This window comes from Oncorhynchus masou, chromosome 32, assembly GCF_036934945.1.
Source record: "Oncorhynchus masou masou isolate Uvic2021 chromosome 32, UVic_Omas_1.1, whole genome shotgun sequence".
Lineage (NCBI taxonomy): Eukaryota > Metazoa > Chordata > Actinopteri > Salmoniformes > Salmonidae > Oncorhynchus > Oncorhynchus masou.
In genome coordinates, this window is record NC_088243.1 from 49955259 (window position 1) to 50027347 (window position 72089).

General features: G+C 44.6%; 1 pseudogene; it reads right to left on the bottom strand.

Moving 5' to 3' along the window:
- Positions 1–13019: 13019 nt before the first annotated feature.
- On the bottom strand, positions 13020–14565 carry LOC135527017 (ras-related protein Rab-33A-like; annotated as a pseudogene).
- Positions 14566–72089: the final 57524 nt, after the last annotated feature.

The window sequence follows — 72089 nt, forward strand, 5'->3', positions numbered from 1 at the left end:
TGCACGGTCCGGTCTATCCAGTACCACCTCCACACCCCAGCCCTCCGGTAGCAGCTCCCGGCACTAGGCTTCCTGTGCGTGTCCTCGGCTCAATACCACCAGTGCCAGCACCACGCATCAGGCCAACAGTGCGCTTCGCCTCTCCTGTCCTGTCGGAGCCTTTCTCCTCTCCAGCGCTGCCGGAGCCTCCTGCCTGTTCGGAGCAGCCTGAGCTGCTAGTCTGCATGGAGCAGCCAGAGCTGCCAGCCTGCATGGAGCAGCTAGAGCTGCCAGGTCTGCATGGGGCAGCCAGAGCTGTGAGGCAGTTCGGAGCAGCCAGAGCTGCCAGTCTGCATGGAGCAGCCAGAGCTGCCAGTCTGCATGGAGCAGTTAGAGCTGCCAGTCTGCAAAGAGCTGCCAGTCTGCAAAGAGCTGCCAGTCTTAATGGAGCAGCTAGAGCTGCCAGTCTGCAGGGAGCTGCCAGTCTGCATGGAGCAGCCAGAGCTGCCAGTCTGCATGGAGCAGCTAGAGCTGCCAGTCTGCAAGGAGCTGCCAGTCTGCATGGAGCAGTCAGAGCTGCCAGTCTGCATGGAGCAGCTAGAGCTGCCAGTCTGCAAGGAGCTGCCAGTCTGCATGGAGCAGCCAGGGCTGCCAGTCTGCATGGAGCAGCCAGAGCCGCCAGTCAGCATGCAGCAGCCAGAGCCGTCAGTCAGCAAGAAGCAGCCAGAGCCGTCAGTCTGCCAGGATCTGCCAGTCAGCCAGACTCTTCCAGATCTGCCAGTCAGCCAGACTCTTCCAGATCTGCCAGTCAGACAGACTCTTCCAGTTCTGCCAGTCAGCCAGACTGTTCCAGATCTGCCAGTCAGCCAGACTCTTCCAGATCTGCCAGTCAGCCAGACTCTTCCAGATCTGCCAGTCAGCCAGACTCTTCCAGATCTGCCAGTCAACCAGACTCTTCCAGATCTGCCAGTCAGCCAGACTCTTCCAGATCTGCCAGTCAGCCAGACTCTTCCAGATCTGCCAGTCAGCCAGACTCTTCCAGATCTGCCAGTCAGCCAGACACTTCCAGATCTGCCAGTCAGCCAGACTCTTTCAGACCTGCCATTCAGCCAGACTCTTCCAGATCTGCCAGTCAACCAGACTCTTCCAGATCTGCCAGTCAACCAGACTCTTCCAGATCTGCCAGTCAGCCAGACTCTTCCAGATCTGCCAGTCAGCCAGACTCTTCCAGATCTGCCAGTCAGCCAGACTATTCCAGATCTGCCAGTCAGCCAGACTCTTCCAGATCTGCCAGTCAGCCAGACTCTTCCAGATCTGCCAGTCAACCAGACTCTTCCAGATCTGCCAGTCAGCCAGACTCTTCCAGATCTGCCAGTCAGCCAGACTCTTCCAGATCTGCCAGTCATCCAGACTCTTCCAGATCTGCCAGTCAACCAGACCCTTCCAGATCTGCCAGTCAACCAGACTCTTCCAGATCTGCCAGTCAACCAGACTCTTCCAGATCTGCCAGTCAACCAGACTCTTCCAGATCTGTCAGTCAACCAGACACTTCCAGATCTGCCAGTCAGCCAGACTCTTCCAGATCTGCCAGTCAACCAGACTCTTCCAGATCTGCCAGTCAACCAGACTCTTCCAGATCTTCCAGTCAACCAGACTCTTCCAGATCCACCAGTCAGCCAGGATCCGCTAGTCAGCCAGGATCTGCCAGATCTGCTAGTCAGCCAGGATCCGCCAGTCGGCCAGGATCTGCCAGTCAGCCAGGATCCGCCAGTCAGCCAGGATCTGCCAGATCTGCTAGTCAGCCAGGATCCGCCAGTCGGCCAGGATCTGCCAGTCAGCCATGATCCGTCAGTCAGCCAGGATCAGCCAGTCAGCCAGGATCCGCCAGTCAGCCAGGATCCGCCAGTCAGCCAGGATCTGCCAAATCTGATAGTCAGCCAGGATCCGCCAGTCAGATAGGATCTGCCAAATCTGATAGTCAGCCAGGATCCGCCAGTCAACCAGGATCTGCCAGATCTGATAGTCAGCCAGGATCCGCCAGTCAACCAGGATCTGCCGGATTCAACTGCCTGGCTGCAAGGAGCTGCCAGTCTGCATGGAGCAGTCAGAGCTGCCAGTCTGCATGGAGCAGCTAGAGCTGCCAGTCTGCAAGGAGCTGCCAGTCTGCATGGAGCAGCCAGAGCTGCCAGTCTGCATGGAGCAGTTAGAGCTGCCAGTCTGCAAAGAGCTGCCAGTCTGCAAAGAGCTGCCAGTCTTAATGGAGCAGCTAGAGCTGCCAGTCTGCAGGGAGCTGCCAGTCTGCATGGAGCAGCCAGAGCTGCCAGTCTGCATGGAGCAGCTAGAGCTGCCAGTCTGCAAGGAGCTGCCAGTCTGCATGGAGCAGTCAGAGCTGCCAGTCTGCATGGAGCAGCTAGAGCTAACAGTCTGCAAGGAGCTGCCAGTCTGCATGGAGCAGCCAGAGCTGCCAGTCTGCATGGAGCAGCCAGAGCCGCCAGTCAGCATGCAGCAGCCAGAGCAGTCAGTCAGCATGAAGCAGACAGAGCCGTCAGTCTGCCAGGATCTGCCAGTCAGCCAGACTCTTCCAGATCTGCCAGTCAGCCAGACTCTTCCAGATCTGCCAGTCAGACAGACTCTTCCAGATCTGCCAGTCAGCCAGACTCTTCCAGATCTGCCAGTCAGCCAGACTCTTCCAGATCTGCCAGTCAGCCAGACTCTTCCAGATCTGCCAGTCAGCCAGACTCTTCCAGATCTGCCAGTCAACCAGACTCTTCCAGATCTGCCAGTCAACCAAACTCTTCCAGATCTGCCAGTCAGCCAGACTCTTCCAGATCTGCCAGTCAGCCAGACTCTTCCAGATCTGCCAGTCAGCCAGACTCTTCCAGATCTGCCAGTCAGCCAGACTCTTTCAGATCTGCCATTCAGCCAGACTCTTCCAGATCTGCCAGTCAACCATACTCTTCCAGATCTGCCAGTCAACCAGACTCTTCCAGATCTGCCAGTCAGCCAGACTCTTCCAGATCTGCCAGTCAGCCAGACTCTTCCAGATCTGCCAGTCAGCCAGACTCTTCCAGATCTGCCAGACAACCAGACTCTTCCAGATCTGCCAGTCATCCAGACTCTTCCAGATCTGCCAGTCAACCAGACTCTTCCAGATCTGCTAGTCAACCAGACACTTCCAGATCTGCCAGTCAACCAGACTCTTCCAGATCTGCCAGTCAGCCAGACTCTTCCAGATCTGCCAGTCAGCCAGACTCTTCCAGATCTGCCAGTCATCCAGACTCTTCCAGATCTGCCAGTCAACCAGACTCTTCCAGATCTGCCAGTCAACCAGACTCTTCCAGATCTGCCAGTCAACCAGACCCTTCCAGATCTGCCAGTCAACCAGACACTTCCAGATCTGCCAGTCAGCCAGACTCTTTCAGATCTGCCAGTCAACCAGACTCTTCCAGATCTGCCAGTCAACCAGACTCTTCCAGATCTGCCAGTCAACCAGACTCTTCCAGATCCACCAGTCAGCCAGGATCCGCTAGTCAGCCAGGATCTGCCAGATCTGCTAGTGAGCCAGGATCCGCCAGTCGGCCAGGATCTGCCAGTCAGCCAGGATCCGCCAGTCAGCCAGGATCTGCCAGATCTGCCTGTCAACCAGACTCTTCCAGATCTGCCAGTCAACCAGACTCTTCCAGATCTGCCAGTCAACCAGACTCTTCCAGATCTGCCAGTCAACCAGACTCTTCCAGATCTGCCAGTCAACCAGACACTTCCAGATCTGCCAGTCAACCAGACTCTTCCAGATCTGCCAGTCAACCAGACTCTTCCAGATCTGCCAGTCAACCAGACTCTTCCAGATCTGCCAGTCAACCAGACTCTTCCAGATCCACCAGTCAGCCAGGATCCGCTAGTCAGCCAGGATCTGCCAGATCTGCTAGTCAGCCAGGATCCGCCAGTCGGCCAGGATCTGCCAGTCAGCCAGGATCCGCCAGTCAGCCAGGATCTGCCAGATCTGCTAGTCAGCCAGGATCCGCCAGTCGGCCAGGATCTGCCAGTCAGCCATGATCCGTCAGTCAGCCAGGATCAGCCAGTCAGCCAAGATCTGCCAGTTAGCCAGGATTCGCCAGTCAGCCAGGATCTGCCAGATCTGATAGTCAGCCAGGATCCGCCAGTCAACCAGGATCTGCCAGATCTGATAGTCAGCCAGGATCCGCCAGTCAACCAGGATCTGCCGGATTCAACTGCCTGGCTGCAAGGAGCTGCCAGTCTGCATGGAGCAGTCAGAGCTGCCAGTCTGCATGGAGCAGCTAGAGCTGCCAGTCTGCAAGGAGCTGCCAGTCTGCATGGAGCAGCCAGAGCTGCCAGTCTGCATGGAGCAGTTAGAGCTGCCAGTCTGCAAAGAGCTGCCAGTCTGCAAAGAGCTGCCAGTCTTAATGGAGCAGCTAGAGCTGCCAGTCTGCAGGGAGCTGCCAGTCTGCATGGAGCAGCCAGAGCTGCCAGTCTGCATGGAGCAGCTAGAGCTGCGAGTCTGCAAGGAGCTGCCAGTCTGCATGGAGCAGTCAGAGCTGCCAGTCTGCATGGAGCAGCTAGAGCTGCCAGTCTGCAAGGAGCTGCCAGTCTGCATGGAGCAGCCAGAGCTGCCAGTCTGCATGGAGCAGCCAGAGCCGCCAGTCAACATGCAGCAGCCAGAGCCGTCAGTCAGCATGAAGCAGCCAGAGCCGTCAGTCAGCCAGGATCTGCCAGTCAGCCAGACTCTTCCAGATCTGCCAGTCAACCAGACTCTTCCAGATCTGTCAGTCAACCAGACACTTCCAGATCTGCCAGTCAGCCAGACTCTTCCAGATCTGCCAGTCAACCAGACTCTTCCAGATCTGCCAGTCAACCAGACTCTTCCAGATCCACCAGTCAGCCAGGATCCGCTAGTCAGCCAGGATCTGCCAGATCTGCTAGTCAGCCAGGATCCGCCAGTCGGCCAGGATCTGCCAGTCAGCCAGGATCCGCCAGTCAGCCAGGATCTGCCAGATCTGCTAGTCAGCCAGGATCCGCCAGTCGGCCAGGATCTGCCAGTCAGCCATGATCCGTCAGTCAGCCAGGATCAGCCAGTCAGCCAGGATCCGCCAGTCAGCCAGGATCCGCCAGTCAGCCAGGATCTGCCAAATCTGATAGTCAGCCAGGATCCGCCAGTCAACCAGGATCTGCCAGATCTGATAGTCAGCCAGGATCCGCCAGTCAACCAGGATCTGCCGGATTCAACTGCCTGGCTGCAAGGAGCTGCCAGTCTGCATGGAGCAGTCAGAGCTGCCAGTCTGCATGGAGCAGCTAGAGCTGCCAGTCTGCAAGGAGCTGCCAGTCTGCATGGAGCAGCCAGAGCTGCCAGTCTGCATGGAGCAGTTAGAGCTGCCAGTCTGCAAAGAGCTGCCAGTCTTAATGGAGCAGCTAGAGCTGCCAGTCTTAATGGAGCAGCCAGAGCCGTCAGTCAGCATGAAGCAGCCAGAGCCGTCAGTCTGCCAGGATCTGCCAGTCAGCCAGACTCTTCCAGATCTGCCAGTCAGCCAGACTCTTCCAGATCTGCCAGTCAGACAGACTCTTCCAGATCTGCCAGTCAGCCAGACTCTTCCAGATCTGCCAGTCAGCCAGACTCTTCCAGATCTGCCAGTCAGCCAGACTCTTCCAGATCTGCCAGTCAGCCAGACTCTTCCAGATCTGCCAGTCAACCAGACTCTTCCAGATCTGCCAGTCAACCAAACTCTTCCAGATCTGCCAGTCAGCCAGACTCTTCCAGATCTGCCAGTCAGCCAGACTCTTCCAGATCTGCCAGTCAGCCAGACTCTTCCAGATCTGCCAGTCAGCCAGACTCTTTCAGATCTGCCATTCAGCCAGACTCTTCCAGATCTGCCAGTCAGCCAGACTCTTCCAGATCTGCCAGTCAACCAGACTCTTCCAGATCTGCCAGTCAACCAGACACTTCCAGATCTGCCAGTCAGCCAGACTCTTTCAGATCTGCCAGTCAACCAGACTCTTCCAGATCTGCCAGTCAACCAGACTCTTCCAGATCTGCCAGTCAACCAGACTCTTCCAGATCCACCAGTCAGCCAGGATCCGCTAGTCAGCCAGGATCTGCCAGATCTGCTAGTCAGCCAGGATCCGCCAGTCGGCCAGGATCTGCCAGTCAGCCAGGATCCGCCAGTCAGCCAGGATCTGCCAGATCTGCCTGTCAACCAGACTCTTCCAGATCTGCCAGTCAACCAGACTCTTCCAGATCTGCCAGTCAACCAGACTCTTCCAGATCTGCCAGTCAACCAGACTCTTCCAGATCTGCCAGTCAACCAGACACTTCCAGATCTGCCAGTCAACCAGACTCTTCCAGATCTGCCAGTCAACCAGACTCTTCCAGATCTGCCAGTCAACCAGACTCTTCCAGATCTGCCAGTCAACCAGACTCTTCCAGATCCACCAGTCAGCCAGGATCCGCTAGTCAGCCAGGATCTGCCAGATCTGCTAGTCAGCCAGGATCCGCCAGTCGGCCAGGATCTGCCAGTCAGCCAGGATCCGCCAGTCAGCCAGGATCTGCCAGATCTGCTAGTCAGCCAGGATCCGCCAGTCGGCCAGGATCTGCCAGTCAGCCATGATCCGTCAGTCAGCCAGGATCAGCCAGTCAGCCAAGATCTGCCAGTTAGCCAGGATTCGCCAGTCAGCCAGGATCTGCCAGATCTGATAGTCAGCCAGGATCCGCCAGTCAACCAGGATCTGCCAGATCTGATAGTCAGCCAGGATCCGCCAGTCAACCAGGATCTGCCGGATTCAACTGCCTGGCTGCAAGGAGCTGCCAGTCTGCATGGAGCAGTCAGAGCTGCCAGTCTGCATGGAGCAGCTAGAGCTGCCAGTCTGCAAGGAGCTGCCAGTCTGCATGGAGCAGCCAGAGCTGCCAGTCTGCATGGAGCAGTTAGAGCTGCCAGTCTGCAAAGAGCTGCCAGTCTGCAAAGAGCTGCCAGTCTTAATGGAGCAGCTAGAGCTGCCAGTCTGCAGGGAGCTGCCAGTCTGCATGGAGCAGCCAGAGCTGCCAGTCTGCATGGAGCAGCTAGAGCTGCGAGTCTGCAAGGAGCTGCCAGTCTGCATGGAGCAGTCAGAGCTGCCAGTCTGCATGGAGCAGCTAGAGCTGCCAGTCTGCAAGGAGCTGCCAGTCTGCATGGAGCAGCCAGAGCTGCCAGTCTGCATGGAGCAGCCAGAGCCGCCAGTCAACATGCAGCAGCCAGAGCCGTCAGTCAGCATGAAGCAGCCAGAGCCGTCAGTCAGCCAGGATCTGCCAGTCAGCCAGACTCTTCCAGATCTGCCAGTCAGACAGACTCTTCCAGATCTGCCAGTCAGCCAGACTCTTCCAGATCTGCCAGTCAGCCAGACTCTTCCTGATCTGCCAGTCAGCCAGACTCTTCCAGATCTGCCAGTCAGCCAGACTCTTCCAGATCTGCCAGTCAACCAGACTCTTCCAGATCTGCCAGTCAGCCAGACTCTTCCAGATCTGCCAGTCAGGCAGACTCTTCCAGATCTGCCAGTCAACCAGACCCTTCCAGATCTGCCAGTCAACCAGACTCTTCCAGATCTGCCAGTCAACCAGACTCTTCCAGATCTGCCAGTCAACCAGACTCTTCCAGATCTGTCAGTCAACCAGACACTTCCAGATCTGCCAGTCAGCCAGACTCTTCCAGATCTGCCAGTCAACCAGACTCTTCCAGATCTGCCAGTCAACCAGACTCTTCCAGATCTGCCAGTCAACCAGACTCTTCCAGATCCACCAGTCAGCCAGGATCCGCTAGTCAGCCAGGATCTGCCAGATCTGCTAGTCAGCCAGGATCCGCCAGTCGGCCAGGATCTGCCAGTCAGCCAGGATCCGCCAGTCAGCCAGGATCTGCCAGATCTGCTAGTCAGCCAGGATCCGCCAGTCGGCCAGGATCTGCCAGTCAGCCATGATCCGTCAGTCAGCCAGGATCAGCCAGTCAGCCAGGATCCGCCAGTCAGCCAGGATCCGCCAGTCAGCCAGGATCTGCCAAATCTGATAGTCAGCCAGGATCCGCCAGTCAACCAGGATCTGCCAGATCTGATAGTCAGCCAGGATCCGCCAGTCAACCAGGATCTGCCGGATTCAACTGCCTGGCTGCAAGGAGCTGCCAGTCTGCATGGAGCAGTCAGAGCTGCCAGTCTGCATGGAGCAGCTAGAGCTGCCAGTCTGCAAGGAGCTGCCAGTCTGCATGGAGCAGCCAGAGCTGCCAGTCTGCATGGAGCAGTTAGAGCTGCCAGTCTGCAAAGAGCTGCCAGTCTTAATGGAGCAGCTAGAGCTGCCAGTCTTAATGGAGCAGCCAGAGCCGTCAGTCAGCATGAAGCAGCCAGAGCCGTCAGTCTGCCAGGATCTGCCAGTCAGCCAGACTCTTCCAGATCTGCCAGTCAGCCAGACTCTTCCAGATCTGCCAGTCAGACAGACTCTTCCAGATCTGCCAGTCAGCCAGACTCTTCCAGATCTGCCAGTCAGCCAGACTCTTCCAGATCTGCCAGTCAGCCAGACTCTTCCAGATCTGCCAGTCAGCCAGACTCTTCCAGATCTGCCAGTCAACCAGACTCTTCCAGATCTGCCAGTCAACCAAACTCTTCCAGATCTGCCAGTCAGCCAGACTCTTCCAGATCTGCCAGTCAGCCAGACTCTTCCAGATCTGCCAGTCAGCCAGACTCTTTCAGATCTGCCATTCAGCCAGACTCTTCCAGATCTGCCAGTCAGCCAGACTCTTCCAGATCTGCCAGACTCTTCCAGATCTGCCAGTCAGCCAGACTCTTCCAGATCTGCCAGTCAGCCAGACTCTTCCAGATCTGCCAGTCAGCCAGACTCTTCCAGATCTGCCAGACAACCAGACTCTTCCAGATCTGCCAGTCATCCAGACTCTTCCAGATCTGCCAGTCAACCAGACTCTTCCAGATCTGCTAGTCAACCAGACACTTCCAGATCTGCCAGTCAACCAGACTCTTCCAGATCTGCCAGTCAACCAGACTCTTCCAGATCTGCCAGTCAGCCAGACTCTTCCAGATCTGCCAGTCAGCCAGACTCTTCCAGTTCTGCCAGTCATCCAGACTCTTCCAGATCTGCCAGTCAACCAGACTCTTCCAGATCTGCCAGTCAACCAGACTCTTCCAGATCTGCCATTCAACCAGACTCTTCCAGATCTGCCAGTCAACCAGACACTTCCAGATCTGCCAGTCAGCCAGACTCTTCCAGATCTGCCAGTCAACCAGACTCTTCCAGATCTGCCAGTCAACCAGACTCTTCCAGATCTGCCAGTCAACCAGACTCTTCCAGATCCACCAGTCAGCCAGGATCCGCTAGTCAGCCAGGATCTGCCAGATCTGCTAGTCAGCCAGGATCCGCCAGTCGGCCAGGATCTGCCAGTCAGCCAGGATCCGCCAGTCAGCCAGGATCTGCCAGATCTGCCTGTCAAACAGACTCTTCCAGATCTGCCAGTCAACCAGACTCTTCCAGATCTGCCAGTCAACCAGACTCTTCCAGATCTGCCAGTCAACCAGACTCTTCCAGATCTGCCAGTCAACCAGACACTTCCAGATCTGCCAGTCAGCCAGACTCTTCCAGATCTGCCAGTCAACCAGACTCTTCCAGATCTGCCAGTCAACCAGACTCTTCCAGATCTGCCAGTCAACCAGACTCTTCCAGATCCACCAGTCAGCCAGGATCCGCTAGTCAGCCAGGATCTGCCAGATCTGCTAGTCAGCCAGGATCCGCCAGTCGGCCAGGATCTGCCAGTCAGCCAGGATCCGCCAGTCAGCCAGACTCTTCCAGATCTGCCAGTCAGCCAGACTCTTCCAGATCTGCCAGTCAGCCAGACTCTTCCAGATCTGCCAGTCAGCCAGGATCTGCCAGTCAGCCAGGATCCGCCAGTCAGCCAGACTCTTCCAGATCTGCCAGTCAACCAGACTCTTCCAGATCTGCCAGTCAACCAGACTCTTCCAGATCTGCCAGTCAGCCAGACTCTTCCAGATCCGCCAGTCGGCCAGGATCTGCCAGTCAGCCAGACTCTTCCAGATCTGCCAGTCAACCAGACTCTTCCAGATCTGCCAGTCAACCAGACTCTTCCAGATCTGCCAGTCAGCCAGACTCTTCCAGATCCGCCAGTCGGCCAGGATCTGCCAGTCAGCCAGGATCCGCCAGTCAGCCAGACTCTTCCAGATCTGCCAGTCAACCAGACTCTTCCAGATCTGCCAGTCAACCAGACTCTTCCAGATCTGCCAGTCAGCCAGACTCTTCCAGATCCGCCAGTCGGCCAGTCAGCCAGACTCTTCCAGATCTGCCAGTCAGCCAGACTCTTCCAGATCTGCCAGTCAGCCAGACTCTTCCAGTTCTGCCAGTCATCCAGACTCTTCCAGATCTGCCAGTCAACCAGACTCTTCCAGATCTGCCAGTCAACCAGACTCTTCCAGATCTGCCAGTCAACCAGACTCTTCCAGATCTGCCAGTCAACCAGACACTTCCAGATCTGCCAGTCAGCCAGATCTGCTAGTCAGCCAGGATCCGCCAGTCGGCCAGGATCTGCCAGTCAGCCATGATCCGTCAGTCAGCCAGGATCAGCCAGTCAGCCAAGATCTGCCAGTCAGCCAGGATTCGCCAGTCAGCCAGGATCTGCCAGATCTGATAGTCAGCCAGGATCCGCCAGTCAACCAGGATCTGCCAGATCTGATAGTCAGCCAGGATCCGCCAGTCAACCAGGATCTGCCGGATTCAACTGCCTGGCTGCAAGGAGCTGCCAGTCTGCATGGAGCAGTCAGAGCTGCCAGTCTGCATGGAGCAGCTAGAGCTGCCAGTCTGCAAGGAGCTGCCAGTCTGCATGGAGCAGCCAGAGCTGCCAGTCTGCATGGAGCAGTTAGAGCTGCCAGTCTGCAAAGAGCTGCCAGTCTGCAAAGAGCTGCCAGTCTTAATGGAGCAGCTAGAGCTGCCAGTCTGCAGGGAGCTGCCAGTCTGCATGGAGCAGCCAGAGCTGCCAGTCTGCATGGAGCAGCTAGAGCTGCGAGTCTGCAAGGAGCTGCCAGTCTGCATGGAGCAGTCAGAGCTGCCAGTCTGCATGGAGCAGCTAGAGCTGCCAGTCTGCAAGGAGCTGCCAGTCTGCATGGAGCAGCCAGAGCTGCCAGTCTGCATGGAGCAGCCAGAGCCGCCAGTCAACATGCAGCAGCCAGAGCCGTCAGTCAGCATGAAGCAGCCAGAGCCGTCAGTCTGCCAGGATCTGCCAGTCAGCCAGACTCTTCCAGATCTGCCAGTCAGACAGACTCTTCCAGATCTGCCAGTCAGCCAGACTCTTCCAGATCTGCCAGTCAGCCAGACTCTTCCTGATCTGCCAGTCAGCCAGACTCTTCCAGATCTGCCAGTCAGCCAGACTCTTCCAGATCTGCCAGTCAGCCAGACTCTTCCAGATCTGCCAGTCAACCAGACTCTTCCAGATCTGCCAGTCAGCCAGAATCTTCCAGATCTGCCAGTCAGCCAGACTCTTCCAGATCTGCCAGTCAGCCAGACTCTTCCAGATCTGCCAGTCAGCCAGACTCTTCCAGATCTGCCAGTCAGCCAGACCCTTCCAGATCTGCCAGTCAGCCAGACTCTTCCAGATCTGCCAGTCAGCCAGACTCTTCCAGATCTGCCAGTCAACCAGACTCTTCCAGATCTGCCAGTCAGCCAGACTCAGCCTTATTCATTGATACAGCGTATACCTTCACTACTTTGATATGCATCGTGGGGATTAAGAAATGAGGAAAATGTAATGCCCACCCAAAACAATCTATAATATCTGGGATCCTTGGGACGTCCCTGAAACTTAAAATGGTATGGGTTAAGGGTAGGGAAGTCCCAAGGATCCCGCATAGCACTGACCATGTGAACAACAGGCACAACTCCGATATAAAGTTGTTTTTCTCAAAGTAGTCACATGTCCTACTTATTAGTACACTCATAACAACCTAAGCATTACGAAAATTCTATTCAATTAAATATGCCTTGCATACGGTAGCCTAGTGGTTAGAGCGTTGGACTAGTAACCGGAAGGTTGCAAGTTCAAACCCCTGAGCTGACAAGGTAGAATCTGTTGTTTTGCCCCTGAACAGGCAGTTAACTCACTGTTCCTAGGCCGTCATTGAAAATAAGAATTTGTTCTTAACTGACCTGCCTGGTTAAATAAAGGTAAAAAAAAAGCAAATAAGCCATTCCATTTATTTGTTGACCAAATTACACAATCTCATTGACCTCCATACAAAAACTCCTGATGGGGAAGACCATTTTTTTTCTCTCACTTCACCTCATCCTCTGATTGTATAGATACATTGAGAGAATGCCAAGAGTGCAAAGCTGTCATCAAAGCTAAGGGTGGCTACTTTGAAGAATATAAAATATATTTTGATTTGTTTAACACTTTTTTAGTTACTACATGATTCCATATGTGTTATTTCATAGTTTTGATGTCTTCCCTATTATTCTACAATGTAAAACATAGTAATAATAAAGAACCCTGGAATGAGTAGATGTGTCAAATTTTGACTGGTATACCCAAATAGTCTGACATGGAATAGTCTTCATGAAAGTCCCTTTGTGAGAATGTGGCAATCATGTTACACAGATGTATATGGCATGAAACAATAATACTGACAGCAAAAATATACAGATATGTACAACTCAAATACAAAATAAATAAACATATTTTACAACCACACCATTGGATAACAACACTTGCCTTAAGGCCATTATTAGGAGGAAACACAGAATGTGATAATGATAATATATCAAAGAAAGAGAGTAAAGCAAAAGAGGGTCAAAAAGAGGTGCATACAGACAGACCACTATACTGTATAAGACCGTTCAATACAAAAATGGAAATAACTGCACGCACATTCCTCCAAGAAATGTTTACATTAGAACAGTATCTTCTTCTTATGTTGTTTATGTTCAATTCTTCCATTCAAGCCACAGCAGTATTAAAAGGAGAGTAGGAATCATTGCAGAGTGGAGGAGAGTCACAGTATTTCCCTCAGCAAGGGCAGATGCTCGTATTAATATTTGTCTCTTGTGAAAGCCTAACCCTTCCGTCCTCCCTCTGCACATCTCTGTACAGCAGGGACTTCTGGGCCTTCAGCCGACATGCCAGGCACATGAAAATGGAGTCCACGTTTTGGCTCTCCATTGGGTCCTTGGCTGAGGTCTCAAACAGCAGAATGTTGTGGGCGTTTGCAAACTTGAGGGCAGTGTTGGAGGGCACTTGTATCTGACTAACCAGGTCACACTTGTTGCCCACCAGTACCCAAGGCACAGTGGGTGAGACACGGTGCCCGTTGCACTCCTGGATCCACGTCTTCAGGTTCTGGAATGAGTTCATCTTAGTGACATTGTAAACGAAAACGACAGCGTGCACATTGCGGTAGTAGTGTTCTACCATGCTCTTCCTGAAGCGTTCCTGTCCTGCAATGTCCCACACCTGCACCTGATGAGGAGTAATAACAGATCCAGTGGCCAGAGAGTAATCGTTGGTATTGGTCAGAGATAGATGGTATATTAAATGGGTTGAGACCTAATCAGAATAAATAATAAACTGAACAATGTACAAAGGAAAATGTAGGTAACCGGCTTAGTTTAATGATTATGTTTGGAGGATCATTGCATTATGAAGCCAGTGGACATGGGAAAAGGGAGGACAGATTAATTCCACATATATGCTTTTAAAAAAGGCCCAGTGTTTTGAATGCTGCATTAGTGCATGTCTTCCATTTATGAATAATATATAATTGAACAAAGAGGCTCTTGCTTATGCTTTCATAAAGAGCACAGGTTTTATTTTGATGGTGAATCTCAATTAGAAGACAGATGAAGAGAAATATTGTTAAAACATCTCATTAGCTATGTCACTGCCTGTTGCTAAAAACACTGGGACTAGGTCATCATGTTAGGCAGGGGGCATTCAGAGGTTTGTCGACTCGTTTATAGGCAGGTGCAAAGAAAACACTAGGTGATCTGAGGATATGATGGTGGTGGTGCTCTGATGCAACATAAAATTATACTGTCAATTCCTTAACTCAAAAAACATGCAAACATTGCTGATGGATATATTACTTAATAGAAACATTCAACCTAACAACCCATATAAATAGAACATTTTAATTGCATATGGACTCTGGAAATAATTCATTCTTATTGACATGTCATGCATAGATGAATAACGGTTGAAGCGATGAACACATAAATGGTTAATTGACACAAGGAAAGAAAGAAAAGCGGCCCTGTCTCGATCAGATGCTTAAGTAGGCTCTTACCTTTATTTTTTCACCCTCTATTTCCACTGCTTTCTCCCTGAAATCCACACCGATTGTCACCTCGGTCTTCTCTGGAAAGCTCCCACCAGTGAAGCGGAAGGTTAAGCAGGTCTTCCCTACATTTGAATCCCCGATTACAATTATTTTAAATATTTGAGTTTGAACACTCGATTCCAAGGACGTGCTGAGATCCACAGATGATGTGAAATTTATATTTCTTGAATTTCTCGAACCGGTCCCTCCATCATTTTCAAGAAATTAATTTGCCATTACGCTATGATGATGTACACAGTTATGCACTGTGCTCGCGGATGGGGGAAGGCAGGTGAGGCTGCCAGGCAGGGCAACAACAGCAATCCACTCCCCCAAAAGGGAAAAAACAATTATTTCAAAGTCCCCCTATTTCTAAATAGCTCTTTATGTGTATATACAATCGTTTCTTGTCAGTAAGGTTTGATTTCACGCAGAAAAAAAATGTGATCCATTCAGTTGAGCAGGGTTTCCACTAGTTACCATAGCCACAAAGTCAATATATGCAATATCGTAAAAATACACTTATTTTTTTATGTATTTTTGCTGTTGCTTTTTGGTCTTAATTTAAGGTTTAGTGTTAGGCATGAGGTTAGCTGTGTGGTTAGGTTTAAAATCAGATTTCAAAAAAATTACTTTGTGGCTGGGGTAACTAGTGACGACCGCTGATCAGATGCCATCATCTAAAATGTCGCAAATGCATTTGCCTCAAACCTGTTGTCCATGCAAGACAAGTGTCTGATGTATAATGCATCTTGAAAGGTTTCAAGTAGTGCACCAATGATGCATGTTTCCCATTTGCACTGGATATCATAAGTCTATTATAATTAAATATGTAGGTCTAGTCATTAAGTAAAATGTACCAGATATGTATTAACAATTTAATTAACAAATTCATGTCACTCACCTAATGAAATATTGGTTCCAAAAGAGTTCGTAGAGTTATATACTGGATCTCCATTTTGATTAGCTCTGTAGAAAACAATTCTAACATTTGTATCACACAAAGCTTCTTTTTACTCTTTATGAAAGGCTCATTTGTTCCAAATGGTTTCTATGAAATCTGAAAGCATGCTCCAGAATTGGATTCTCACTCTTTACAATCAGAGAGGGCATACAGACAGATTCCGATGTAAGCAATTCCCATTTAGTTATTTTGTATGGTCAGAAGGAACACTAGTCACCTGTAAACAATCTTAGTAGTTTAAAACAACAATGTGAGTTCAGTCAACAGTATACTTAGATATCTACAGACAGGAATATTTATCAATAAAAAAGCATTCTCCAAGGTACATCAGAGGTCATTTTTTGTTATTCCATATGCTTATATTTCAGCCAAAAAGGCCTAGGTTCTGCTGTCAAATGAGAAAGGTTCCGCTGCTATAATTTCCCCTGCCATTTGATGAAAAAGTAATTCTCCCACTAACCTGGGGCTTGTTCAGGACCAGGCTGTTTGGTATGGTCCATGTAATCAAGGCCTGTGGCCAGCCATCCACAGAGCACGTCAGGTTCAGAATTTGGCCAAACGTGACATCTATGCCCCTTGTTGTGCCTTGAATCACAGGCTTTCTTCCTGGTTTGAGAGCAAATCACTTCTCTGCTGTCCCAGTCATGTTTTTGGCCAGACAACGATAAACACCTTTGTCAGCTGTCAGTGGCCGGGCGATGCGCAACATCTCGTTTCCTGGATAGTGAGGGAAGCATTGGAGTCTAGTGCCAGGCGTCAGAACTGTGCTGTTTGGCAGGAGCCATACAAACTCTGGGTTTGACACCACGGGCAGGACATTCCAGAGGGCCATCACTTCCATCTTGCTTTATTGGTAAAATCTCTGTTCGGCATGGCGAAGCTAGGCTTTTCTGCTATGATTGCCTCCAAGCTCAATTGCTAGGCTTGCTTCTCCCAAGTGATTTTTGGCCAGATATACATACTGACCCTCGTCTATCTTCCTCACTCCACGCAGCTCCAGGCTCCCGTTCTTGTGGACTTGGAAGCGTCCTCCCAGGTGTTGGCAGAGAGAAGCCGTATGGTGTGGCCCAGGCATTGTGTGGCTCAGGCTTTCCCTCCACTCTGCAGTCAAGCAGTGTTGTCTGATAAGATACGGCCAACACTTTCATACTGCTTCTTCCACATTGGTCATTGATGTGTGGCTCTCTTGCTTCTAGTTCATGTTCTTGATGTAATCACCATCAGAATTCCTTACCACACAAGCATACTTCCCTTGGTCGGCCAAAGTCACCCTCTTTATCACTAAAGTCCCATCACCTAAGATTTGTTATTTGGTTGAAGACAATGTGGGGACGTCATTACTTGGTGAGAGTCACACAATGTTCGGTGGAGGATCCCCAGTCGCTTGTCAAGTCGTATAGGCAGAGTCTCCTAGTTGGGCCGTGAGCAACAGCTGAGCCTTGGGTGCGATTCGGGGGGAGTCTGGACCTACTTTTACGCTCACCTTCATCTCATCCTCCCCCAGCTCATTCTTAGCATGACACGTAGTATTGTCCCCCTCATCCTTCTGTTCCATTTGTTGCAGCAATAGTGATCAAATCAAACTTTATTTGTCACGTGCTTAAATGCAACAAGTGTAGACCTTACAGTGAAATACTTACTTACAAGCCCTTAACCAACAGTGCAGTTCAAGAAGAGTTAAGAAAATATTTACCAAATACCTAAAGTATAAAATAAAAAGTAACACAATAACATAACAATAATAAGGCTATACAGTGCCTTGCGAAAGTATTCGGCCCCCTTGAACTTTGTGACCTTTTGCCACATTTCAGGTTTCAAACATAAAGATATAAAACTGTATTTTTTTGTGAAGAATCAACAACAAGTGGGACACAATCATGAAGTGGAACGACATTTATTGGATATTTCAAACTTTTTAACAAATCAAAAACTGAAAAATTGGGCGTGCAAAATTATTCAGCCCCCTTAAGGTAATACTATGTAGCGCCACCTTTTGCTGTGATTACAGCTGTAAGTCGCTTGGGGTATGTCTCTATCAGTTTTTGCACATCGAGAGACTGACATTTTTCCCATTCCTCCTTGCAAAACAGCTCGAGCTCAGTGAGGTTGGATGGAGAGCATTTGTGAACAGCAGTTTTCAGTTCTTTCCCGGATTCTCGATTGGATTCAGGTCTGGACTTTGACTTGGCCATTCTAACACCTGGATATGTTTATTTTTGAACCATTCCACTGTAGATTTTGCTTTATGTTTTGGATCATTGTCTTGTTGGAAGACAAATCTCCGTCCCAGTCTCAGGTCTTTTGCAGACTCCATCAGGTTTTCTTCCAGAATGGTCCTGTATTTGGCTCCATCCATCTTCCCATCAATTTTAACCATATTTCTTGGTCCTGCTGAAGAAAAGCAGGCCCAAACCCTGATGCTGCCACCACCATGTTTGACAGTGGGGATGGTGTGTTCAGGGTGATGAGCTGTGTTGCTTTTACGCCAAACATAACGTTTTGCATTGTTGCCAAAAAGTTCAATTTTGGTTTCATCTGACCAGAGCACCTTCTTCCACATGTTTGGTGTGTCTCCCAGGTGGCTTGTGGCAAACTGTAAACAACACTTTTTATGGATATCTTTAAGAAATGGCTTTCTTCTTGCCACTCTTCCATAAAGGCCAGATTTGTGCAATATATGACTGATTGTTGTCCTATGGACAGAGTCTCCAACCTCAGCTGTAGATCTCTACAGTTCATCCAGAGTGATCATGGGCCTCTTGGCTGCATCTCTGATCAGTCTTCTCCTTGTATGAGCTGAAAGTTTAGAGGGATGGCCAGGTCTTGGTAGACTTGCAGTGGTCTGATACTCCTTCCATTTCAATATTATTGCTTGCACAGTGCTCCTTGGGATGTTTAAAGCTTGGGAAATCTTTTTGTATCCAAATCCGTCTTTAAACTTCTTCACAACAGTATCTCGGACCTGCCTGGTGTGTGTCAGGATTTGGCCAGGGTTGTTCCGGTTTTTGGTCACTAGATGCCCCCATTGTGCTTTTTGACCTTTTGCTTTCCCTTGATCCCCTGTGCCTCGTTTTCCCTGATTGTATTTAAACCCTTAGTTTCCCTCAGTTCTTTGCTCTGTGTTTGTATGTTAGCACCCAGCCCTAGTATTCTGTGTACTCTTGTTGATCCCGGTGGATGCTCTTGTGGAATTCTGTTTTTTGTTCTTGTTTATTTATTTTTGAGTATCTTTTGAGGCTTTTTATGCTTTACCTACCACCTTGTGATTTACCTTTTTGTCTTGGAGGATTACCTTGTGGATTACCTTGTTCTTGTGGAATTCCTTTTGAGGTTGTGGAGTTATATGTTTTCCTGAAGGACTTCACTTTTTTACTTTATTAAATACACTGTCTCAAGTACTGCTGTGTCTGCCTCATCTTCTGGGTTCTGCTGACTATTCGTGGCTCAGTTGGTTAAGTGACTGTTTCTCACTCCGGAGACCCGGGTTCGTAACCGGGTCCTGACAGTGTGGTCCTTGTTCTTCATGATGCTCTCTGCGCTTTTAACAGACCTCTGAGACTATCACAGTGCAGGTGCATTTATACGGAGACTTGATTACACACAGGTGGATTGTATTTATCATCATTAGTCATTTAGGTCAACATTGGATCATTCAGAGATCGTGCCTCGTGCCTGCTTCAGTGTTACTTGCCTTCGGCTGGTAGGCTTGCGTCACTGGGCAGCTCGCATCTGGGTTTCCCTTTGTAGTCTTTAAATAATTTTCGAGCCCTGCCACATCCGACGAGCGTCAGAGTCGGTGTTGTAGGATTATATCTTAATCCTTTATTGAAGCTTTGCTTGTTTGATGGTTAGTCTGAGGGCATAGTGGGATTTCTTATAAGCTTCCGGATTAGTGTCCCGCTCCTTGAAAGCGGTAGCTCTAGCCTTTAGCTAGATGCGAATGTTGCCTGTAATCCATGGCTTTTGGTTGGGATATATACGTACGGTCACTGTGAGGACGACGTTGTCGGTTCATTTATTGATGAAGCCGCTGACTGAGGTGGTATACTCCTCAATGCCACTGGATGAATCCCGGAACATATTCCAGTCAAAGCAGTCCTGTAGCGTCACCTCACCACCTCCGTATTAAGCGAGTCACTGGTACTTCCTGTTTTAGTTTTTGCTTGTAAGCAGGAATCAGGAGGATAGAATTATTGTCAGATTTGCCAAATGAAGGGCGAGGCAGAGCTTTGAATGCAGTTTTTTGTGACATGCTGGTAAATTGTTTGTAAAACTGATTTAAGTTTGCCTGCATTAAAGCCCCCGTTCACTAGGCGTGCTGCTTCTGGATGAGTATTTTCTTGTTTGAATATGGCCTTATACAGCTGGTTGAGTGCGGTATTAGTGCCAGCATCGGTCTCTGGTGGTAAATAGACAAATAATATAGAGAAGCGAGAAAGAGAACTCTCTTGTTAGATAGTGTGGTCTACAGCCTATCAAGTCCATGCTAGGTAAAGCTCCGCCTTATCTCAGTTCACTGGTCACGATGGCAACACCCACCCGTAGCACGTGCTCCAGCAGGTGTATCTCACTGATCATCCCTAAAGCCAACACCTCATTTGGCCACCTTTCGTTCCAGTTCTCTGCTGCCTGTGACTGGAACGAATTGCAAAAATCGCTGGAGTTGGAGACTTTTATCTCCCTCACCAACTTCAAACATCTGCTATCTGAGCAGCTAACCGATCGCTGCAGCTGTACATAGTCTATCGGTAAATAGCCCACCCAATTTTACCTACCTCATCCCCATACTGTTTTTATTTATTTACTTTTCTGCTCTTTTCGACACCAATATCTCAACCTGTACATGACCATCTGATCATTTATCACTCCAGTGTCCCACTGTCTGCAAAATTGTAATTATTTGCCTACCTCCTCATGCCTTTTGCACACAATGCATATAGACTCTCTTTTTTTCTACTGTGTTATTGACTTGTTTATTGTTTACTCCATGTGTAACTCTGTGTTGTCTGTTCACACTGCTATGCTTTATCTTGGCCAGGTCGCAGTTGCAAATGAGAACTTGTTCTCAACTAGCCTACCTGGTTAAATAAAGGTGAAAAAAAAGAAAAAAAAAATCATAAGGTACTCTACCTCAGGCGAGCAATACCTCGAGATTTCTTTAATATTAGACGTCGCGCACCAGCTGTTATTGACAAAAAGACACACCCCCACCCCTCGTAGCATCTCTGTTCTGCCAGTGCATGGAAAATCCTGCCAGCTCTATATTATCCTTCTCGTCATTCAGCCACGACTCGGTGAAACATAAGATATTATAGTTCTTAATGTCCAGTTGGTAGGATAATCAGATTCGTAGGTCATCAGTTTTATTTTCCAATAGTTGCATGTTAGCAAGTAGAACGGAAACAGTGGTAGTTTACTCGCTCGCCTACAGATTCTCAGAAGGCAGCCTGATCTGCGTCCTTTTTTCCCTTTGTCTTTTCTTCACGCAAATGACAGAGATTTCCGGTAGAGCAGTATATCCTTCTCATCGTGGTATATTCTTCCAGTTTGTGGTGAGTAATCGCTGTTCTGATGTCCAGACGTTATTTTCGGTCATAAGAGACGGTAGCAGCAACAATATGTTACAAACAACGCAAAAAAACTAACAAAATAGCACAATTGATTAGCCATCCTCTTTGGCGCCATCTTATCCATTCCCGAAGATGACATCGTGGCCAGAACGAGTCCCGCTGTTGTCCATCTGGAGGTTGTTGTTGATCATGGTTCCATCAAGAATGCTCCAGGACATCTCTGGGTCAGGGAAGCATGAGGCAACACAGTCCACTGGAAGTTCTCCCCATAGCTCACCCTCTTCTGGGCTGTGCCCAGGTGTTCGATCTTAGGTGGTGTCATGAGCATCTTCACCTGGAACAGCTCCATGTCCTCACCGTTGATCCTCTGGAAAGAGGTTGTTGCCTCTTTCCATTTCAGTCAGCTGTAGGATCTGTAAGATTCCATTGGAGAACACAGTGACAGATCTCTCAGGGCCAGGGGCAGAGCCAGAGGAGTGTCCGGGGTGGCACTGGACACCCCTGACATCTGATTGGCCACCCCGAGTGCCACCGGAGAATTTAATTCTCTGCTGTCAGTTTGATGCCGATTGACATCTCATTTCACCTCTTGTTGAAAGAAGCATTTATTTTGACGTTCGGTGGCACATTTTTCAAACCGAGAATGAGGAAGAGAGAATATTAACATTGGTTGCGAGATACAGAAGAATAAGAAGAACATACAGAAGAAGAAGAGAGAATATTTCCACAGCTTCACAAGCTCTTTAAGCTTTTGAAGTAAGCTTAAAGGTTTAGCATATCGGGTTTAGGTTTCCTGAACAACTTTTGCGAAAGTTGAGTCGCTGTGTAAATTAACATTAGACCTTTGGTTCCATTAACAGAGAGTTAATCAGATTAGAGAGGTTGGTTCCCAATTTAGCTTACCATTATGTTTACATCTGGGCTAGTAATACACACATATACAGTGCAGTGTCGTAAGTTACAGTATACAAATGTTTAGCTAACGTGGGGTAACTAGTAGGCTACAGCTGTCAGTGTTCAGCAAGTTAACATTCAGCAATTTCAAATCCATTAATTCAGTTCGATTTTTGTACTTGAACTCAAAACAAACAATTGTTATTATCAATCTGTTAACGTTAATCAAAAGACTACCACACTTTGCAGATAGCCTGTTTGCTATCGCTTTTAAGTTACTTACTGCAGAGAAGGGCTAGCCATGATCTAACTAGTAACTTAGGCTGGAAGTTGATTTTAAGGTAGGTACAGTTATGATCAAGGGGATTTGTAATTAAGATTGAGATTGGACCTAAAATGTCACCCCGTGGGGTCAAAATGATCACAAGAACGGTGAGCAAAAATCCCAGAACCACACGTGGGGACCTAGTGAATGACCTGCAGAGAGCTGGGACCAAAGTAACAAAGCCTACCATCAGTAACACACTTCGCCGCCAGGGACTCAAATCCTGCAGTGCCAGACGTGTCCCCCTGCTTAAGCCAGTACATGTCCAGGCCCGTCTGAAGTTTGCTAGAGAGCATTTCGATGATCCAGAAGAAGATTGGGAGAATGTCATATGGTCAGATGAAACCAAAATATAACTTTTTGGTAAAAACTCAACTCGTCGTGTTTGGAGGACAAAGAATGCTGAGTTGCATCCAAAGAACACCATACCTACTGTGAAGCATGGGGGTGGAAACATCATGCTTTGGGGCTGTTTTTCTGCAAAGGGACCAGGACGACTGATCTGTGTAAAGGAAAGAATGAATGGGGCCATGTATTGTGAGATTTTGAGTGAAAACCTCAGCAAGGGCATTGAAGATGAAACGTGGCTGGGTATTTCAGCATGACAATGATCCCAAACACACCGCCCGGGCAACGAAGGAGTGGCTTCGTAAGAAGCATTTCAAGGTCCTGGAGTGGCCTAGCCAGTCTCCAGATCTCAACCCCATAGAAAATCTTTGGATGGAGTTGAAAGTCCGTGTTGCCCAACAACAGCCCCAAAATATTATTTTTTTACCAGGCAAGTCAGTTAAGAACAAATTCTTATTTTCAATGATGGCCTAGGAACAGTGGGTTAACTGCCTGTTCAGGGGCAGAACAAAGAATTTTGTACCTTGTCAGCTCAGGGATTAGAACTTGCAACCTTTCGGTTGCTAGTCCAATGCTCTAACCACTAGGCTACCCTGCTGCCCCCATGTCACTGTTCTAGTGGAGATCTGCATGGAGGAATGGGCCAAAATACCAGCAACAGTGTGTGAAAACCTTGTGAAGACTTACGGAAAACGTTTGACCTCTGTCATTGCCAACAAAGGGTATATAACAAAGTATTGAGATAAACTTTTGTTATTGACCAAATACTTATTTTCCACCATAATTTGCAAATAAATTCATTAAAAATCCTACAATGTGATTTTCTGGATTTTTTTTCTCATTTTGTCTGTCATAGTTGAAGTGTACCTATGATGAAAATTACAGACCTCTCTCATCTTTTTAAGTGGGAGAACTTGCACAATTGGTGGCTGACTAAATACTTTTTTTGCCCCACTGTAGGTTTGATTACTAGCATGGGGGAGTTGCCTGTAGCTGGACAGTACAGGTACAAAGTGGAGCCATACATGGCTTTGATTCTGTTGGGTGGGGTGTTGTGACAGTCGCGGGCTGGGGATTTCCTGCCTGCCGTCCAGGTGCAGAGCTCTCCTGGCTGTACCAACAGCGTTAGTCACAGAGCAATCATGAAGTTTGCAGATGACACAACAGTAGTAGGCTTGATTACCAACGATGAAGAGACAGCCTACAGGGAGGAGGTGAGGGCTCTGGGAGTGTGGTGCCTGGAAAACAACCTCTCCCTCAATGTCAACAAAACAAAGGAGATGATTGTGGAAGGAAACAGCAGAGGGTACACCCCCTATCTACATTGACGGGACCGCAGTGGAGAAGGTGGAAAGCTTCAAGTTTCTTGGTGTACAGATCACTGACAAACTGAAATAGCCCACCCACACAGAGAGTGTGGTGAAGAAGGCGCATCAGAGCCTAAATGTGGCTTGTCACCGAAAACTCTCAAACTTTTACAGATGCACAATTGAAAGCATTCTATTGGCTGCATCACGCCTGGTACGACAACTGTACCACCCGCAGCCGTAAGGTTCCCCAGAGGGTGGTGTGGTCTGCCCAACACATTTACCGGGGGCAAACTACCTGCCCTCCAGGACACCTACAACACCCGATGTCACAGGAAGGCAAAAAAGATAATCAAGGACAATAACCACATGAGCCACTACCTGTTCACCCCGTTTCCATCCAGAAGGCGAGGTCAGTACAGGTGCATCAAAGCTGGGACAGATAGAAGCTGTTTTTCAATCTATATCAACGCCATCAGATTGTTTAACATCCACCACAAGCACAGAGAGGTGGCTGCCTACCTACAGACTTGATATCATTGGCCACTTTAATAAATGGAACGCTTTAATAATACCACTTTAAGAATGTTTACATATCTCGCATTACTCTTCCCATGTATATACTGTATTTTCCTTCACTATCTATTATTTGCTATTTTGCATCTTAGCCGCTCTGTCACTGCTCATCTATATAATTTATACTTATATATTCTTACCCCGTTCCTTTACTAGATTGTGTGTATTAGGTTTTGTTGTGGAATTGTTAGATACTGCTGCACTGTCGGATCTAGAAGCATAAGCATTTCACTACACTTGAAATAACATCTGCTAACCATGTGTTTGTGACCAGTAAAATTTGATTTTATGATTTTATTTGACACTTATGGTCTCCTTTACTGGAGAAGTTGGCTTATTGGACCCCAAGGTTGCCATTAGGCAGCAAAGAGGCTGCCCTGTCAAGAACTCCCACATCATGCACAAAGGTCCTGTCTGGAAGAATCCAGGAGATCTGAGGCTTGCCTGAGGCTACACAGTCTAGGTTTGCCCAGATACACTGGGACCTCTTTGGAGTGGGGTCATATGATTTTGGAAGGCTGGGTCAGCACAGCCAGGGTAACATTTGTTCAGTGCTGTGCAGAGGTACTGGCGTCAGTCCTGTAGTGTAACGTTTTTAATCACAAAGGTGCCGTTCTTTAGAACTTCAAATCTCTGTCCGTGTTCTGTGTTGGCTTGGATGGTAGCACCTGTTGTTGAAAGTAGAGAGAAGCACATAATTGGTACTCTGGATCAGTCTTGAATTATAATGTTAATTCTGTGAATCATTGTGGAGCTTTTGTCAAGGGTCTCTCTGTCAAATATAACATCATGAAATATTAGTCACTTGTGAGTTGAGCCATTTGAGCCAGGTGGTGCCATTTTGTTAATCCATTTTACAAGTGTTTAATCCTTTGGAGCCTCAATTAGCCTATGCATATAGTATTTCTTCCTCTCCTAGAATGTTATTTTAACAAGCTTATAAATGATAGTATTTCAATTGCATATTTTTCTTTATGATGGTAAGCAGACGAGAGGCTGAAGTCATAATGTTCATGCCAAGCATTACAATAGGAGTATTTAAATACCTGTGGAGACTTTGGGCCAGGAGAGTGCTGGCTGTGGGTCTCCTGATGCTTCACAAGGCAACAGCACATCACCCTCAGCAATGGCAGACACACTGACTGTTCACATAGGTGAGATCATAGACTTCACCCCACTACCCATCAGGTTGGGGAACGGCACCTCGGGCCCCAGTGGCGATAGTGCCAGCGGCTGCCTTGCAGGACACTGGCTGTGGAGTAGGGTCTAATGATGGGCACGGGGTGGGAGGTGGTGGAGGGTTGGAAGTTATATGGCTGGAAGTTATATGATGGAGTGCGAGGCTGGTAGTGAGGTCTGTGTGTAGGGTGACTGATCTTGGGCTTAGGTGTCACTCTCTTCGCTAGTTGAGACAGACTCAGCTCGACCGCATTTCAATCTGTTGTTGAGCATGGAGAGCGTTAAGAGGTCCTGAAGAAACTTTCAAAGTTCTTGATATTTTCCAGATTGACTGTCTTAAAGTAATGATGGACTGTCGTTTCTCTTTGCTTATTTCAGCTGTTCTTGCCTTGTTCTTTTACCAAATAGGGCTATCTTCTGTGTAACATCTGTGACACCAACTGAATGGCTCAAATGCATTAAGGAAAGAAATTCCACAATTGAACTTTTAAAGAGGAACATCTGTTAATTTAAATGCATTCCAGGTGACTACCTCATGAAGCTGTTTGAGAGAATGCCAAGAGTGTGCAAAGCTATCATCAAGGCAAAGGTCTGTGTGTAGGGTGACTGATCTTGGGCTTAGGTGTCACTCTCTTCACTAGTTGAGACAGACTCAGCTCGACCGCATTTCAATCTGTTGTTGAGCATGGAGAGCGTTAAGAGGTCCTGCTGTCTGCTCCTGCTGTCTGGGCCTGGGCCCTTGTGGGGTGGGTATGGTCAGCAGAGCTACCGGGCCACTGCCCAGTGAAGCAGAAATTAAAGCTGTGGGCCTGACAGTCTTGGCTGTGATTTCTGGTCGATTGGTGACCCCGACCCCTGGGGGGAAAGCCAGGGCCTCTCTGTAAAGGCAGGATATGGCCCTGAACCATGAACTGAGGGCCACGCTGGAAAGCGACTGTAAGGGCAATAAGGGATGGGAGCGCGGGGTGGAGAGGTGGTTTGGACGTGCTGTTGGTGGATCCAGGGGTGGATGGAGAGACTGTGACTGTCAGGTTTAGTTTTAAAGTGATCCTCTTTATTTTTGTCTGTGTTGGTGTATCTATTTCTTACAATGTCCTCCCGAGGAGTAATGCCTTTTGCAGCGGGTGTTCTCAAATGTGTTTGTGTTTTATCAATTTGTGATATTTAGGAGGTTGATTTTGAATATGGATTTTTGTTATAGGTGTTTCTGGCTGTGCAGCAACCTTGACTTCAAATCAAATCAAATTTTATTTGTCACATACACATGGTTAACAGATGTTAATGTGAGTGTAGCGAAATGCTTGTGCTTCTAGTTCCGACAATACAGTAATAACCAACAAGTAATCTAACTAACAATTCCTAAACTACTGTCTTATACACAGTGTAAGGGGATAAAGCATATGTACATAAGGATATATGAATGAGTGATGGTACAGAGCAGCATAGGCAAGATACAGTAGATGGTATCGAGTACAGTATATACATATGAGATGAGTATGTAAACAAAGTGGCATAGTTAAAGTGGCTAGTGATACATGTATTACATAAGGATGCAGTCGATGATATAGAGTACAGTATATACGTATGCATATGAGATGAATAATGTAGGGTAAGTAACATTATATAAGGTAGCATTGTTTAAAGTGGCTAGTGATATATTTACATCATTTCCCATCAATTCCCATTCCCATTCCCAGTGGCTGGAGTTGAGTCAGTGTCAGTGTGTTGGCAGCAGCCACTCAATGTTAGTGGTGGCTGTTTAACAGTCTGATGGCCTTGAGATAGAAGCTGTTTTTCAGTCTCTCGGTCCCAGCTTTGATGCAACTGTACTGACCTCGCCTTCTGGATGATAGCGGGGTGAACAGGCAGTGGCTCGGGTGGTTGATGTCCTTGATGATCTTTATGGCCTTCCTGTAACATCGGGTGGTGTAGGTGTCCTGGAGGGCAGGTAGTTTGCCCCCGGTGATGCGTTGTGCAGACCTCACTACCCTCTGGAGAGCCTTACGGTTGAGGGCGGAGCAGTTGCCGTACCAGGCGGTGATACAGCCCGCCAGGATGCTCTCGATTGTGCATCTGTAGAAGTTTGTGAGTGCTTTTGGTGACAAGTGGAATTTCTTCAGCCTCCTGAGGTTGAAGAGGCGCTGCTGCGCCTTCTTCACGATGCTGTCTGTGTGAGTGGACCAATTCAGTTTGTCTGTGATGTGTATGCCAAGGAACTTAAAACTTGCTACTCTCTCCACTACTGTTCCATCGATGTGGATAGGGGGGTGTTCCCTCTGCTGTTTCCTGAAGTCCACAATCATCTCCTTAGTTTTGTTGACGTTGAGTGTGAGGTTATTTTCCTGACACCACACTCCGAGGGTCCTCACCTCCTCCCTGTAGGCCGTCTCGTCGTTGTTGGTAATCAAGCCTACCACTGGTGTGTCGTCCGCAAACTTGATGATTGAGTTGGAGGCGTGCGTGGCCATGCAGTCGTGGGTGAACAGGGAGTACAGGAGAGTGCTCAGAACGCACCCTTGTGGGGCCCCAGTGTTGAGGATCAGCGGGGAGGAGATGTTGTTACCTACCCTCACCACCTGGGGGCGGCCCGTCAGGAAGTCCAGTACCCAGTTGCACAGGGCGGGGTCGAGACCCAGGGTCTCAAGCTTGATGACGAGCTTGGAGGGTACTATGGTGTTGAATGCCGAGCTGTAGTCGATGAACAGCATTCTCACATAGGTATTCCTCTTGTCCAGATGAGTTAGGGCAGTGTGCAGTGTGGTTGAGATTGCATCGTCTTTAGACATGACCTGTGTTTTCATAGTAACCATGTCACGTGACATGTTTTATATTCATATCATAATACGAGTGGGCTTTGTAGTTATTTTTGTGGATGTTTTCCTGTTTTGTGTAGTCTGTCTGATAAGCGTCCTGTTTGTTTGAGTTCTCCCGTGTCCTCATCTCAGTTGGGGAGGCATATTTCCAGGCTCTGGTGTGGTGATTGTCTCTGGTGCAGGTCCATGCTCTCTGTTTGAAGTGTTAAATACACTAGGGTTTTTAATGATTTTATGTGAATGATATCTGTTTTTGCTATAGCGGTGCTGGATCAAGGATTTGATCAACAGGCTCATTGTCATCATGCGTTAAAATAGTGGGTATTTCTTCTGTAATAATGTCCTTAATTTTAAAATTGTCATTGCGTGGTGCAGTAGATTCATGTTTTTCAACTGTTGTGTTTAGAGGGAAGGTCATCTGTAGTTTGTGTGATGAGGGATGGGTTCTGAGGTCGAAACCATCTCTGTTGGGGTCTGCCCCGTCTATAAGTGGGTCTCTGTCTGTTAGTCCAAACAGGATTGGGATTCACCTTCTTCTTCTCTCTCTCGACATGCTTGTCCTCTAGCTGCTCTGGTTGTGAGATGGATTGAGGAGTATCAGTAACAGACAGGTTTATGACTGAGTCTGAGTCTCTATTTGGTTCTCCTCTACCATAGTTCACAGGTGGTGCTTTCCATCTTGGGGCCTGTTTTCAAGGTGGAGGACGTGTAGGTTCAGGTTGCTTTTTTTCAAATTCTCCTTCTGTTTCTTTTGAATTTTTAACCAGGCAAGTCGATTAAGAACAAACTATTATTTACAATGACGGCCTACCCCGGCCAAGCCCTAACCTGGATACGCTGGGCCAATTGTGCGCCACCCTATGGGACTCCCAATCACGGCCGGTTGTGATACAGCCTGGAATCAAACCAGGGTCTGTAGTGATGCCTTCTAGCACTGAGATGCAGTGTCTTAGATCGCTGCACCACTCGGGGTTCACAGTTTTGGTTTAAGAATGGCTCTTGATGGGATTTTTAGTTAAGGTTGTAGCTGGAGGAGGAGGAGTAGTAGTTGTTGTGGCAGTGGTCGAAATTGTAGTAGTTGTAGTTTTTTTTAGTGGTGGTAGTAGTAGTGGGTTTGGGAGTGGTCACAGGGGTTTTGGCTGTCATCGTCATTGCTGTTTTTGTTGTTGTAGTTAGAGGTTGTCTTGTAGGTGGTACTTTCAGAGGCTTAGCATAAGCTTTGTATATATACACTACATTCCATATATGTATGGAATGTAGTGGAGTACATAAAAAAGTGTTATGTAATTTACACGACTGGACTTGAAAGGAACACCTCAGTTGACTCGACTAACCAGTGCCCCTGCACATTGACTTTGTACCGGTACCCGTATATATACCCTCGCTATTGTTATTTTTCTGCTGCTCTTTAATTTGTTACTTTTATTTCTTATTTTTTTCAATGAGCACGTTTTTCTTAAAACTGCATTGTTGGTTAAGGGCTTGTAAGTAAGTGTTTCACTGTAAGGTTGTATTTGGCACAAATGACATACGATTGGATTTGATTCATTACACATTGAAACGTGAACCTGGTGTAACATTGAAACTGTGCTGACACCTAGTGGACATTAAGAATAACTACAACACACACGATAACCTTTAAACAGATGGATGCTTTACATACATTGCTCTTTCTTATTAGACACTACTATATATGTCCAATAAAGAGACATGCAAAAGTTGGAATGTAAAGCACAAACGACTGGAGAGTTATTTAATAGCAGCTGTAGTGAGTCAAGCATCTTGGGGTTACCTGAAATAGGTCAAAGCATATGTTAATAAATTGAACTCAACATCTTCGACACAGACAGACAAGTTACCTGCTATATTTGGGCAACAGGATTAACACTTAGATTGTATTTTGCTATGTTTCTGTAATACAAGTAGGCTGGTATATACAGTATCATTGGTAACAATTGTGTACAAGCCACTTAGATAATAAAATATTGGAGCAAGCAGTCATTTTTTAAGTTACATGTTAACCATAGGGATAGCCTAATTGAGGCGCAGTAGAGTTCACCGGCGAATGCCGACACACACTGAAAGTAATAACTAAAACAATGAATGAGAAATGATGGAAGATACCAGAAGGAAGACAGACATTTTTTTGGAATAAACGTGGTCAGTGAAAAACTAAATTACATAGCCCACTCCCTTCCCGGTATCTTATTCTGCCACCCTACTACTTTGTATGCGTTGTTTGTTGGCAACCTTGTTATTTACAATATTTTTTATAACAGTTTCTTCTTAGAACGTTCCACAAATTATACCCACCCTTTTTGCTGAGCAGCTAGAATACAGTACAAATGATTGTCAGAGTATTTGGTTTGAAGTCGGAACAGAACAGTTTACAGGCCACCTACCACGGGTGCTTTATATGGGATTTTCCCTGAACCATGCAGGTGGAATTTGAGACTTTACTTTTTATATGAAAACATACACTCCTGTGTCTTCCCCTGTCACACCCTGATCTGTTTCACGTGTCTTGTGCTTGTCTCCACCCCCCACCAGGTGTCTCCCATTTGTCCCCGTTATTATCTCCTATGTATTTATACCTGCGTTTGCTCTCATCTTGTCCCATCAAGTTCTACCAGTGAATTTTCCCATTTATGAGTTTCTATGGCTGCTGTTTTCTAGTCCTCCCGGTTTTGACCATTCTGCCTGCCCTGACCCTGCCTTCCTTTCTGACACTGCCCTGGATTACTGACCTCTGCCTGCCCTTGACCTGTCGTTTGCCTGCCCCCTGTTTTGTGAATCAATATCTGTGATTCAAACTGTCTGTGTCTGGGTCTTATCCTGATATCACCTGTACACCTACTGTATATTTATTTTATGTTTTTGTTTCCATAGCATTTGCTTTTATGGTTAATATGCATTTTGTTTCTTTATAAGCTGTTTTTTTCAGCTAAAGCTGACATCCTTTGAGAGGCTATCCAAATGGTAATGCCAGTACAATATGTTTTTGTCACTCCTGCTCCCCCTCTCTGATGCTCGAGTATGCCAGGCTGCCCACCTGTCACCATCGTTATGCGGATCAGGGCTTCATTGGACTTTCCTGGACTCCCTCACTTTATTGAATGCCTCCCCTATATCTGTCTATTCCTGAGTTTGATCCCGTGTCAACATTAATGTCATTTTGTTTCCCCTGTCCAGACACTGTTCATGTTTTGTTTCACACTGAGCCAAGTCACTACACGTCCGCAAATAATTTAGCCAGAGAACAAAAGCCAGCCATGGCGTTAATGGCGTTAATGTACAAAATGTTGTGCAAAGAGTACGACCCTGCCTCACACAGGAAGCGGCGCAGGTCCTAATCCAGGCACTTGTCATCTCCCGTCTGGATTACTGCAACTCGCTGTTGGCTGGGCTCCCTGCCTGTGCCATTAAACCCCTACAACTCATCCAGAACGCCGCAGCCCGTCTGGTGTTCAACCTTCCCAAGTTCTCTCACGTCACCCCGCTCCTCCGCTCTCTCCACTGGCTTCCAGTTGAAGCTCGCATCCGCTACAAGACCATGGTGCTTGCCTACGGAGCTGTGAGGGGAATGGCACCGCAGTACCTCCAGGCTCTGATCAGGCCCTACACCCAAGCAAGGGCACTGCGTTCATCCACCTCTGGCCTGCTCGCCTCCCTACCATTGAGGAAGTACAGTTCCCGCTCAGCCCAGTCAAAACTGTTCGCTGCTCTTGCCCCCCAATGGTGGAACAAACTCCCTCACGACGCCAGGACAGCGGAGTCAATCACCACCTTCCGGAGACACCTGAAACCCCACCTCTTCAAGGAATACCTAGGATAGGATAAGTAGTCCTTCTCACCCCCCCTTAATGATTTAGATGCACTATTGTAAAGTGGCTGTTCCACTGGATGTCAGAAGGTGAATTCACCAATTTGTAAGTCGCTCTGGATAAGAGCGTCTGCTAAATGACTTAAATGTAATGTAAATGTGATACTGTTGTCACTGCAGTATTTCCGCCCCATCGCAGGTTTTTGAGGAGCGTTTTGAAGATATTGTGCCTGTTGAACTGTCTCAATTGATATTGTAATTTCAGTTGACTGTTTAGCTGTTTTGAATCCCAAGCTGATCTCAAAATTATTATTTGTTGACATTGTTGAAAATGTGTTATTGTTTAGGAAAATTGGAATTGATATTGAAATTTGAGTTTACTTCCTGAATTAAAAAGGAATTTACCCCAACCATGGTGGAAGTGCTACTGTAAAGTGTTCTCTTTAACTGTGAACCTTTGCAGTATGTAGGCTAATAATTCTTGGTCTGGTGTTTCTTAGATCTTCCATTTTCCTTGACTTGTTATTTATTGCTCAAATGCACTGGGGTTACTCTTTTTCAAACATGTTGTCCACTGTTTGTAACACGGCACTTGAATAGGCCCAGCACTGACAAGTTGATTTTGCGGCGTACATATCAGGCAATGTCTCAGTGGAGGTCAAGGTCGGGTCAATTCCATTTTTAAGTCAATCAATTCAGGAAGTAATCTGAAATTCAAATACTTTCCTCAAAGGAGTCCATGAGGAAAATATTAGAATGTCAGTTTACTTACCAAATTGACTGAATTGAAAAATACTGATCCAAACCTGACCTCCACTGAGACATTACAACATTTACACCAATCGGTGCTCTTTAATGGTGAACCTTGCACTATGTTCTCTAACATGTGAACCTTTTACTGTATTCTCTTTAAATGTACTCTGATCAGGAGTCTTTTCTTCAGGAAATATGTTATTGATACTGCAGCAATTCCATATTCCTGGTTTAAAAGCATTCATTTGTACATGTTTTTTTTGTTCTATTTACATTGCAATTATTTTTGTTTGAATTGGTGCTACAATCAGTTGTTACAATCAAGTTTTTGATTTAGACGTACAACTACCTTTTGATTTAAGTAAGTTATAGTTTTTCAGTTTACTTTATATAATAAGGTGTTTTATAATCCCAAACTGACCTCAAAATTATTATTTGTTGACATTGTTAAAAATGTGTTATTGTTTGGGGAAATTGGAACTGATATTGAAATGTTAGTTTACTTCCGTGATTGAAAAGGAATTGACCCCAACCATGGTGGTAGTGCTACTGTAAAGTGTTCAATAATTGATTACAGGTTAATGGCTAGGATAAAATATGAAGTTCATGCAACATGAAGTTTGTAGTAAAACTACTTGAAAGGGGTGTGAAACGTTTACTTACACATAATGAGTTACATCGATATACAGTACCAGTCAAAAGTTTGGACACACCTACTCATTGAAGGGTTTTTCTTTATTTGACTATTTTATACATTGTAGAATAATAGTGAATACATCTAAACTATGAAATAACACATATGGAATCATGTAGTAACCAAAAAAGGGATAAACAAATCAAATTTGTTAGGTAAACAATAGGTAGGTAAAGAAATAAAAACAACCCTAAAAAGACAGTGAAAAACAGTAGCGAGGCAATATGCAGTAGCGAGGCTATAAAAGTAGTGAGGCTACATACAGACACCGGTTAGACAGGCTGATTGAGGTAGTATGTAGATGTAGATATGGTTAAATGACTATCCATATATGATGAACAGAGAGTAGCAGTAGCGTAAAGAGTGGGTGGTGGGTAGCGGGACACAATGTAGATAGCCCGGATAGCCAATATGCGGGAGCACTGGTTGGTCGGGCTAATTGAGGTATTATGTACATGTGCATATGAATGTAGTGTTACAGTGACTATGCAAAAATGATAAACAAAGAGTAGCAGCAGCATAAAAGATGTGTTGGGGCTTGATTGATTACCTGTTCAGGAGTCTTATGGCTTGGGGGTAAAAACTGTTGAGAAGCCTTCTTGTCCTAGACTTGGCACTCCGGTACTGCTTGCCATGCGGTAGTAGAGAGAACAGTGTATGACTGGGGTGGCTGGGGTCTTTGACAATTTTTAGGGCCTTCCTCTGACACCGCCTGGTGTAGAGGTCCTGGATGGCAAGCAGCTTAACCCCAGTGATGTACTGAGCCGAACGCACTACCCTATGTAGTGCCTTGTAGTCGGAGGCCGAGCAATTGCCGTACCAGGCAGTGATGCAACCAGAATGCTCGATGTTGCAACTGTAGAACCTTTTGAGGATCTGAGGACCCATGCCAACTGTTTTCAGTTTCCTTAGGGGGAATAGGCTTTGTTGTGCCCTCTTCACAACTGTCTTGGTGTGTTTGGACCATTCTAGTTTGCTGGTGATGTGGATATCAAGGAAATTGAAGCTCTCAACCTGCTCCACTACAGCCCCGTCGATGAGAATGGGGGCGTGCTCGGTCCTCCTTTTCCTGTAGTCCACAATCATCTCCTTTGTCTTGGCTACGTTGAGGGAAAGGTTGTTATTCTGGCACCACTCGTCCAGGTCTCTGACCTCCTCCCTATAGGCTGTCTGGTCGTTTTCAGTGATCAGGACTACCACTGTTGTGTCGTCTGCAAATGTAATGATGGTGTTGGAGTCGTGCCTGGCCATGCAGTCATGGGTAAACAGGGAGTAGAGGAGGGGACTGAGCACGCACCACTGAGGGGCTCCAGTGTTGAGGATCAGCGTGGCAGATGTGTTGCTACCTACCCTCACTACCTGGGGCGGCCCGTCAGGAAGTCCAGGATCCAGTTGCAGAGGGAGGTGTTTAGTCCCAGGATCCTTGGCTTAGTGATGAGCTTTGAGGGTACTATGGTGTTGAACGCTGAGCTGTAGTCAATGAAGAGCATTCTCACATAAGTGTTGCTTTTGTCCAGGTGGGAAAGGGCAGTGTGGAGTGCAATGGAGATTGCATCATCTGTGGATCTGTTTGGGCGGTATGCAAATTGGAGTGGGTCTAGGGTTTCTGGGACAATGGACGTGAGTGCTACGGGTCTCGTCATTTAGGCAGGTTGCCTTTGTGCTCTTGGGCACAGGGTGGTCTGCTTGAAACATGTTGGTATTACTGACTCAATCAGGGACATGTTGAAAATGTCAGTGAAGACACCTGCCAGTTGGTAAGCACATGCCCGGAGCACATGTCCTGGTAGTCCGTCTGGCCCCGCAGCCTTGTGTATGTTGACCTGTCTAAAGGGCTTTACACACGGCGGCTACGGAGAGCGTGATCACACAATCGTCCGGAACAGCTGACGCTCTCATGCATGCCTCAGTGTTGCTTACCTCAAAGCTAGCATAGAATTGATTTAGTTCGTCTAGTAGGCTCGTGTCACTGGGCAGCTCGCAGCTGTGCTTCCCTTTGTTGTCTGTAATAGTTTGCAAGCCCTGCCACACAAGACGAGCGTCGGAGCCGGTGTAGTATGATTCAATCTTAGCCCTGTATTGACGCTTTGCCTGTTTGATGGTTCGTCACAGGGCATAGCAGGATTTCTTGTAAGCTTCCAGGTTAGAGTCCCGCACCTTGAAAGCGGCAGTTCTAACCTTTTGCTCAGTGTGAATGTTGCCTGTAATCCATGGCTTCTGGTTGGGGTATGTACATTGAGTCACTGTGGGGATGATGTCCTCGATGTACTTATTGATAAAGCCAGAGACTGATTTGGTGTACTCCTCAATGCCATCGGAAGAATACCGGAAAATATTCCAGTATGTGCTAGCAAAACAGTCCTGTAGCTTAGCATCTGCTTCATCTGAACACTTTTTTATATACCGAGTCACTGGTGCTTCCTGATTTAATTTTTGCAGGAATCAGGAAGATAGAGTTGTGGTCGGATTTACCAAATGGAGTGGTTTGTTAGTTGTGGTTTCTGCAAAGCAATTAGACTATGAAGGCCTGATTCAAGTTGATGTTCAGTTGTGTCTGTTACTTGAACTCTGTGAAGCAATTATTTGGGTTGCAATCTGAGGTGCAGTAATGAACTTGTCCTCTGCAGCAGAGGTAACTCTGGGTCTTCCTTTCCTGTGGCTGTCCTCATGAGAGACCGTTTCATCATAACGCTTGATGGTTTTTGCAACTGCATTTGAAGAAACTTTCAAAGTTCTTGACTTTTTCCAGATTGACTGTCTTAAAGTAATGATGAACTGTCGTTTCTCTTTGCTTATTTCAGCTGTTCTTGCCTTGTTCGTTTACCAAATAGGGCTATCTTCTGTGTACCACCCGTAACTTGTGACACCAACTGAATGGCTCAAATGTATTAAGGAAAGAAATTCCACAATTGAACTTTTAAAGAGGAACACCTGTTAATTTAAATGCATTCCAGGTGACAACCTCATGAAGCTGTTTGAGAGAATGCCAAGAGTGTGCAAAGCTATCATCAAGGCAAACGGCGGCTACTTTGAAGAATCTATATATTTTTATTGAAATAAATATGTAAATATATTTTTAGTTGTTAAAAAATGGTTTCTACATGATTACATGCTATGTCATAGTTTTGATGTATTCACTATTATTCTACAATTTATAAAATAGTACAAATAACTAAAAACACTGGAATGAATAGGTGTCCAAACTTTTGACTGGTACTTGATATTTTAAGTTACTGTTGGTCATAGTAATAGTTAATCATTCGAATTACTTTAAGTTACCTGTAATCAAAATTGTATATTAATTAACAGAAATTATTAAGTACTGTATCGTTTAATACTGTCACGTTCGTTGAATGGAGGAGACCAAAGCGCAGCTTAATGTGAATACATTATACTTTTAATAAAGATAGACACTAAACAAACTAATAAATCAACCTGACCTAACCAAAATAATAAAGAAAACAAAGAATACTAAGGTCAGGGCGTGATAAATACCAAAATAAAAACTTATTCGGTTTTACAGTGTGTATCGTTTGATATATCGCTCTAATCTGGACGTACATTACATCCTTTTTGTCTATTGTCTACTGCGTTCTTGGACCCAAACCTTAGCTTTTTTTTGCAAATATATTCATCACATTGTCACGCCTTGGTCTTAGTATTTTGTGTTTTAGTTAATTAGTTGGTCAGGCCAGGGTGTGACATGGGTTTATGTTATTGTGTTGTCGTATTGGGGTTTTTGTAGGCATTGGGATTGTGGTTGATTAGGGGTGTGTTTAGTTTAGGTTTGGCTGCCTGAGGCGGTTCTCAATCAGAGTCAGGTGATTCTTGTTGTCTCTGATGGGGAACCGTATTTAGGTAGCCTGGGTTTCACTGTGTATTTCGTGGGTGATTGTTCCTGTCTCTGTGTAGTTTCACCAGATAGGCTGTATTTAGGTTTCACGTTCCGTTTTGTTGTTTTGTATTTGTCTCAGTATTTTCATGTAATCATCATTTGTTTTCATTAAACAACATGAGTAACCAACACGCTGCATTTCGGTCCGAATTTCTTGCGACAAACGAAGAACGCCGTTACATACCTTAAGGGAACATTTCGACATTTTCTGTATGGTTAGTGAGAAATTCCATATTGCAAATGTACCGTCCCTTACTAGACGTCCGAAAACATTTGTAAAACTCGGGGACGGCGTCGGGCCGAGCGGCAGGGCCAGACCTACCGGGAAGTCATCAAATGACCTTTGTCGGATATTCGGTTTTTGTTTTATAAAATAATCAAATTTTGGTCATTTTTCCGCTATCCCGGAAAATCCCACAAGAGGGCATCAAATTGCAATTTGACAAAACATCACGAATCACGACGGGCCTTATCTCGAAAACTGAAAATATTTTGAAGCCGAAATTTGGTGAGCATAGGCTTGGCATAATGGGCAGGTGGCCCCGAACAAGATGGCGTCTAGGTCTCAACGTTTTTTGAGTTATGACCATTTTTCTGGGATTAAAGGTCCAAAATGAAAATAGAGAAATTATTTTTTCACTTCACGTCAAAGTCAAGGAGCCTCCGGTGTCAATAAAAAATAATCAACCATTTATCTATCGTCAATTAAGAGAAATCGCACAATGACAGATTGGTGATGTTCAAATATAGGTTTTTTTTTCAACAGTTACAGATCCAGTTGCAGGGTGTTCATACGAATATTTTCAAAGTGTGCTGCGGAGCTCTGCGAGATTTCTGTGATTTTCTATGATTTTCTGAAATAACACACACTCACTAAACCCTCCGTAAATAACTCAGTTCTTAACGTAAAGACTTAAAACTCAGGATTCTGTAAAGGCATACCCCAATCAGGATATGGGTTTATTTATAGCTTCCTGTGCCAACAGGAAGTGCCTGAAATGGTGTCATAGTGGCTGTTTGCAAGGGTTAAAAAGGTCAGATCTTTTCAAAACTTCATATGTGTGATTAGGCTACCATCCTGAACTGTAAAATCAGTCATTTCTCCCAACAGATGTCAAAGAAAAGCTCTCACACACACACACAGCAAGGATGGAGTGACAAAGCGCGGTGCTTAAAGACACAGAGAGCAGGCAATGGCATAAACATAATCCCAAGGCGGTGCCGAGTTCAACGAGATATCCCGCTTGACCGTAGCTCGCTCGGTCTAAGCGCAGCGAGCATTAGAAAAGTAGGCCCAAAATGAAGCCTGCACCACAAAGTCATTTGATTTTGGGTGACAGCGGCGGAACCGTTAGGTTTAGAAGGACATTTCAAACACTGGAATGTCCCTAAGGTCCTCCCGATCTGTGCAAGCCTAACCTTGACCATGTGGCATTAACCCTTCACAGTTAAAAGAAGGTGTTTACAAAAAAACAGTGTGCATTGACTTCTCTCCCCATAGGAATACATTGCCTGCTCCCCTAAATAAAACCTGGAGTCTATATGGGTTATGAATGCTGTATGAACCTGTCTTCTATGACAGTCCATCAAGACACTATGAGGTCTACCTGTGTCGATTCTAAGCTTCCTGGACCAACCGGAAGTGCTTAAAATCACCCTGAAAGTGTATATCCATAACCTGCCTGCAATTTGATAGACATAGTGCATTGAACCCTGTGTAAATCAGTCAATTCTTAACGTAAAGACTTAAAACTCAGGATTCTGTAAAAGCATACCCCAATGAGGATATGTGTTGACTTATAGCTTCCTGTGCCAAACGGAAGTGTGCATAATTGGTGTCTCAGGGGCTGTTTGGAAGGGTTAAAAAAATCAGATCTGTCCAAAACTTCATATGTGTGATTAGGCAACCCCCATGAACTGTAAATCAGTCATTTTTCCCATAAAAATTTAAAGGAAAACTAAATCACACAGATACACAACATGGATGGAGGGACGTATCATTGGGGTGCGTAGAGACTGACAGTGCCTCCAATAGTTAGCTTTGTTCGAGCTAAAAAAGAACTGTCAGACCTAGAGTTCTGAAACTTTAGAAACCTGTTCTAGACCTCAGGTCGATAGTGCGTGGTGAGTTAGGTGGCTCTAGAAGGTTCTCGGACCGAGAAACAGCCTCGTACATTTGCAATGACTTCAATTCATTTTGACCATTACGAAAATGGCGACATTTAGAAAAGTCTCAGAGGCACAAGACTAGGTGCATTGAAACCGGCTCGGCCCATAGAGACGGACCCCAACGTTTCTGTCAGATAGCTCATTCAAGGACCCCGTAGCAAGTCATGGAAAAAAAGTGGATTTTCAGCACCAATTAGGGTTTTACTCGGGCACCGAAGGACCTATCGAGCCGAAACTCGGGATTCGGGGTCGCCTCACATAGGACTACACATAATGTCCAAACTGGACCCGTAGCTAGAACGTAACTATGTGTTTCACGTTTTAATTATGTTTTAAACTAAAGGCGCTGTGAATTACGGGCCTGCTCTGACATATGTGATAGTTGGCTTCTAAATGAGTTGGAAAAAGTGGGTTTGGTGTCAATTGGTATCAGTTTGGTGTCAGAATGACATCTAATTGACTGATGGACACTGACTTGCTAGTTGACTTTTGTTAATTTGCAATATGTTTAAGCGGAGAGGGACCATCACCAAAATGGCATTCTGAAATCAACACAAAAAAATGGCATCACCATAGTTTCCAGACTGTGCCGAGTTCAACGAGGTGCCCCGCTTGACCGTAGCTCGCTCGGTCTTAGCGCAGCGACCATGAGAAAAGTAGGCCCAAAATGAAGCCTGCACCACAACGTCATTTGATTTTGGGTGACAGCGGCGGAACCGTTAGGTTTAGAAGGACAATTCAAACACAGGATTGTTCCTACGGTTCTCCGGATCTGTGCAAGCCTAACCTTGACCGTGTGGAATTAACCCTTCACAGTTAAAATAAGGTGTTTACATCAAACAGTTTGCATTGACTTCTCTCCCCATAGGAATACATTGCCTGCTCCTCTAAATTCAACCTGAGGCCTATGTGGGTTATGAATGCCTTATGAACCTGTCTTTGATGACAGTCCATCAGGACACTATGAGGTCTACCTGTGTCGATTCTAAGCTTCCTGGACCAACCGGAAGTGCTTAAAATCACCCTAAAAGTGTATATCCATAACCTGCCTGCAATTTGATAGACATAGTGCATTGAACCCTGTGTAAATCAGTCAATTCTTAACGTAAATACTTACAACTCAGGATTCTGTAAAAGCATACCCCAATGAGGATATGTGTTGACTTATAGCTTCCTGTGCCAAACGGAAGTGCCATAATTGGTGTCTCAGGGGCTGTTTGGAAGGGTTAAAAAAATCAGATCTGTCCAAAACTTCATATGTGTGATTAGGCAACCCCCATGAACTGTAAATCAGTCATTTTTCCCATAAAAATTGAAAGGAAAACTAAATCACACAGATACACAACTTGTAAGGAGGGACGTATTGGGCTGCGTAGAGACTGACAGTGCCTCCAATAGTTAGCTTTGTTCGAGCTAAAAAAGAACCGTCAGACCTAGAGTTCCGAAACTTTAGAAACCTGTTCTAGACCTCAGGTCGATAGTGCGTGGTGAGTTAGGTGGCTCTAGAAGGTTCTCGGACCGAGAAACAGCCTCGTACATTTGCAATGACTTCAATTCATTTTGACCATTACGAAAATGGCGACATTTAGAAAAGTCTCAGAGACACAAGACTAGGTGCATTGAAACCGGCTCGGCCCATAGAGACGGACCCCAACGTTTCTGTCCGATAGCTCATTCAAGGACCCCGTAGCAAGTATTTGAAAAAAAGTGGATTTTCAGCACCAATTAGGGTTTTACTCGGGCACCGAAGGACCTATCGAGCCGAAACTCGGGATTCGGGGTCGCCTCACATAGGACTACACATAACACAAGAAATGGACCCGCAGCTAGAACGTAACTACGTGTTTTATGTTTTATTTATGGTTTGAACCGAAGGCGTTGTGAATTTTGGGCCAGCTCTGAAGTATGTGATAGTTGGCTACTAAACGAGTTGGGAAAAGTGGGTTTGGTGTCAGTTTGTATAAGTTTGGTGTCAGAATGATATCAAATTGACTGATGGACGGTGACTTGCTGGTGACTCTTGTCCATTTGCAATATGTTTGAACAGTGAGGTACCATCACCAAAAGTGACATTCTGAAATCAACCCTAACGAGCGATGGAGATGTTACCAGAATCACTGCCCAGCCATCCCGAGTTCATCGGGCCAGTCAATTTTGCATTCCTGCACGATTTTTATAGCATGACAAATTCGTGATGGTGAATGCCCATTGAACCATATTGCAAATGCACAGTGACTTTGCAAAAGTGAGAAAACATTTGCAATATGTTTTAACAGTGAGGTACCATCACCAAAAGTGACATTCTGAAATCAACCCTAACGAGCGATGGAGAGGTACCAGAATCACTGCCCAGCCATCCCGAGTTCATCGGGCCAGTCAATTTTGCATTCCTGCACGATTTTTATAGCATGACAAATTCGTGATGGTGAATGCCCATTGAACCGTATTGCAAATGCACAGTGACTTTGCAAAAGTGAGAAAACATTTGCAATATGTTTTAACAGTGAGGTACCATCACCAAAAGTGACATTCTGAAATCAACCCTAACGAGCGATGGAGAGGTACCAGAATCACTGCCCAGCCATCCCGAGTTCATCGGGCCATTCAATTTGGCATTCCTGCACGATTTTTATAGCATGACAAATTCGTGATGGTGAATGCCCAGTTGACCATATTGCAAATGCACAGTGACTTTGCAAAAGTGAGAAAACATAAACAAATGGACATGATGAAATCAACACCACGAGTGATGGAAAGAAACAACAATCACTGCTCGGCCATCCCGAGTTCATCAGGCCAGTCAATTTTGCATTTCTGCAGGATTTTTGAGCATGTCAAATTTCTTATGACAGTTGGCCCCCACAAAACATATGCCTAATGCACAAGTAAAAAAAATAAAAAAATGATGATAATAAAATATGACTAAAGTATGTTGATACAGTTCTTATACGTGTGTAATTGACACAAAATTCAAAAGAATTTCGAAAAACGGTCCAGAAAGCACTTTTTTAGGGGTGTGTGAAGTTTTTTATGAAATTTTGCAATTTTTGACTTTTGACTTCCTATGAAATCATATTGCAAATGGACAAAACATGTGCCTTATGCGCAAGTAATTAAAAAAAAAAGATTATGATAATAAAATTGGACAAAAGTATATTCATACAGTTCTTACACATGTGTAATTGACAAAAAAAGCGAAAGAATTTTGAAAAACGGTCCAGAAAGCACTTTTTTAAGGGGTGATAAGTTTTTGACAAAAAAAATCATTTTTTCAAAATTTGGCTTTTGGATGTTGACTTGGGGTCCATTTCCTATATGAAAAACCACGGTTGAGTGCACACGCCACCTGTTGGATTTTTGAAGTGTTACAACTGGCAATTGCCATATGGCATTTGCAAAACATTTTGCTTGAATCAACGCTGATTTGGGTGGTATTGTCCATCGTGTACATGGTTTGTACTATGCCAATGTTTTCCCATTAATTTTTGTCCATTTCAGGGGGATATTCCCTTACACACATATTCACTGCTCTTATCCTATAACAAAACCTTCATTCCATAATTATCGAACAATCTGCACATCCTCTGCATAAACATTTTTTAAAATGTAATGTTTCTGTTTCTCTATTCCTTGTTTCTCTCTTCTCTGTGCTGGAGTTCTTTTAAGAACTTGGTGGTATAGCAATAGCCTAATAAACTTGACATTAACTTGAATCTTCTCTCTTCATTTTACATAAAAATAAAATCACCTATAGTCTAGTAAAGCTTATTGTTTTTTTGATATTATTGCCAGAGATTTAGCTAATAATCTTTCTGATATTTTCCATTCAAATCCAATGTTTACACTCTTTCGGTAAGGGTAATTCAAATTGTGTAGTGAAACATTATTTGCTGTTGGATTGACCTCAAAAAAAGGTATTTTTAATGTTGTCTGTAGAGTGGCTAGGCAGCAGGCAGCTTTGACATGCATTGTCCAAACAAAGGCTGAAGAGTGAATGCGATCTAATCTCGATGTCTCTGTGACATCTTGCCAATATCCAAACGACTCTCCATACTACATCGGCACTATGGATCAAGTATACATCGGGCCAACATCTGAGATGTGTGTGTGCTGTCTCGGGGTGATATTCCGCTGAAACTTGGCTGTGTGCATATTTCACATGCTTTGCGATTATATTTCACATGCTTTGCGATTGTGTAGGCTACTTTGTGCACGATTTCTCTATTGTATTACATAATTGATCAATCGTATACCTCCACTACACTACGCATGGATTAAGAAGTGAGTATAAGCAATGCCCAATGAAAAAAAGTGTGTGTAAGGTTTATACCTGCGTGTACCCTCCATTACACCACTGGCCCTTTGTATTTGACAAAAAGTGCACTCTCCTACATGAGTGCGGTGATATTAATGGTGCTGTAACGGCGTTCTTCTTTTGTTGAAAGAAAGTCGGACCGAAATGCAGCGTGTAAGTTACTCATGTTTAATGTGAAAACAAACAAACGAACTATACATGAAATAACTTAATAAATACAAAAACAACAAATGGAACGTGAAACCTATTACAGCCTGACTGGTGCACACTACACAGAGTAAGGGATTTCACCCCCGTAGTGGACAAAAATGAATGGCAAGTTACTGGCATAGGACAAACCATGCACACATTGGCCAATACCACCCAAAGCGGCGTTGATTCATGCAAAGTTTACTTCTATTGCCATATGGGTATTGCCAGTTGTAACACTTCAAAAATCCAACAGGTGGCGATTGCACTCCACCATGGTTTTTCATATTGGTATTGGACTCCAAGTCAACATCCAAAAGCCAAATTTTGAAAAAACGAATTTTTTGAAAAAAACGTATCACCCCTTAAAAAAGTGCTTTCTGGACCGTTTTTCGAAATTCTTTCGCTTTTTTGACAATTACACATGTATAAGAACTGTATGAAAATACTTTTGTCCAATTTTATTATCATAATTTTTTTAATTTTTTTACTTGCGCATATTGCATATGTTTTGTCCATTTGCAATATGATTTCATAGGAAGTCAGAAGTCAAAAGTCAAAAATTATAAAATTTCATAAAAAACTTCACACACCCCTAAAAAAGTGCTTTCTGGACCGTTTTTCGAATTTTTTTTTCGCATTTTGTGTCAGTTACACACGTATAAGAACTGTATCAACATACTTTAGTCATATTTTATTATCATTATTTTTTTTTTTTTTTACTTGCGCATATTGCATGTGTTTTGTCCATCTGCAATATGATTTCATAGGAAGTCAGAAGTCAAAAGTCAAAATTTATTAAATTTCATAAAAAACTTCACACACCCCTAAAAAAGTGCTTTCTGGACCGTTTTTCGAAAAATTTTCGAATTTTGTGTCAGTTACACAAGTATAAGAACTGTATCAACATACTTTAGTCATATTTTATTATCATAATGTTTTTTTTTTTTTTTTTTTTTTTGCTTGTGCATAAGGCATATGTTTTGTGGGGGCCAAATGTCATAAGAAATTTGACATGCTCAAAAATCCTTCAGAAATGCAAAATTGACTGGCCTGATGAACTCGGGATGGCCGGGCAGTGATTGTTGTTCCTTTCGATCACTCGTGGTGTTGATTTCATCATGTCCATTTGTTTATGTTTTCTCACTTTTGCAAAGTCACTGTGCATTTGCCATATGGTTAACTGGGCAGTCACCATCACCAATTTGTCATGCCATAAAAATCATGCAGGAATGCCAAATTGACTGGCCCGATGAACTCGGGATGGCTGGGCAGTGATTCTGGAACCTCTCCATCGCTCGTTTGGCTTGATTTCAGAATGTCGCTTTTGGTGATGGTACCTCACCGCTTAAACATATTGCTAATGGACAAGAGTCACCTGCAAGTCACCGTCCATCAGTCAATTTGATATCATTCAAAGCTAACTATTGGAGGCACTGTCAGTCTCTACGCACCCCAATGATACGTCCCTCCATCCATGTTGTGTATCTGTGTGATTTAGTTTTCCTTTGAATTTTTATGGGAAAAATGACTGATTTACAGTTCATGGGGGTTGCCTAATCATATATATGAAGTTTTGGAAAGATCTGATTTTTTTAACCCCTCCAAACAGCCCCTGAGACACCAATTATGGCACTTCCGGTTGGCACAGGAAGCTGTAACTCAACATACATCCTCATTGGGGTATTCCATTAGAGAATCCTGAGTTTTAAGTCTTTACCATGAAAACTGACTGATTTACACAGGGTTCAATGCACTATGTCCATCAAATTGCAGGCAGTGTATGGGTACACACTTTTAGGGCGATTTGGACCACTTCCGGTTGGTCCAGGAAGCTTAGAATCGACACAGGTAGACCTTATAGTGGTCTGATGGACTGGTACCAAAGACAGGTTCATACAACATTCATAACCCATATAGACTCCAGGTTGTATTTAGTGGAGCAGCCAATATATTCCTATGGGGAGAGAAGTCAATGAACACTGTTTTTATGTAAACACCTTCTTTTGACTGTGAAGGGTTAATGTCACACGGTCAAGGATAGGCTTGGACAGATCAGGAGGACCTTAGGAACAGTCCTGTGGTTGAATTGTCTTTCTAAACCTAACGGTTCCGCCGCTGTCACCCAAAATCAAATGACGTACTGGTGAAGGCTTCATATTGGGCCTATTTTTCTCATGGTCGCCGCGCTCAGACCGAGCGAGCTACGGTCAAGCGGGGCACCTCGTTGGACTCGGCACAGTCTGGACACTATGGTCATGCCATTGTTTGTGTTGATTTCAGAATGTCCATTTGGTCATGTTTTCTCACTTTTGCAAAGTCACTGTGCATTTGCCATATGGTTAACTGGGCAGTCACCATCACCAATTTGTCATGCCATAAAAATCATGCAGGAATGCCAAATTGACTGGCCCGATGACCTCAGGATGGCTGGGCAGTGATACTGGTACCTCTCCATTGCTCGTTTGGGTTGATTTCAGAATGTCGCTTTTGGTGATGGTACCTCACTGTTAAAACATATTGCAAATGTTCCTTACTTTTGCAAAGTCACTGAAAATTTTTGCAGGAATGCCAAATTGACTGGCCCGATGACCTCGGGATGGCTGGGCAGTGATACTGGTACCTCTCCATGGCTCGTTTGGGTTGATTTCAGAATGTCGCTTTTGGTGATGGTACCTCACTGTTAAAACATATTGCAAATGTTCCTTACTTTTGCAAAGTCACTGAAAATTTTTGCAGGAATGCCAAATTGACTGGCCCGATGACCTCGGGATGGCTTGGCAGTGATTCTGGTACCTCTCCATCACTCGTTTGGGTTGATTTCAGAATGTCCATTTGGTCATGTTTTCTCACTTTTGCAAAGTCACTGTGCATTTGCCATATGGTTAACTGGGCAGTCACCATCACCAATTTGTCATGCCATAAAAATCATGCAGGAATGCCAAATTGACTGGCCCGATGACATAGGGATGGCTGGGCAGTGATTTTGGTACCTCTCCATCGCTCGTTTGGGTTGATTTCAGAATGTCGCTTTTGGTGATGGTACCTCACCGCTTAAACATATTGCAAATGTTCCTTACTTTTGCAAAGTCACAAAAAATTCTTGCAGGAATGCCAAATTGACTGGCCCGATGACCTAGGGATGGCTGGGCAGTGATACTGGTACCTCTCCATTGCTCGTTTGGGTTGATTTCAGAATGTCCATTTGGTCATGTTTTCTCACTTTTGCAAAGTCACTGTGCATTTGCCATATGGTTAACTGGGCAGTCACCATCACCAATTTGTCATGCCATAAAAATCATGCAGGAATGCCAAATTGACTGGCCCGATGACATAGGGATGTCTGGGCAGTGATACTGGTACCTCTCCATGGCTCGTTTGGGTTGATTTCAGAATGTCGCTTTTGGTGATGGTACCTCACTGTTAAAACATATTGCAAATGTTCCTTACTTTTGCAAAGTCACTGAAAATTTTTGCAGGAATGCCAAATTGACTGGCCCGATGACCTCGGGATGGCTGGGCAGTGATACTGGTACCTCTCCATGGCTCGTTTGGGTTGATTTCAGAATGTCGCTTTTGGTGATGGTACCTCACTGTTAAAACATATTGCAAATGTTCCTTACTTTTGCAAAGTCACTGAAAATTTGTGCAGGAATGCCAAATTGACTGGCCCGATGAACTCGGGATGGCTTGGCAGTGATTCTGGTACCTCTCCATCACTCATTAGGGTCGATTCCAGAATGTCCATTTGGTGATTTTTCTCACTCTTTCAAAGTCACTGTGCATTTGCCATATGGTTAACTGGGCAGTCACCATTACCAATTTGTCATGCTATAAAAATCACGCAGGAATGCCAAATTGACTGGCCCGATGACCTCGGGATGGCTGGGCAGTGATACTGGTACCTCTCCATGGCTCTTTTGGGTTGATTTCAGAATGTCGCTTTTGGTGATGGTACCTCACCGCTTAAACATATTGCTAATGGACAAGAGTCACCTGCAAGTCACTGTCCATCAGTCAATTTGATATCATTCAAAGCTAACTATTGGAGGCACTGTCAGTCTCTACGCACCCCAATGATACGTCCCTCCATCCATGTTGTGTATCTGTGTGATTTAGTTTTCCTTTGAATTTTTATGGGAAAAATGACTGATTTACAGTTCATGGGGGTTGCCTAATCATATATATGAAGTTTTGGAAAGATCTGATATTTTTAACCCCTCCAAACAGCCCATGAGACACCAATTATGGCACTTCCGGTTGGCACAGGAAGCTGTAACTCAACATACATCCTCATTGGGCTATTCCATTAGAGAATCCTGAGTTTTAAGTCTTTACCATTAAAACTGACTGATTTACACAGGGTTCAATGCACTATGTCCATCAAATTGCAGGCAGTGTATGGGTATACACTTTTAGGGCGATTTGGACCACTTCCGGTTGGTCCAGGAAGCTTAGAATCGACACAGGTAGACCTTATAGTGGTCTGATGGACTGGTACCAAAGACAGGTTCATACAACATTCATAACCCATATAGACTCCAGGTTGTATTTAGTGGAGCAGCCAATATATTCCTATGGGGAGAGAAGTCAATGAACACTGTTTTTATGTAAACATCTTCTTTTGACTGTGAAGGGTTAATGTCACACGGTCAAGGATAGGCTTGGACAGATCAGGAGGACCTTAGGAACAGTCCTGTGGTTGAATTGTCTTTCTAAACCTAACGGTTCCGCCGCTGTCACCCAAAATCAAATGACGTACTGGTGAAGGCTTCATATTGGGCCTATTTTTCTCATGGTCGCCGCGCTCAGACCGAGCGAGCTACGGTCAGCGGGGCACCTCGTTGGACTCGGCATAGTCTGGACACTATGGTGATGCCATTGTTTGTGTTGATTTCAGAATGTCCATTTGGTCATGTTTTCTCACTTTTGCAAAGTCACTGTGCATTTGCCATATGGTTAACTGGGCAGTCACCATCACCAATTTGTCATGCCATAAAAATCATGCAGGAATGCCAAATTGACTGGCCCGATGACATAGGGATGTCTGGGCAGTGATACTGGTACCTCTCCATCGCTCGTTTGGGTTGATTTCAGAATGTCGCTTTTGGTGATGGTACCTCACTGTTAAAACATATTGCAAATGTTCCTTACTTTTGCAAAGTCACTGAAAATTTTTGCAGGAATGCCAAATTGACTGGTTCCGATGACCTCGGGATGGCTGGGCAGTGATACTGGTACCTCTTCATGGCTCGTTTGGGTTGATTTAAGAATGTCGCTTTTGGTGATGGTACCTCACTGTTAAAACATATTGCAAATGTTCCTTACTTTTGCAAAGTCACTGAAAATTTGTGCAGGAATGCCAAATTGACTGGCCCGATGAAGTCGGGATGGCTTGGCAGTGATTCTGGTACCTCTCCATCACTCGTTAGGGTTGATTCCAGAATGTCCATTTGGTGATTTTTCTCACTCTTTCAAAGTCACTGTGCATTTGCCATATGGTTAACTGGGCAGTCACCATTACCAATTTGTCATGCCATAAAAATCATGCAGGAATGCCAAATTGACTGGCCCGATGACATAGGGATGTCTGGGCAGTGATACTGGTACCTCTCCATCGCTCGTTTGGGTTGATTTCAGAATGTCGCTTTTGGTGATGGTACCTCACCGCTTAAACATATTGCTAATGGACAAGAGTCACCTGCAAGTCACCGTCCATCAGTCAATTTGATATCATTCTGACACCAAACTGATACAAACTGACACCAAACCCACTCTTCCCAACTCATTTAGGAGCCAAGTATAACATACTTCAGAGCTGGCCCAAAATTCACAAGGCCTTCGGTACAAAACATTAAAAAACCATAAAACACATAGTTACTTTCTAGCTGCGGGGCCAGTTCGGACATTATGTGTAGTCCTATGTGAGGCGACCCCGAATCCCGAGTTTCGGCCCGATAGGTCATTTGGTGTCCGAGTAAAAGCCTAATTGGTGCTGAAAATCCACTTTTTTCAATGCCTTGCTACGGGGTCCTTGAATGAGCTATCGGACCGAGATGTTGGGTTCTGTCTCTATGGGCCGAGACGGTCACAATGCACCTAGTCTTGTGTCTCTGGGACATTTCTAAATGTCGCCATTTTCGTAATGGTCAAAATGAATTGAAGTCATTGCAAATGTTCGACGCTGTTTCTCGGTCCGAGAACCTCCTAGAGCGCCGTAACTCACCACGCACTATCTACCTGAGGTCTAGAACAGGATTCTAAAGTTTCGGAACTCTAGGTCTGACGGTTCTTTTTTAGCTCGAACAAAGCTAACTATTGGAGGCACTGTCAGTCTCTACACACCCCAATACGTCCCTCCATCCAAGTTGTGTATCTGTGTGATTTATTTTTCCTTTGAATTTTTATGGGAAAAATGACTGATTTACAGTTCATGGGGGTTGTCTAATCACACATATGAAGTTTTGGACAGATCTGATTTTTTTAACCCTTCCAAACAGCCCCTGAGACACCAATTATGGCACTTCCGGTTGGCACAGGAAGCTATAAATACACACATGTCTTGACTGACATAGAAACCTAGGGAATCCTGAGTTTTAAGTCTTTAAGTTGAGAATTGACTGATCTACACAGGGTTGAATAATGCAGAGGCCTCGGCACCTTTCGAGGTGATGTACATCCAAATACCTTTTGGGTCAATCTAACCACTTCCGGTTGCTCCAGGAAGCTTAGAATCGACACAGGTAGACCTCATAGTGGTCTGATGGAATGTCATAGAAGACAGGTTCATACAGCATTCATAACCCATATAGACTCCAGGTTGTATTTAGGGGAGCAGGCAATGTATTCCTATGGGGAGAGAAGTCAATGCACACTGTTTTTTTGTAAACACCTTCTTTTAACTGTGAAAGGTTAATGCCACACAGTCAAGGTTAGGCTTGCACAGATCGGGAGGACCTTAGGAACAGTCCTGTGTTTGAATTGTCCTTCTAAACCTAACGGTTCCGCCGCTGTCACCCAAAATCCAATGACATTGTGGTGCAGGCATCATTGTGGGCCTATTTTTCTCATGGTCGCTGCGCTCAGACCGAGCGAGCTACGGTCAAGAGGGGCACCTCGTTGGACTCGGCACGGCCTTGGGATTATGTTTATGCCATTGCCTGCTCTCTGTGTCTTTAAACACCACGCTTTGTCACTCCATCCTTGCTGTGTGTGTGTGTGAGAGCTTTTCTTTGACATCTGTTGGGATAAATGACTGATTTACAGTTCATGGGGGTTGTCTAATCACACATATGAAGTTTTGGACAGATCTGATTTTTTTAACCCTTCCAAACAGCCCCTGAGTCACCAATTATGGCACTTCCGGTTGGCACAGGAAGCTATAAATACACACATGTCTTGACTGACATAGAAACCTAGGGAATCCTGAGTTTTAAGTCTTTAAGTTGAGAATTGACTGATCTACACAGGGTTGAATAATGCAGAGGCCTCGGCACCTTTCGAGGTGATGTACATCCAAATACCTTTTGGGTCAATCTAACCACTTCCGGTTGCTCCAGGAAGCTTAGAATCGACACAGGTAGACCTCATAGTGGTCTGATGGAATGTCATAGAAGACAGGTTCATACAGCATTCATAACCCATAAAGACCCCAGGTTGTATTTAGGGGAGCAGGCAATGTATTCCTATGGGGAGAGAAGTCAATGCACACTGTTTTTTTGTAAACACCTTCTTTTAACTGTGAAAGGTTAATGCCACACAGTCAAGGTTAGGCTTGCACAGATCGGGAGGACCTTAGGAACAGTCCTGTGTTTGAATTGTCCTTCTAAACCTAACGGTTCCGCCGCTGTCACCCAAAATCCAATGACATTGTGGTGCAGGCATCATTGTGGGCCTATTTTTCTCATGGTCGCTGCGCTCAGACCGAGCGAGCTACGGTCAAGAGGGGCACCTCGTTGGACTCGGCACGGCCTTGGGATTATGTTTATGCCATTGCCTGCTCTCTGTGTCTTTAAACACCACGCTTTGTCACTCCATCCTTGCTGTGTGTGTGTGTGAGAGCTTTTCTTTGACATCTGTTGGGAAAAATGACTGATTTACAGTTCATGGGGGTTGTCTAATCACACAGATGAAGTTTTGGACAGATCTGATTTTTTTAACCCTTCCAAACAGCCCCTGAGTCACCAATTATGGCACTTCCGGTTGGCACAGGAAGCTATAAATACACACATGTCTTGACTGACATAGAAACCTAGGGAATCCTGAGTTTTAAGTCTTTAAGTTGAGAATTGACTGATCTACACAGGGTTGAATAATGCAGAGGCCTCGGCACCTTTCGAGGTGATGTACATCCAAATACCTTTTGGGTCAATCTAACCACTTCCGGTTGCTCCAGGAAGCTTAGAATCGACACAGGTAGACCTCATAGTGGTCTGATGGAATGTCATAGAAGACAGGTTCATACAGCATTCATAACCCATAAAGACCCCAGGTTGTATTTAGGGGAGCAGGCAATGTATTCCTATGGGGAGAGAAGTCAATGCACACTGTTTTTATGTAAACACCTTCTTTTAACTGTGAAAGGTTAATGCCACACAGTCAAGGTTAGGCTTGCACAGATCGGGAGGACCTTAGGAACAGTCCTGTGTTTGAATTGTCCTTCTAAACCTAACGGTTCCGCCGCTGTCACCCAAAATCAAATGACATTGTGGTGCAGGCTTCATTGTGGGCCTATTTTTCTCATGGTCGCTGCGCTCAGACCGAGTGAGCTACGGTCAAGCGGGGCACCTCGTTGGACTCGGCCCTGCCTTGGGATTATGTTTATGCCATTGCCTGCTCTCTGTGTCTTTAAACACCACGCTTTGTCACTCCATCCTTGCTGTGTGTGTGTGTGTGTGAGAGCTTTTCTTTGACATCTGTTGGGAAAAATGACTGATTTACAGTTCATGGGGGTTGTCTAATCACACATATGAAGTTTTGGACAGATCTGATTTTTTTAACCCTTCCAAACAGCCCCTGAGACACCAATTATGGCACTTCCGGTTGGCACAGGAAGCTATAAATAAACTCATATCCTCATTGGGGTATGCCTTTACAGAATCCTGAGTTTTAAGTCTTTACGTTAAGAACTGAGTTATTTACGGAGGGTTTAGTGAGTGTGTGTTATTTCAGAAAATCATAGAAAATCACAGAAATGTCGCAGAGCTCCGCAGCACATTTTAAAAATACTCGTATGAACACCCTGCAACTGGATCTGTAACCGTTGAAAAAAAAAAAAAAAAAAAAACACCTATATCTGAACATCACGATCTGGTCAACGTACGATTTCTCGTAAATGACGATAGATAAATGGCCGATTTTCTTTTTATTGACACCGGAGGCTCCTTGACTTTGACGTGAAGTGAAAAAATCTTTTCTCTATTTTCATTTTGGACCTTTAATCCCAGAAATATGGCCATAACTCAAAAACCGTTGAGGCCTAGACGCCATCTTGTTCGGGGCCATCTTCCCATAATGCCAAACCTACGCTCACCAAGTTTCGGCTTCGAAATATTTTCGGTTTCCGAGATATGGCACGTCGTGATTCGGGATGTTTTGTCCAATAGCAATATGATTGCTTATGCCCTCTTGTGGGATATTTCGCAAAAATGGGCTAAAATTTGTTTATTTTATTAAACGAAAACCGAATGTCCGACAAAGTTCATTTGATGACTTCCCGGTAGGTCTGGCCCTACCGCTCGGCCCGACGCCGTCCCGAATTTCTAAAATGTTTTCGGACGTCTAGTAAGGGACCGTACATTTCCAATAGGGACTTTCTCACTAACCATACGGTGATTGTCGAAATGTTCCCTTAGGGTATGACAGGAACAATCACCCACGAAATGTAAAGCGAAACCCAGGCTACCTAAATACGGTTCCCAATCAGAGACAACGAGAATCACCTGACTCTGATTGAGAACCGCCTCAGGCAGCCAAACCTATTAAACACACACACCCCTAATCAGCTACAATCCCAACTACTACAAACCCCAATATGAAACTACAATACATAATAACCCCATGTCACACCCTGGTCTGACTAACTAATAAACTAAAACACAAAATACTAAGACAAAGGTGTGACAGTTGCTGTCCTTTCAGAACCATGAACCTGCCACACACTGAAGGTCCACTATGCAAAACATGTCTATAAAAGATATAAAGGCTGTTAAAAACCTCTTACACTTATGGTGGCGCTATTTCATTTTTGGAAGAAAAACGTTCCCGTTTTAAACAAGATATTTTGTCACAAAAAGATGCTCGACTATGCATATAATTGCTACTGTTCGAAAGAAAACACTCTGACGTGTCCAGAAATACAAATATCTTCTCTGTGCGTGCCCTTTAACGTGAGCTTCAGGCAAAACCAAGATGACTTGGCATCCAGGAAATGACAAGGATTTTTGAGGCTCTGTCTTTCATGATCTCCTTATATGGCTGTGAACGCAAGAGGAATGAGTCTGCCCTTTCTGTCGTTTCCCCAAGGTGTCTGCAGCATTGTGACGTATTTGTAGGCAGATCGTTGGAAGATTGACCATAAGAGACCACATTTACCACGTGTCCGCCCGGTGTCCTGCGCCGAAATTGGTGCGCAAAAGTCACCTGCCAGTATTTTTCCATGGGGCACAGAGAGAGAAGCAAGCTTCCACGAACTGCATGTCAATGAAGAGATATGTGAAAAAACACCTTGAGGATTGATTCCAAACAAAGTTTGCCATGTTTCGGTCGATATTATGTAGTTAATCCGGAAAAAGTTTCACGTTGTAGGTGACTGCATTTTCAGTTCGTTTCGGTAGCCAGACGCAATGTAGAAAACGGAACGATTTCTCCTACACACAGACGCTTTCAGGAAACACTGCGCATTTGGTATGTGGCTGGGAGTCTCCTCATTGAAAACATCAGAAGCTCTTCAAAGGTAAATGATTTTATTTATTTGGTTATCTGGCTTTTGTGAAAATGTTGCGTGCTACATGCTACACAAAATGCTATGCTAGCTTTGCATACTCTTACACAAATTAGTCAATTTCTATGGTTCAAAAGCATATTTTGAAAATCTGAGATGACAGTGTTGTTAAGAAAAGGCTAAGCTTGAGAGCAAACGCATTATTTTAATTTTATTTGCGATTTTCAGAAATCGTTAACGTTGCGTTATGCTAATGAGCCTGAGGCTTAGTCACAATCCTGGATCCGGGATGGGGAGTTTCAAGAGGTTAAGATATTCATGTCAGGAAAGGAGTGTATATATTTGGCATGGCGAAGCGGTTTTATGCGCTGACTGAATAGAAGCTGATAATTGTGAGATTTTTACTCTGCTGGTCTCAAGAAGAAATTACACAAGTCCTCACTGTCCGAGATCAAATCAAGACCGAGTACAAATGTATTCAATACGTCTTGAGACTGGTGAGTACAACAACACTGATAGGTGCACTTCACAGAGACTTAATAATTAATACAACATACAGATTATGGTACAAAGCTTCCAGCGAATGCTTTGGATGCATTGCCATACCGCAGATGTATTTATGATACGCTACAACAAATTGGCAACAAAGCACAAATCTAAGACACTTGAGTGAAAAAGGGTTGAGTTATCATGACAAGCTGCTGAAATTGCTGGCATGTGGTCAATCTCCACTAGCCGGGAGGCCAAACAAGCCTTAGCTCATTAGAACAGGAGAATAGATGTATATAGGAGACATAAGAATGTCCTTTCCACTGTATCTCTTTACGCCCTCAATTAGAAGCCAACACTGCACTAATCAATAGCGGTCTGAGCTATAGGCTCCACATCAGCTGTGTGGAAATGCCTCTCCTCATTACTTCTGCATCGGTGTAGTTTCTCTAGTATTCTGTAGTTTGGCATCTTGGCCATTATGTGAGTGGAAATTAAGTCTAAGCATGGAGGGAAATGGCAAACAGGCATGAGTCAGAGCAACACAGAAACTCCAACAGACAGTAAGCACATGTTTAAAACATAAGACACAGCAAGCCACACAGCCCTATCCCATCTGGACAAGTGGAATACCTATAGTCGAAGACGAAAGTTTACATACGCTTAGGTTGGAGTCATGAAAACTCGTTTTTCAACCACTCCACAAATTTCTTGTTTAACACACTATAGTTTTGGCAAGTCGGTTAGGACATCTACTTTGTGCATGACACAAGTATTTTATCCAACAATTGTTTACAGGCAGATTATTTCACTTATATCCATGTATCACAATTCCAGTCGGTCAGAAGTTTACATGCACTAAGTTGACTGTGCCTTTAAACAGCTTGGAAAATTCCAGAAAATTATGTCATGGCTTTAGAAGCTTCTGATAGGCTAATTGACAACATTGAGTCAATTGGAGGTGTACCTGTGGATGTATTTCAAGGCCTACCTTCAAACTCAGTGCCTCTCTGCTTGACATCATGGGAAAATCGAAAGAAATCAGCCAAGACCTCAGAAAAAAATTGTAGACCTCCACAAGTCTGGTTCATCCTTGGGAGCAATTTCCAAACGCCTGAAGGTACCACGTTGAGCTGTAAAAACAAAAGTACGCAAGTATAAACACCATGGGACCACACAGCCATCCCGCTCAGGAAGGAGATGCGTTCTGTCTCCTAGAGATGCTGTGTCTTATGCACTTTTTGGTGCGAAAAGTGCAAATCAATCCCAGAACAACAGCAAAGGACCTTGTGAAGATGCTGGAGGAAACAGGTACAAAAATATCTATATTCACAGGTAAACGACTCCTATATTGACAAAACCTGAAAGGCTGGTCAGCAAGGAAGAAGCTACTGCTCCAAAACGGCCATAAAAAAAGCCAGACTACATTTTGCAACTGCACATGGGGACAAAGATTGTACTTTTTGGAAAAATGTCCTCTGGTCTGATGAAACACAAATAGAACTGTTTGACCATAATCACCATTGTTATGTTTGGAAGAAAAAGGGGGAGGCTTGCAAGCCGAAGAACACCATCCCAACCGTTAAGCACGGGGGTGGCAGCATCATGTTGTGGGGGTGCTTTGCTGCAGGAGGGACTGGTGCACTTAACAAAATAGATGGCATCATGAGGAGGTGAAATTATGTGGATATATTGAAGCAACATCTCAAGACATCAGACAGGAAGTTAAAGCTTGGTCGCAAATGTGTCTTCCAAATGGACAATGACCACAAGCATACTTCCGAAGTTGTGGCAAAATGGCTTAAGGACAACAAAGTCAAGGTATTGGAGTGGCCATCACAAAGCCCTGACCTCAATCCTATAGAAAAGTTGTGGGCAGAACTGAAAAAGGGTGTGCGAGCAAGGAGGCCTACAAGCCTGACTCAGTTACACCAGCTCTGTCAGGAGGAATGGGCCAAAATTCACCCAGCTTATTGTGGGAAGCTTTTGGAAGGATACCCAACATGTTTGACCCAGGTTAAACAATTTAATGGCAATGCTACCAAATACTAATTGAGTGTATGTAAACTTCTGACCCACTGCGAATGTGATGAAAGAAACAGGGAATTTGTACTTGAATTAAATGTCAGGAATTGTGAAAAACAGAGTTGAAATGTAGTTGGGTAAGGTGTATGTAAACCTCCGACTTCAACTGTACATTTTTGTATATATACATGCAAATGGGACAACACGCCTCAGACTTCATGAACAATTAACATAAAATGTTTATTAAAGGGACAGAACAGCCCTCAATGCTGTAGCATTATGAGTCAGAGTAGATTGGAGTCAGAGAGAGGTCTGGGGAGATATATTATATGCACATATTTGATAGAATTATAGGATACCAGTGTACAATAGGTCCATTGTCCTGAATCAAAACTACACTGCATAACAGTAACCTGCAGTGACCTCCCTTCAGCAAAAAATTGCTGCCATTTGGCTCAGAGGCAAGCTAGATGGGGTCTTCCTGGGGCATACATTTATACATCTTAATTTATTATATTTTTTTGCAGTGGTGGCCACGATTTAGAAGTGGCAGTGCGCCGCTGCTAAATGCACATAGGGGAAACACAGTACGCACATTCCAACGGAAAACATCTGACAAGCTGTCTCATGCACAAAGCAGAGGTTGGTTAATATTCATAATCCTGAGTCATAATAAGCACCACTGTAGGTTTAGTGTAGTAAAGTATGAGCGCCATCACACCCTCTGCTCTTGTTTGCTGCTGCGGACTGCAGGAAGTTTGACAAAGTGATAAGATCCAGGTTGTGGAGCTGGATATGATCATAAGGCTTTTCTCAGGGAGGATAAGTGTCAGTTATGATTCTCTCTCTGTAGATAGAGGGCAGGGCCGTTGATAGGTTAACAATGCTTGTCTGCCAGGCAATAATCCAAAGGCATCCAGATGATCGTATTGCCCGAGTTGATCATGGAGAAGGATCATGCCATGGAGAATTAACTAGACTGGCTCCTTTGTCACACTCTTCCGCTAAGGTTTCACATGTTATGGCTGTCACGGGAGTTCACACGCATGCAGACAAAGAGCATTTGGGCAGTCTTTCATGCTAATTTCATGGGGTATTGCCTCAATTTATCCCTTTGTGTTACGTATGTTTCTCAGAGAAAGATTATGGTTAGTCGACGTAACTGTAGATCAGATTTTATCTGTAGGATATTATCCACGTTTCCTAGCTGGGTCATCATAATGTATGTAACACTGAACTGCTGCTGTCTAAATAGTTAGAGGCTGTTATTTTGACATTTACACCTCTACAGGATTGGTGGGTCCCCCATGGCACGGTTGCACTACCGTAGGCTAATGCGATTAGCATGAGGCTGTAAGTTACAAGAACATTTCCCAGGACATAGTCATATCTGATATAAGCAGAAAGCTTAAATTTTTGTTGATCTAACTGCACTGCCCAATTTACAGTAGCTATTACAGTGAAATAATACCATGCTATTGTTTGAGGAGAGTGCACAGTTATGAACTGGAAAATGTATTAATAAACCAATTAGGCACATCTGGGCTGTCTTGATACACATTTTTGAACATAAATGCAATGGTTCATTGGATCAGTCTAAAATGTTGCTCATACATTGCTGCAATCTAGTTGCAAAATATAAATTGTGCCTGGGCTGGAATAATACATCATGGCCTTTCTCTTACATTTCAAAAATACTAAAAAAATCATGGTTTTTCTTTGTATTACCTTTTACCAGATTTAATGTGTTATATTCTTCTACATTCATTTCACATTTCCTCAAATTTCAAAGTGTTTTCTTTCAAATGGTATAAAGAAGATTCATATCCATGCTTCAGGTCCTGAGCTACAGGCAGTTAGATTTGGGTATGTCATTTTAGGGGGAGCTTTTATTTTTGTATTTAATTTTTTCAATGTTATGTTATTTAAAAAATAATTGTCATTATCTTTTTATTATAATGTTATTTTCTTTTAACAGGGGTTATACAGACAAAAGAGTGCACCAAAGTACAATCAAATTAATATGGATAGCGCAAAATCTTATACAAAAAGGCAGTCATAAAAATATACATAAACATCACAATATTAACATGGGCATTTATGTGATGTTTTCAACATAGGACCACAACAAATATAACTTAGGTGAAAAAGCAAATTGTCGACCCAAGATCTTCTGGATGTGTAAGTGAATATCATTCCAATAAGACTGGATTCTGCTACAGTACCAAAGAACGTGCATGAAGGTGCCAGTGTCCTGTTTACATTTGAAACATGAATGTCATGCATTGGAAAACACTGTGAAGGCGGACGGGTGTAAAGTAGGTTCTATGAAATTTTTTGAAATTTAGCTTAATTTAGCAAATACTTATGGAGGTGCATTTGGGGTAGACCCTTTTGCAGATAGAAGCCCATTCTCCTCACCAAATGCATGTCCAATGTCTCTCTCCCAAACACGTCTCAACGCATCATAGGATGAGGTACTTCTGTTTGATAAAATAGAATATATGTCAGAGATTAAATCTCTCCGAACAGTAGGATTCGTAAATTGTTTTTCAACTTCAATCATTTGAAAACTATCTTCTGACCCTCTATGAAGTTAAGTTGTAGGTACTTAAAAAAAAATGTTGGGTTAGTCAAATTCAGTTTTTATCTGTGGGAACGATTTAAGAGTGTCCTGAGTAAATAAAGGCATGAGGTCAGCAATACCCTTCGACTACCAGTCCAGAGGTCCAATACTCCTTATTTGGGGGGGACATCTGGATTAAGGGCAATCGGTGACCAGGGTGATATATGGTCTGGAATCTGCAGGTACCTCTTTGCATCCTTCCAAGCTAAGAGTGTATTATGTATTGTACAATTGTCAGGTAAGGGCTGGATCTTTTCAAAGCTATTAATAAATGGTAAGGAAGCTAATGCTCTTGGATGACATGCTATTGATTCCATCCCAACCCAAAGTGAGTGGCGTCTGTCTAGGCACCAACTAATCATGTGCTTGATCTGAGCAGACCAGTAATATAGTTGCAGATTTGAGACCCCTCCTGAATTCTTAGGCTTAATTAGTTTGGTAAATTTGATTTTAGGTTTCTTATTGTTCAAGATATATTTAGATATATTGACATTTATTTCCTGAAAAAAGAACTGAGATAGATGGCAGGGCATATTTTGGAACAAATAATTTAGCCGGGGAAGGATATTCATCCTAACGACATTAATCCTGCCAAAAAGAGTTTGGTAGGGTAGACCAGTTAATCAGATCCTGTTTAATCCTTGTGAGCAAATGTATATAATTTGAAATGAACAGGTCTTTAAGATTTGGAGTAACATATATGCCCAAGTATTTTAAGTCTGTTTCAGTCAATTGGAATGGAGATATTGTTTCTAAGTTGATTGTAGAAGGGATATTCAAAGGTAATGCCATGTTCATTTTGTACCCTGACAAGTTACAATATTCAGATATGATGTCCATTACTGCAGTGACACAGGTCTCTGGTTTAGATATGTATAAAAGCACAACATCAGCAAATAATGAAATTCTATGCTCTTCATCACCCTTAGAGATGCCCCTGATGTTATTACTCCACCTTATTGCCTCATCCAGTGATTCTATGACTAATGAGAACATAGCAGGAGATAAAGGGCAGCCTTAACGACAGCCCCTACATTTGTGTTAACTACAGCTGATGGGTCAGAATAAAGTAGTTTTTACTAAATTAGTAAAATGGCCACCCAGATGAACTTTTTCTAATTCAGCATACAATAATTTCCACTCAACTCTATCGAAGGCCTTTTCGGCATCGAGGGAGACAATGAGTGGATGGTCTTTAATTCTGCCAAGGTGGTTTATGATATTCAGAGCACGTCTCACATTGTCCATTCCAAATATGGCTTTGACAAAACCAGTCTAATCAGGTTTAATGAGGTCTGGAAGGAGGACCTCCAACCTGCAGGCAAGCATCTTGGTGACTATTTTAACATCAACTCCTAGCAAACTGATAGGTCTAAACGAAGAGCAGTTTAATGGGTTTTTGTCCATTTTTTTAGTGTCAGGCTAATGGATGCAGTTATCCAAGACTCTGGTATGATGCCTCTTTTGAACATATCATTTAGAGCAGGCATGAAGATAGACCATATCTCAGGACAGAACTTCTTGTAGAACTCTGCCGGGGAGCCGTCTAGGCCAGGTGCTATGCCAGAAGGCATTGCCTTAATAGTTTCCCAAACCTCTTCAGGAGTAAAGGGAGCATTTAGTCTATTTCTGTGTTCATTTGATATAGTGGGCAATGTTGTCTTATTCAGATATTTTGTAATTTCGTTGTTCGATCTTGTACATTGTGAAGTATAAAGAGATTTATAGCAATCGCAAAACGTATTATTGATAAGCAATGGATCATAAGAAGTTGAGCCATCTGCCATTCTTATAGACTTAATACATCTTTAATTTTGTTATTTTTTAAGTTGGTGTGAAATTAGACAGCTCGGTTTCCAAACATGTTTTTATTTTACATGTTTTGTATGCTCTAAATTGAGTTTGGCTTTAGCACAAGCTAGTGAATTCCAGTTCACCTGGGTTGTTTATTGTTCTAAATGCTTTACTTCAGCCTCCAATATCTCCCTATTTTCAATTCTAAGCTTATTGATCAGAGAGGCTTGGGAAACCTTGTGGTTGCTGTAGCAGCATCCCAGATAGTTGCAGCTGAGACAGGAGAGAGTTGGTTGTCGAGCCAGTAATGTGATAATTTATCTTTTATCACAGAGCAGAATCCTTCATTGTTAAGCAGAGACCTATTAAGTCTCCAATATATTGTTTTGGGAATTGTTTTACCAATTTCAATATCTATATACACTGGGGCATGGTCGGAATATACTACAGAACCAATAGCACATGACTGGACAACATGCATGTAAGTAGAGGGAATACAAAATAGTCCAATCTAGAATGTGGATTATGGGGTGTAGAGTAGAAGGTATAGTCTCTGACATTAGAATTTAGCTCTCTCCATACATCTACTAAACCACATGAATCACAAACGCTTCTAAGAGCATCTTGTGTTTGAACTAAAAAAAGAAAAGTACACCTGGCCCACCCAGTCCCTCTTCAGTTTAGCATGTTCTGTTGCAGAGAAATGGGTCTCCTGTAGCATAGCAATTGAAACCCTTTCCCTTTTTACGAATGTTAAAATTTTCTTCCTCTTGACCACATGCCCACTGCCCCGAACATTCCAGGAGACTGCTTTAAATTAACTATTTATGTTACAGTATTATTAAAGAAAAACTTAACCCAGACTAAATAGTGCATCACAAAAACGAAACAATTAATAAGACCTTTGTGTAACTCTAAACCAAAACAAAACATACAGTACAAATAAAGTTTAGAAAACCGCCACTGCCGAGTCTCCCAAATGAAACGACAGACCCCCAAAACCCTGTTTCCTGTCACTTTACCAAGAGGAAGCCCAATAAGGGTTTTTACGAAGAAAAAAAAGTTTCACTATATTCTATGTTGTATAAAGGGGAATTAACATAAATCTATGGACATGTGGATGAAAAGGGAATAACCTAAATCTTTTAAATTGTCCTAAGCATTATCGCTATTGCACTCATATGCAAGTACCCGATTGTACCATACAATCACATGTAGCCTATATAATAAAAACAATAGAAAATTGCGGGCCTTTAGTCAATTAATATAGCCTAGTAAATATGCCCCTTTGCCCTCCTTGAGACCCGACTTAATGAGCAAATTAACAAGAACATCATTGGGATTTGGCTTGTTCATTCATAAAAAAAATAGAACCTCACTATAAATGAATAGCTTAGTGAAATTACACCATAAATGAAAAGCTTAGTTACACAACACCATAATGCTTATTAACGATTACTTTGAATATAAATAATAATATAATAATATATCCCATTTAGCAGACGCTTTTGTCCAAAGCGACTTACAAGTCGGCTGGGGCCACTACTTTTGCATATGGGTGGCCCCAGTGGGAAACGAACCCACGACGCTTGGCGTTGCAGCGTTGCAAGCGCCATGCTCTACCGACTGAGCCACACAGGACCCACAAAAATACCATAGCATGGTAGATGGTTCTGTCTTGCTAGGGCAAATAAAAGTTACTCACATTCATGTCTTTACACTGACCATGTGTGCACCCTAATAACACAATTAGCAACCTTCACAGATCTGGGTTCTGTGCCGCTGTAGAGTGGATGTTGTCCCGGACGAAGGTGATTGCAGACTGGGGATCTTCAAATGTGTGGTTAGCCCCCTGGAAAGTAATCCTCAGTTTAGCCAGGTGTATCAGGCCAAATCTCCCTCCAGCCTTATGAAGGTAGGCTTTCACATCTTTGTATGCAGCTCTGCGTCTTGCCAGATCTGCCGAGTAATGTGGGAAGATATGGATCCGATTGCCATTGTAGTTCAGTTGTCCTCTTTCGCGGGAGAGCCAAAGAATTTTCTCTTTGGTCTGGAAGTAATGTAGGCGGACCAGCATTGCTCTGGGAGGTTGACCGGGCTGTGGTTTTACTGCTAGAGTGCCATGCGTCCTGTCAATGACTGGGGGCCGGTCAAACGTCTCTCCGCCGAGGACGTCAAGCAGGAAAGTGGCCATGAACTCGGTAGGATTGCGTCATTCTTTCCCTTCTGTGATTCCGATCTGTCTCGGAACAGTTTTCCTGTTCCTCTAGACTCACCTTTAACTTCACATTCTTGGAGGTAAGCTTGTCGTTTTTTGTTTCCAATTTGGTAAGCCGTTTATCTATGTTGATCAACGACGTTTCCATATCCTTTATTTTTTGGGTTTGTGTCGCAAAAGTTGTTTGTAGTGTCGTAATAGTTGACTGGACTTCTGTCATAATTCCAGCTCGTAGACTTGAAACAGAGGAGCAAAGTTCAGTCATGAAATCAGAGCGTAGTGTAGCCATTTCTGCACGGATGGTGACTAGCATCTCCATAATGTTAGCATCCGCCATCTTGTTGCTCGTCTTCGTGTCTTCTTGTTTTCCCGCTTCGTCTCGCCTTCCCGGTTCCAGACTTATCCAACAATGTCACTCGAATGTTGCTAGAGTCAGTAGGTGTGCAAAATGTGTTCTCGTTTTAATAGATAAAAGGTGAAAACACAAAAGTATCAGCCCGTAGTGGAGAGGCCTAAGAACACGCCTTTACGTAGCCATGTTGAAACCCGAGCCGCTTAAGAGCTTTTACGGAAGTTGTGCTGCTGGAAAACGTATGGAATTTTACACCCATTTCATGTCTGAGATGAAAAATGAATGAGGAGTAGAAATCCGGCAGGCTTTTTTGCAAGACTGATTGAGTGATTCTTCAATTCAAGCCCATTCACCAACAAATCCAGTATGGCTGACTTCCATCAGCCATATTGTGTGGCTGGTGGATGGTGCATTGTGCTGGCGCTTGGCAGCTAACGCTAACTTGTTAAATGAAATGGAAAAGCCATTGTGCCTGCCAGAGAAAGAAAAAGAGCTCAGCACTCAAGCTTCAAAGTGCACTGTTTTAAACGTAGACCACCAAAGAAATCACCACAGTAAATGAGTAGCTCATCATCTTCAAATAATATTTTGCAGTAATCTCCTGATTTTGCCGAAGATTGTATCACCGCCGGGCTGGGCAACCTGACCTTAGAGCAGGGACACAATAACAGGACAGGCTCATATTTTAGCTCAGTAGTACTAGCTCATAGTATTAGAAGGAGTAGTAGAGTGTACGGGGTGGCTCAGTGGAGGGGCCAGGGGGCCTGGTGGATGGTACCTGGGGAATGGCCCTATACAGAGACAGAGGCTCCCCTGGCCTGTCCACTGAGCCACCCCCATACCCTCTACTACTCCAGGCCCAAATCTGTCTGCTGAGCTGCAGGCTGCTGTCAGAAGGGACCAGGCAGGTCAGGTCTGTCCACACACAGATATCTCCATCCTGGAGCCCCCTCATGATTTATGGGCCTCCAAATACCACTTCCTATTCCCCCCTCTACTCCTACCCCAGAATGATCTACATTTGTCCAGGCAAGTCTGTTTCCACATTCAGACCCAGCCAAGTGTCCAGGAATGGAATGCCTGACTGCAGCAGAAGATCACCTTTAAAAGACATCAGCTCCCTGTTTTAGAATGTGGCAGGTTTTTTTTACCTTAGGGACTGGATAGTATGGGTCAAGGCCCATGGAGCATTTCAGTAAACAATAAGGTTTTCTGTGCCCAAGAGTATGGACTGGAAAGCTGGCAGCCTCGTGTGCAGGATTATATACTGTTACAGCTCAGCTTCTGCTGCAGTCAAACCAGGAAATTCATTGATAAAGAATGGTAACACATGGCATTGGTTTCCTCAGTTCATTCATCTATCCTCCAGTAGATGGCTCTCCACTCCACTCAAAATATTTGATGTCCTCTTAGTAGACTGCACAAGGCTGCGTAAGGATATTTCATAAAAGCCCTCAATTCTTATCAGTTTATGGAATAAAAATAAATGACCAGAAACTCTGTTATATTCATATACAGTGTGTTCAGAAAGTATTCGGACCCCATTACTTTTTCCACATTTTGTTACGTTACAGCCTTATTCTAAAATTGATTAAATAGTTTTTTCCCTCATCAATCCACACACAATAACTCATAATGACAAAGCAAAAACAGGTTTTTGAAATCTTTGCAAATGTATTACAAAATAAAAAACAGATATCACATTTCCATAAGTATTCCGACCCTTTACTTTGTACTTTGTTGAAGCAACTTTGGCAGCGATTACAGCCTCGAGTCCTCTTGGGTATGATGCTACAAGCTTGGCAGACCTATATTTGGGGAGTCTCTCCCATTCTTTTCTGCAGATACTCTCAAGCTTTGTCAGGTTGGATGGGGAGCATTGCTGCACACCTATTTATAGGTCACTCCAGAGATGTTTGATCGGGTTCAAGTCTAGGCTCTGGCTGGGCCAATCAAGGACATTTGGAGACTTGTCCCAAAGCCATCCCTGCATTGTCTTGGCTGTGTGCTTAGGGTTGTTGTCCTGTTGGAAGGTGAAACTTCGTCTCAGTCTGAGGTCCTGAGTGCTCTGAGCGCTCTGTGCTTTGCTCCGTTCATCTTTCCCTCGATCCTGGCTAGTCTCCCAGTCCCTGCCACTGAAAAACATCCCCACAGCATGATGCTGCCACCACCATGCTTCACCGTAGGGATGGTGCCAGGTTTCCTCCAGACATGACACTTGGCATAGAGATTCTTGTTTCTCAAGGTCTGAGACTCCTTTAGGTGCCTTTTGGCAAACTCCAAGTTGGCTGTCATGTGCCTTTTACTGAGGAGTGCCCTCCATCTGGCCACTCTACCATAATGCCCTGATTGGTGGAGTGCTGCAGCTATGGTTGTCCTTCTGGAAGGTTCTTCCATCTCCACAGAGGAACTCTGGAGCTCTGTCAGAGTGACCATCAGGTTCTTAGTCACCTCCCTGACCAAGGCCCTTCTCCCCCGATTGCTCAGTTTGGCTGGGCACCGTCCTCTACGAAGAGTCTTGGTGGTTCCAAACTTCTTCCATTTAAGATTGATGGAGGCCACTGTGTTCTTGACCTTCAATGCTACAGACATTTTTTGGTACCGTTTCCCAGATCTGTGCCTTGACACAATCCTGTCTTTGAGCTCTATGAACAATTCCTTCGACCTTAGGGCTTGGTTTTTGCTCTGTCAACTTTGGGACATTATATCATCCCCATCACAGAAATTGGAAGATAAAATCAGAGGTCCTGTCTTTCAGACAAGCCCGGAACCCCTCCTCCCTCCCTCACTCTCTCACACTCACGCATGGTCACACACACACTCATCTTATCTTTTCCAGTTTTGTCAATATCATACTCTCCCCATCTGCTGTAAATCCCAGCAACAGGGGAACGTATGGTTGAGATGATTGAAGGTATGATTGTGTTTGGTTAGCCTCCCTCATCTTAGGGATGAGCCCAGGTGATGTCATATCAAATGAGTGGATTGCTCCATGGGCAGATTCATAAGGTCCACTGTTGTGTTTGTACTTGGATCAGTTCTCTATTTGAGATCCATGTCTGTGCGTGCTGCTCCGCCTCAGATCTGCCAGTCAAGCCCAGCTGGCTTCTGTGTGCCGTGCATGCCTCCACTGGGCTCTCCCTGGGTGGATTGGGGTGTTGGATCTGCCTGGGAGTATCAGCACATGACTCTCACCTTCTCAACTGACAGCTGCCAATGCTGCAGTCTGTCTCCCCTGGCGAGTGTCCCACTCTGAACCTCCCACGTCACAAACTTAAGCCCCGTTGGCACGCGTTGCCTCCATAATCTTCCCCCACAGCTCACTGCTATCCTCTGCTAGAGGTGACTTCTCTTAGTGGTTTTGGGTATATATCAGATATTTCCTCCCTCATGATTTGGTTTGTTTTCCTCATCTTGTTCTGCTTATCCCTGCTAAGAAGAAAGTCAGCACTTCAGTGGTGGTGTGGCTGTTATGCGTGGTGTGGCTGCTCAGTCTGGGGCCAGGGTCCTCTTGTATTAGAAGGCAGAGACGCAGGGGCGGTTAACACAGCCTGGTGTGTGCCTGAAGGGGATAACTGTCTGTCCCCCCTGCCACAACATCATAGGGAACACCTACTGTATGTTTACAAAACACTGCCATCTTTTTTTGGAAAGCAAAAACACACTCCAACATGAAAGAGCAGCAGATTTCCATTCAGGCTAATACATCTGTGACCCTATGAGTCCTCAAAGCTGGGGCAACACAATTATCCTCTAGGACGTGTTTCTCACAGTTTTTGTCATGCCTTGCGGCATGAATACATTATTGCAGTGCTTGTGCTCGCCAAGCCTCTTATGGCAGGGCTCAAAACTGTTACCAAAACACTTGCAATTGCGACTCTTTGACTGGCAGTGTGACACCAATTATTTTTGGTCGCTAGGGTGCCAGTAAAGAAAATGTAGATGGTCATGTAAATTTTTGGTTCACAATTTGCTTGCTTTTTTTATTAGCAAGATTTATTCAAGCAGCAATGGGTATATGCAACAATGGATCTTCAGACCAGGTTTTCAACAAGTTTGATATGAAGTCTTGGTTGAATCTTTGCTATGCGCAACCCTACCCCCGAAAGAAAATCAAAGTTGACTGCAAAGTAGGCCTACCTGGCAGAATATCATGATGATTTATATCAGTCGCGGGGCATTTGTTTTTGCAAACTCTGCCATTACATGTAGGCCACAGAAAAACACTGATAGCCAAGCACAATGGTCTCTTGCTAGCTGCTTGATTTAAAGGGCAACTACACCTGACCCTCCACTTTTTATTTATTCTTCCCAGACCTCAAAAGCGGTCTCCTGAAGTGATGAAGAATTTTTCAAAACATCCAATTTGTTTTGTAAAAAAAAAAGTTTTTGAAAGTGAAAACCTGAAAAACTAGGATAACTTGGAAACCTGGACAAATACAACCGAGAAAACGGAAATGACCACAGATTTTATAGGGCCCTGAAACTATAAAGTGACCAAACCAAATTGCTAACAACAACACCCTTTGAGATTTCTCAAAGGTTACATTTTTTCCCTACAAACAATCAATGTAAATATACTATTGTCAATGTAAAATGTAATTATTTGTGAATGGAGGGTAAGTCATTATAGGCTACTTGCTCTGCCCATAAATTAAAGATTACATTTTATGCACACATCATCCACGTTTAGTATTCTTTAAATTCGGGCCACCAGCTTTCAGTTGGCACAGTGCGACTGTCAAATTTTTACCTGAATGTCAAGCCCTGCAAGGGCATGCTGATTTAAAAGATGGCAAGTCATTATGGAATACTGGTACATTATCTGACACAGGTCAAGTCATTATCGTTGCACGGCTGATAAAAATTGGTGCGACCAAATGATGTACTGGTGCCATCAACTGAAAAAGTTTGTAGCACAAGTGCCACCAGTAGAAAAAGTTACTCAAGAGCCCTGTATGGTGAAATTATACTAAATCCCTTTGTTATGCAGAGGTTGAACTCAGTTGCAGTTCCCTTTAAGATTAAAAATGAAATGCACATATTATAAAAATAGTAATTTTCAGTTGCACAACCTCTGCAGAAATAAACGACAACCCACATTTCAATTTTCTATCATGTGAATTTTCCAGCCAGCCACATTATTTTCACTTGACTGCTCCCTCGTCCTTCACATTACTTACACCGAGTTAAGAATTTTGCTTCCAAATGAAAACAGACTCATTTTCATTTCATGGTTTGTTGGCATTCTTGTCTCATTCAGTAGGTGTCGCTGTGTCTCTCTGTTTAACTCATGTTGCCCAGGCGGCACTGCTGTGTACAAGGTTTCTGACCTCTCCATAAAAACGAACAAAGGGCAGTAACAATAGGTGGGGCTTGAAACTCCCCTTAATCTGACTGATCCCTTTCTGCTGAGTGGAGACCTCTCCTCTGTTGTTGGACCAGCGGTTGTTATTGAACCCTGCTATGCCCCTAGGGCACCACTAACCATCGGTCTGGACCAGGTACATCAGGCTGGGTGCTGGTTAGTGGTGCAAAGGTAGTTACTAGGTAAGGACGGACGCTTCCTGACATCATAGCTCTACACTCACCCCATTGTGTAAGATGTGCTATCATTAAAAACCAGAGGGAGATTCCAATAACCGCCACCAAGCCAAATCATTACACGCTTCTGCGCCTTCCTTATACTGGGCTATTCATTATCTCATTGTGAACACAATGCACACTGCGCAGAAGGGGAGGGAGCAGGCTCCACATTTTATGGCCGCTGAGTGAGGCAAATAAAATAATATTTTATTTATCACATGCTTCGTAAACAAGTGTAAACTAAAAGTGAAATGTTTACTTATGGGTAAATTTCCAACAATGCAGAGTTAAAGATAAATGAAAAATATGAAGTAAAAAATAAATATTGACATGACGAATAACAATACAATATACAGGGATACAAGGTCATTGAGGTGGCTATGGACATACAGTGGGGTAAAAAGTATTTAGTCAGCCACCAATTACGCAAGTTCTCCCACTTAAAAAGATGAGAGAGGCCTGTAATTTTCATCATAGGTACACTTCAACAATGACAGACAAAATGAAAAAAAAATCCAGAAAATCACATTGTAGGATTTTTAATGAATTTATTTGCAAATTATGGTGGAAAATAAGTATTTGGTCAATAACAAAAGTTTATCTCAATACTTTGTTATATACCCTTTGTTTGCAATGACAGAGGTCAAACATTTTCTGTAAGTCTTCACAAGGTTTTCACACACTGTTGCTGGTATTTTGGCCCATTCCTCCATGCAGATCTCCTTTAGAGCAGTGATGTTTTGGGGCTGTTGCTGGGCAACACGGACTTTCAACTCCCTCCAAAGATTTTCTATGGGGTTGAGATCTGGAGACTGGCTAGGCCACTCCAGGACCTTGAAATGCTTCTAACGAAGCCACTCCTTCATTGCCCGGGCAGTGTGTTTGGGATCATTGTCATGCAGAAAGACCCAGCCACGTTTCATCTTCAATGCCCTTGCTGATGGAAGGAGGTTTTCACTCAAAATCTCACGATACATGGCCCCATTCATTCTTTCCTTTACACGGATCAGTCGTCCTGGTCCCTTTGGAGAAAAACAGCCCCAAAGCATGATGTTTCCACCCCCATGCTTCACAGTAGGTATGGTGTTCTTTGGATGCAACTCAGCATTCTTTGTCCTCCAAACACGACGAGTTGAGTTTTTACCAAAAAGTTATATTTTGGTTTCATCTGACCATATGACATTCTCCCAATCTTCTTCTGGATCATCCAAATGCTCTCTAGCAAACTTCAGACGGGCCTGGACATGCACTGGGTTAAGCAGGGGGACACGTCTGGCACTGCAGGATTTGAGTCCCTGGTGGCGTAGTGTGTTACTGATGGTAGGCTTTGTTACTTTGTTCCCAGCTCTCTGCAGGTCATTCACTAGGTCCCCCCGTGTGGTTCTGGGATTTTTGCTCACCGTTCTTGTGATCATTTTGACCCCACGGGGTGAGATCTTGCGTGGAGCCCCAGATCGAAGGAGATTATCAGTGGTCTTGTATGTCTTCCATTTCCCACAGTTGATTTCTTCAAACCATGCTGCTTACCTATTGCAGATTCAGTCTTCCCAGCCTGGTGCAGGTCTACAATTTTGTTTCTGGTGTCATTTGACAGCTCTTTGGTCTTGGCCATAGTGGAGTTTGGAGTGTGACTGTTTGAGGTTGTGAACAGGTGTCTTTTGTGAACAGGTGTCTTTTATACTGATAACAAGTTCAAACAGGTGCCATTAATACAGGTAACGAGTGGAGGACAGAGAAGCCTCTTAAAGAAGAAGTTACAGGTCTGTGAGAGCCAGAAATCTTGATGGTTTGTAGGTGACCAAATACTTATTTTCCACCATAATTTGCAAATAAATTCATTAACCTCTCTGCGCACCGAACCTGTTAGAGGGATTAAATTTGACAATATAGGTGATCGCTACATAAATAGTCATAT